General features: G+C 36.3%; 1 protein-coding gene across 2 annotated transcripts; it reads right to left on the reverse strand.

Moving 5' to 3' along the window:
• Nucleotides 1-210: 210 nt before the first annotated feature.
• On the reverse strand, nt 211-30,191 carry LOC101888930 (uncharacterized). Of its 2 annotated transcripts, XM_005178147.4 has the most exons (10): nt 29,413-30,191; nt 29,223-29,306; nt 25,988-26,203; nt 10,175-10,285; nt 9,915-10,048; nt 7,340-7,445; nt 7,150-7,230; nt 5,250-5,737; nt 4,874-5,188; nt 211-4,805 (listed from the first exon to the last, which is right to left on the reverse strand). In XM_005178147.4, the coding sequence occupies exons 1-10, from the start codon at nt 29,783-29,785 to the stop codon at nt 828-830; spliced, it is 5,886 nt and encodes a 1,961-aa protein (XP_005178204.2). In that variant the 5' UTR covers nt 29,786-30,191; the 3' UTR covers nt 211-827. The 2 variants fall into 2 exon arrangements, with proteins under 2 accessions (XP_005178204.2, XP_058983866.1); XM_059127883.1 differs by lacking the exons at nt 9,915-10,048; nt 10,175-10,285; nt 25,988-26,203; nt 29,223-29,306; nt 29,413-30,191 and adding an exon at nt 9,325-9,416 and having other exon boundaries at nt 212-4,805.
• Nucleotides 30,192-72,089: the final 41,898 nt, after the last annotated feature.

Raw genomic sequence — 72,089 nt, forward strand, 5'->3', positions numbered from 1 at the left:
CAAAAGCTATTCTATACATATAAGGACTCCTATACACATAGGGCCTCCTAAATGTCTTCTATACATATAGGACCTCCTAAAGGTCTCTTATACATAGAAAACCTCCTTAAGGTCTTCTATACTTAAAAGACGTCCCAGAGGTCTCCTATGTACATAAGAGTTCCTAAAGACATTCTATACATAGAAGACCTACTAAAGACGTTCTATAGACCTTCTTTAGATAGGAGACCTCGTAAATGTCTTCTACACATAAAATATCTTCTAAAGTTCTCCAATACATAGAAGACCTGCTAACAGTCTTGTGTTCATAAAAGAGAAACGATTCGAATATCTAGAATACATCTTAAAGTTCTTCTATCCATAGAAGACCTCATAAATATTGTTTGTATAAAGAAGGTTTTCTATATATAGAAGGTGCCCTAAACGACTCCTATAGATTTTCTACACATGGATGAAGGTTCTCATATACATAGAATACTCCCAAAAGGTCTTATAGACATAGAAGACCTCTTCTGTGGGTCTTCGGTTTTCCTGGGTATAAAAGATTTCGTAAAAATCTTCTGAGCGTAGGAAACCTTTTCTGGGAGGAAGGATATTAGTTAAGAGAGGTTTAGAGGTTCATTACAAACCCATTCCCATATGTTTTCCATTAGCCTAAAATTCACTAACCTCCTTCTCTAAACTTAAGAATCTATTTCTATGATTTTCAATGCAGAACATTTTGTTTTCTATAGAACATATATACACACCTCTAAACTATGCACTTAACTCTTGGAAAAAAAAAAAAAAAACTAATCCTACATCCTAGTCAAACTTTTCCCTCACTCTCATCTCTCCATTGATTTACGAACATTTTTATACAAAACTGAATGTGTCTCCACACTTTCCGCTCCCGATTCCCACATATCTTCGGGATTGGTTTCTCCGTCCGTTTCGGATGAACCATAGCTGGTGGTAGGATGATCCTCATCCTCCTCGTCATCCGATGTATAGGTGGTTGAGGATGATGAACGTGTTGTTGATTGATCTTGGGTATTGGAACGTGTCAGGGTTTTATCCGAGTCATTATCGCTGTCGTTGTCATCATGTCGTCCTCCATCGTGCCCATCGCCCACCTTGTCCTCATCATCATCATCGTCGTCTTCTACCCCCAATTCAATGCTATTACCCAGTTCCTGTTGCTGTTCATTGATGTGTTCGAAATCCTCAAAACGACTGTTGTCCTGGGCAGCCCTCTGTTGATCCGTTGAGGTACTTTCAATATCGGAATTATCTTCGATGGTGTCGACACGTATTATGTGATCCCTTCCCGACATGAGTTTGAAATTGTAGCGATCATAAAAACTGCGCTTCAGGGCCTCTCCGGAATCCGCACTCATATAACCACTGTCCATTTCCTGCAAAGGCCTGGAACCAAAGCGTTGTTCATAGTAATTTTGACTAGCCGGCGCCGAGTAGGTACTTTTCGGTGAGGACACCCTGGGTTGTCCCTCTATCAACGAAGATATACCCTCATCCCTTTCGAGGGCATCGAGTATTGAAGAGGTAGTTTTCTTATCGAATGGTGGCGCCGGACTTTGGGTGGGACTAAACTTCGAGGCGGCCATGCTGACAAATTTCTTCCAGGCATTTTTAATATCTTTGGCTTTTTTCGGTCGATCCTTGAGACCCATGGCGATTTGCATGCCATGCGTCAGCTGGACCGGTTCGATTTCACACCGATAGACTGTTTGAACATTTGTTGTGGCTTGAGTGGGTGTGGGAGGTGTAGTAGTGGTTTGATTTGACGCCGTTGTATTGGCTGTGCTGCGCTGAGGATAGGCTATACCCACTGGGACTCCAGCATTGCGATACATTTCCTTGGTACGATCCGAGAGGCGGCTGCTGCTGCGATTCGAGCGAGAACTAAGCGAGATGACATCGAGTTTATTGGGATCCATGTCGGAGGAATTTTTTAGATTGTTATTTGTCTCCAATTGAGGTGAGTCCATGGGTGTGGTTTTGTGAGAATTCTCTCCCGAAATTTCAATTTTCTCTTGAGATTTCCGGCGATTCAAATATTTATTTAGGCTATAGTCATTTCGCAGACCCTTGATTTGGGTATTAAATATGGCACCATAATCCTCTCCCTTTAACTTTTTCACCGCCTGGCTGGCTTCGGTGGAGGGTTGGTTGTCCTCCGATTCGTGGGGATTTGAATTATTGGATGAACTATCTTCTCCTTCCTCCTCCTCTTCTTCCACCTCTTCGTTACATGTGGAGGGTAAATTGGGTTTCCTTATGGAACCACCAAACTCCGAATTGGTCATGGTCCCCGATATGCCCGTAACTTCGGTACATTCACTGTGATTGCTGAGCGTATCCTCCTCGGTGGCTGATTGATTGACATTGTATTGCCTGGTTTGGGAGCTGGACCGACTTGTGCGACTATTTAAAGTCGTTGAGGCTGAGGTAGTTGGCGGTGGTGGTGGCGGCGGCAGTGGTGAACTGGAAATGCTTCGCTTTCTGGGTGGTGTGGGTGTAATACTGGGACTTCGAGCAGGCTTGGGTGAGGAAGAGCTTTTCCTTGAGGAAATTTCGTCCATGGATCGTGTTTGGTGTATCCTTGGCTCCACATATTCGGTGGGTCGTTTTTCTCCTCCGCCTCCTGCCCCCTCTCGTTTGGCCTTGGGGGTGAGTATTTTTATGGTACATTTATTGGGGCTGTCATTGGAAATTTCCACCACCGGCGGTGGTGTTGGTGGCTCACTGGGTCTTTGGCGTCGTGAGTGTTTGGCCTCGAGGGTAAGTATCCTCCCCCTCTCCGTTAGATCTTCCAACTGCTCCTGCAAATACAAACTGGTGGCCTTGCCACCACATTTACAGCTACAATCACTGTTCTGTCGTACCAGTAATGACTGATAGATTTCCCTTAAATTATTGACATTTTGTTTGGCCTCCTCCACATCGTGGTTCTGCGTGCATCCCCTCCTCAATTCCACCTGACTTTCGTATGCTGAATCTCGACTATTTTTACGCAGAGAACAGTCTGTGCCGTTAGGGTTCTGGGGTTTGAGACGAAATGAATTCTTCCCCGACAGATCCATCATGCTCGCAGTAGATGCTGTTGCGGATGCCCCTGGTGCTGGGCGTTGATGATGATGATTCAAATCGGGCAAAGATTGCGGAGGTGAACTAACCTCTTTTTTAATATCTGAAACACTGGACCAATTACTGACATCACAGAAACTCTGTTTCTTCGGCTTACGATCCAGCGTATCGGGTTCATATTGATCGCTGTCCGTGGATCTTTCCAAGTCTGAGGGTGGTTCATGTTCCACCTCTATGGTCATGCTGCCACGAAATGGCGTATCATATTTTATTCGCGCCGCAATATCCTTTTGCATGCTATTCGTATCCATGGCTCGGAGCATTTTCTTTTGATTGCTGTTCAGGGTTTTGCTCTGAAATGTTCCACCCTCATGGCCGAAGACGGTATGGCTGATTTCCAATTCCTCCTCCAAAGGAAGGGCAGTACTGAGGCTAGGACTTAGCTGAGAGCTGACATCCGATGAGGGTGATGAGGAGGATTGTGAAGATTTACGCTTCGTTGACTCCAAACGTTCCAGGCTATCGGTTTCATAGTCCACAATTAGGTATTGAGGAGATTTCCTGCGGTAAATTGGGGAGTCCGGTTGATATTGTTTCAGCGATCTACGACTCAAGGAGCTGTAGTCCGGAGTGGGCACTGAGGGCACACTTCCTTGGGTGTTGTTGTAAATATCTTTGATTTTCTTTTCCATGGTACTGTCATAGTCCGGTGTGGGTATATCCACATGGAAACTGCTATTCGACCTCAAGGTGGCCGTATATTCCTTGATCAAGGCATCTGCATCCAGGGACTCATTCATTTGTTCCATATTCCTTAACATGTGATAATGCTGCCGCTCCGCCGATGTCAGGGAGGTGGGTGTTGAGGCCGCTGCATATTGATCCAGGACATCCAAACGTTTACGCGATGTCTTGGAACGTTGAGACGAACTGCGGCTGCGTTGAGAAGCTGACGGTGAATCGTGCAGCGTAAATTTGGGATTGTTGTAAAGTTCACCACCCGTCTCAGCATAGCCATACATATAAGCTGAGGCCGTAATGGCGGAATAGGTTTCCAATTTGTGATGCAAAATGGGAATGTTCAAGGAATTCTTGGGTTGGGCAGGTTTTTCATAATTCTGGAAATTAGAGTCATTATCATCCTGTGCAGTGTGGTCCTGTATTTCCTCTTTCTCCACTTCATTGTTTTTACTTCTACCCTGGTTATTTGAGGAAGTTCCCTGTGATTTCTGTGTGGGTGGTGGTGGTGGCCTTTGTTTGGGCGCCATTATATCTTTGTGTCCTCTTCTGGCAGACGCTGTATTTCCCGCTGCCGGCTTATTACCACTTTGCGATGACGAAGATTTTGAACCCCTAGGCGATTGACGATCTTTTTCCGGACTAGGTGTCACGTTCTCCCGTTGATTATTCGCTGGCGGGTTTGAATTTTGATTTTCTTCATTGAGATTAACCGTTTCCAGCCATTTTTCAATGGTATTCCGTTTATCACCACAATTCTTGACATGGCCACTGCAACGGTTGTTGGCACAGGCCTGACAGGCATCACCTCCTTGCACCTGTGAACCAAAAAGGCTGGGCGTATCCGAACGTGCCGTGCTCTCCTCGGGAATCATAATCAACGAGGGCTGATAACGCTTGGCCGCCATTTTGTATTTGGCTATGGCAATGACTTCGCGGATTTTTTGCAAAAATTCCAAAGCGGCTGGAGGAGGTTGCTGTAAAGATCACCCCAAAAAAATTCATATTTGAAATATTATTTTCCAAAATACCCGACTGTACTCACCGCCAATAAATGTGGCTCAAAATAGGCCGGATTGAAATACAATTTCTTGCGCACATTGCCATTGACCATGGCCCGTAAATTTTCCAATTTCTCCTCTGTCATAATATCCTCAATAATGGCCACATTTTCCTGGGGCAAACATTCCGTTTCTTGGCTGCTGGAAGCACCATCTAAATTATCCTCATTCGTGGAGGTGCTGCTTCCATTGCCATTACCATTTCCATTACTGGAGGAGTGATGAGAACCCTTGGGTGAATCACTGCTGCCATTTTGCATCATGCCCATTTGAGGATGGATCAAGACATTGGTTTGCATCTACAAAGAATTCGAAAATAAATTCAAATAATATTCCCTAGCGTTCTCCTCCCTCTCTTACCTGTTTCATTTTATCATGATAGCCACCATCCATTTCACATTCTGAAGCGGAATTCGAGATATCGCTGGTAAAGCCCGAATGATGATCACTGAGCTGGGGGAAATGTTGCAGCAAAGGATTGTTTTTAACAATACCCATTTCCTCCTTCAAACTGCTCAGACTAGCCCTGGATCTCGGTTCATTAGAGGTGGTCATACTACCCACCGAATACAGACTACCACTGCGTGTAAACGGCGCTCCAAAAGTCACCTGATCGTTTTTCGGATAATTGATTTCATTGGCCAAATCGTCGAGAGAGTTACGCATGCGTGGTTGTTCCCGACCTTTGCGCTTCTTCATATGGAGATACAGAAAGACCGAGGAGACATAGATGAGACCTAGTAGTAGGCTGCAAACGCCAATGACAATATATTCCTTTGTAGACATGCCATCCGACGTTGCAGCCAATGTCGTGGTGGCCTCCGATTGAAAAAGCACCTCAGAGACATCTGTAGGAAAAGGGGGAGAAGATAAATAGAAATGCGATTAAATCTAGGAGAACTCTTGAATATAGAAATCTTCAGAAGAATTTTACGGTAATAGACATTTCCTCTGAATGGTTCCTTTGTAGCGAATTCCTTCTGAAGGTCTCCTACCCACAGAAGACCTTCTGAAGGTGTTCCGTACAGAATGGACCTTCTGAAGTTCTCCTATATAGAGAAGACCTTCGGAAGACCTCAAATACAAAGAAGACCTTCTGAAGGTCTTCTATGCAAAAAAGGCCTTCTGAAAGTCTTTCGTACAGAATAAACCTTCTGAAGGTTCCTATACAAAGAAGACCTTCTGAAGGTCTCCTACACAAAGAACACCTTCTAAAGGTCTCCTACAATAAGAAAATCTTCTCAAGGTCTCCTATACGAAGAAGACCTTCTGAAGGTCTCCTATACAGAGAAGATCTTCTGAGGTCTTCTGTACAGAATATCCCTACTGAAAGTCTTCTATGCAGAAAAGACATTGCGCAGGTCCCTATACAGGAAAGACCCTCAAAAGGTCTTCTACAAATAGAAGACATGTTTAAAGTCTCCTATGAAGAGAATACCTTCTTAAGGTTTTCTATTAAGAGAAGACCTTCTAAAGGTCTCCTATAAGGAGAAGACCTTCTTAAGGTATTTCATTAAGAAAATAACTTCTTAATGCCTCCTATAAAGAAAATACCTTCCATATGTCTCCTATAAAGAGAAGAAGTCTTAAAGTCTTCTATAAAAAGGAGACTTTCTAAAGGTGTCCAATAAGAAGAAGAATTCTTAAAAATCTCCTGTAAAGAGAAGACCTTCTTAAGGTGTTCTATAAAGAGAAATTTTTCCCATAAAGAGAAGAACTTTTAAACGTTTCCTATAAAGAGAAGACCTTATAAAGGTCTTCTGGAAGAGAAGACCTTTTAAAGGTCTTGTATGAAGAGAAGGCCTTTTAAAGGTCTTCTATGTAGAGAAGACCTCCTTTAGTTTTCTATGGAGAGAAGACCTTCTAAAACCCTTCTATGAAGAGAAGGTTCAAAATATATCTTCAGAACACACAGTAGCCGACACTGTATGCGACAACAATTTGAAGACGTTTTTTCTCTGTAGGTCTTCTTTATGCTTCTGAAGATTACCACCATTCTGTTGCGCGTTTCCCAATCTCTTGGACATAATTTCCTTCTTCAATATTTTCAGTTTCCCAATAACTTTTCATTTATTTCTCTTCTGATCTTTTCCCACACAACCTTTGCGAAAACAATCAAAATAAACATTTTCCTAGGGGTCATAACATTTCTACATGGCACCTACAACCACCACCACCAGCATTTGGGATGACACCGACCAATAATTCCAGCTATTCACACTTTCCTTGGGTGCTTTGGGAAAGCAACAAACATACTTACTGTTGGCAAATTTTACAGGACTACCATTGACACGAAATGCAACACAAGGTGAAAAAACATTTTTCGGCGGCATAATATGATCTATGGGAAGAAGAAGGAGAATGGGGAACATAACAACAAATAACTTGTTTTTCAAATCAATACCAGCCATCTATGGTGCTGGGAGAAATCAAATGAAATATTAACTTACCACTTGTGGAAGACATATTCAGCGGCAGAGTCATATCACGACACACCAGATGTACAACAATAAGGCGACCTTGCATTTTATGCCGGAGATCGGCTTCACCCAGCCACTGGAAGGTAAGGAGGAAATGAAAAATGAAAAATAAATAAATTAAAAACTAATAAGTAACAAGTTAAAAGGCAGTAAGTTCGGCTGGGCCGAACTTTGGATACCCCACACCATTTGGAACGAATTTGGCAATTTTCAAAAATAAAATAAAATCATCCTCAAATCTTAAAACTACCGAAAAAAATTTGGTGAATAATGTAGTCATAGCTATACCAAAACGTGGACCTGCGCAGAGAACTTTTTGTCATAGGCTGTAGTATACATTACGAACTTTAAATACCAAATTTGAAATAATTCACTAAAATACCGAATATCGGGAGGCACCGTTGTATGTGGTCTATACGAAGACGTGGACCAGCAGAGACAATTTTCTATTCTAGGCTGTAGTATCCATTACGAAATTCAAGTACCAACTTTGAAACAATTCCAGTGAATAATGTCGCTAAAATCATCAAAATACCGAATATCGGGAGGTACCGCTTTATGTGGGAGCAATACGAAGGTGTGGACCTGCACAGACAATTTTCCTTTTTTGCTGTATGAACTTTACGAACGCCAAATTTGAAACACTCCGGTGAATAATGGCGCTAAAATCAGCAAAATACCGAATATCGGGAGGTACCATTAAATAGGGGGCTAAACGAAGGCGTGGACCTGCACAGACAATTTTCCTTTTTTAAGCTGTAGTATCCATTACAAACTTCAAAACATCAAACTTGAAACATTCCGTGAATAATGTCACTAAAATCATCAAAATACCGAATATCGGGAGGTACCGCTTTATGTGGGAGCAATACGAAGACGTGGACCAGCAGAGACAATTTTCTATTCTAGGCTGTAATATCCATTACGAACTTCAAGTACCAACTTTGAAACAATTCCGGTGAATAATGTCACTAAAATCATCAAAATACCGAATATCGGGAGGTACCGCTTTATGTGGAAGCAATACGAAGACATGGACCTGCACTGACAATTTTCTGTCTTAGGCTGTAGTATCTATTAAGAGCTTCAAATGCCAAATTTTAAACAATTCCGGTGAAAAATGTCGCTTAAATAAATAAAATACCGAATATCGGGAGGTACCGCTTTATGTGGGAGCAATACGAAGTCGTGGACCTGCAAAGACAATATTCTATTTTAGGCTGTAGTATCCATTACGAACTTCAATTACCAACATTGAAACAATTCCGGTGAATCAAAATACCGAATATCGGGACGTACCGCTTTATGTGGGAGTAATACGAAGACATGGACCTGCACTGACAATTTTCTGTCTTAGGCTGAAGTATCTATTAAGAACTTCAAAATACCAAATTTGAAACAATTCCGGCGAATAATGTCGCTTAAATCATCAAAATACCGAATATCGGGAGGTACCGCTATATTTGGGGCCATACGAAGACGTAGACCTGCACCAATTTTTTGTCATAGGCTGTAGTATCTATTAAGAACTTCAAATACCAAATTTTTAACAATTCCGGTGAAAAATGTCGCTTAAATCATTTCGTTCAAAAGCTGGAGTAAATTCCACAGACGGAGAGGCGGTCAGACGGACGAAATCGCTATATCGAAATAGAATTTTATGAAAATATATACTTTGTAGAGTTAAAATGTATATTTCGAGGTGTTACAAACGAAATGACAAACTTAATATAACCTCCATATCCTCCTCAAAGCTCAAGTTTTCTTTAAAAAATACATATTTTATAGATATGTTTTCATTCAATTGCCTTAATTTATTTAATATTTCCATGAGTTATCAATTTTTGGGTTCCAGACCATTCCAACCCCTTGTGAATGTGGATAAAGCGATAATTCGAAGGTAATTATAAAGATCAGCCATTGACAGTCGACCGCTATCGCACACAAACACTTACACGCACACACCGCTTACCACCACCAAGATAAAAGACTTAAGCGACAAACTTTGCTACGCATTAAGACGCGACACTTTCTGGCTGACTGACAGACCCAACTGACTTTCATTAAAACAAAATTAAACCGTTTATAAAACAAACAAAAAATGAAGTTACAACTTTGTCACGCAATGGGGAGTTCAGTTTTTGTAACAAATTTTCTTTTAAATGAAATGATTTTCATTTCATTGTGTCTCTGGCGAAACAATAAAATTAAAAAAAAAACTGTTAATATTGTTTTTTTTTAAGCGGTTCGTCTAAAATTGTGTGGCTGTCGGTTTTGTTTGCGGTTAGTGGCCGCCATTCAACCCACTTACTTAGTTTTCTATAAAGACACTCATTTGTTTTAATATCGTATCTTTTGCTGTTATAATAATTGGTTGCATTTACAGCTGCAGCAGATACAACAACAACAAATGTTATATTTGTTGGCGGCAACCACACGCAATTTATTTGTTTGTATTTCGGTGTTTCATTTTTTTTGGTTTTAAATTTTCTTGTAAACTTGACATGAAATTAGAGAAAATTATTCACGCTTTTCCATTATTTACCTGTAAAAATGTTCGCCCCTCATCACGAAACATCCGAAAGGGGTAATCGTTATCGATGGGATTGCGTAGATCCGACCAACCATTTGTGGTCAGATATTGGGCTCCAGTCACCGCACAGACGGGGGTTCGAATATCTGGGGGAGCAGTGAAAAGGAAATAATTGATTTACGGTTATTATAGAGAGATGAAAAAATAGATTTAAAATTAATTTAATTTTGTTTTCAATATTAAAAGAATTAATATTTATAAGTAGGGCTCACCTGCAAAACTAATTTCTCTGCTGGGATAAATAATTTGGCCCCTGAGCGGCAGAAAGACATAAGGAATTTTCTCCGACGATGAACCACTAACAAATGGTGACAAGGAGCACTCTGTAAATAAGAGTAATTTAAATAAATATCTCATTTAGATGAGTGTATAAAATGGTTTCAATATATTTCTTACAAGAGTCTGTTAAAAACAAAACATTGAATTTGATATTACTAAAAGGATATTTATGTATTCATTTATTTGTTTGTTGCTTTTAAAGAGAAAAAGGCATAACAAACAGTTGGAGCTTTTATACATTCAAAGTACGATTCACGTTTTGAGTAAGACCACTTTTTCAGATTTTAAACAAATTAAAAGTTTTGCGATGTTTCTAATCCTCTTCAGAAAAAAAAAATCAGAGCATTTTGTTAGTCCTGCATAAGATTAAATCTAAGCAACAGAAAAAATACCATGATGAAAACTTAAATTGAAGTCATATCCTAAAATCGGATGGAACCATTATATAAGGGTTATTTCCAGACTTAATTCAACATATATAATTTTTTTTTTAGTGAATTCTTATTCAACATGAATCCAAATTATAGACAATTCGGGTGGAAATTGTGGTTGAAACAGTCAAATTGCCGAAAATAAAGAAGCATCGCTAAAAGTGGTATATAGCAAATATTGAACATGGATGTTGAAAGTTGTAGTATTGTTCTTAGCATGTTAGTAGTATATGGGGCTACTAGCTGAACCCGCCCCTTGCGGGAAAATTTGTCATACATAGCATGTCTGGTGCATCAAATACACTAAAACTGCCGAAAATATATATGGGAGCTATATCTAAATCTAAACCGATTTCAATAAGATTTGACAAATAAATTTTCAGACCAAATTCCATCACACCATCCAAAACTTACACCGCAACTGAAAAAAATAGACTCAAAAGAGCTAAAGAGTTGCCTCGCTTGACCGAAAGTGGTAAAGTCAGTCCAAAGAGGCCAGCTGAAAATGTGCAACTTCGGTTGGCCACCAGAACTCAAGCGCCGGCCATGGTGATGGTATGGGCCGCCATAATAGCCGATGGTCGCTCTCAGCTCGTATTAATCGACCGTGGCATCAGCATAAATGCTGAATTTTGTGCGAAAATATTCTGGAGGATGTATTAGAGCCTTGGGCACGCAAACATTTTGGCCACAGACCTTGTACATTCCACATGACTCAGCCCAATCGCACTCAGCACGCGCAACCCAAGAATGGTTACAAAATGAGGTTCCTCGCTTCATTTGCAGCGCACAATGACCACCAAAATCTCCGGATACCAATCCCTTGGACTATTGTGCCTGGAGTATTTTGAAAAGCAAGGTTGGCACTAAAAAATACCAATGCGTCAATCACCTCAAGCAAGCGCTTCGCCGGGAATGGGCCAAAATACCGCAGAGCAATTTTGGGGCAGCTTGTGGCGGTTAAATTGGCCGCTTGAAGGCCATATTTCGTGTCAAAGGTGACCAATTCGCACAAATCTAAATTTTTGTAAAGGTGATGCTATTACTGAAATTTTTTGCTTTCATTCAATAACATTTAAAAAAAAGTATGTCGTTTGACTTTGTTGCAGCCCGACGGACGCCCAGCGCTAAGTCGAGTTACAACGATACGCTAATCATGAATGTAGCACATAACAATATAGGGACGTGTGATAATAAACATCTGAATCTACCCCAAATTTTTAAATATTAACTCTCTTAAATGGAGAAATCAATGTGCGATTTTCTTCAAAATTTGCCGTTCTAATATTTTTGTCTATGTTAGGGCAAATGTGCCTCCGCCACAAATGTTCAAACCTTTCGCAATATATCATTTATATATCTGACTTGTAATTGAACACACTACGGCATGGTTGCTAACATAAAGAGTTGTGTCAATTCACATATCTACATAAACAACTTGTCATATATTGTTGTTTTTCTTCGTTTATCTACTCCGATGCCGGGTTCAGAACTCTCAATCGTCGGTTTTGTACTCGGTCGCAAACAATCATTGTCGACATTACTCATCACTTTGTAACGAGAAAAGTACGTTCTTTTGCTTTTTATTTTTTAGAGGTAGAACCCATTATTTTCAATCAACAGGTAATGCAGATGATAGTTTGTTTACATTACCTTTTAATGCCTTGTTCGTCTTGTCAGCATCCGAGTGCGTGCTGTGTTTATTATACCCTCCACCATACATAGTTTGGAGGATATATTAAGTTCGTCCTTCCGTTTGTAACTCATCGAAATAATCATTTTAGACCCAACAAAGTATATATATTCTTGATCAGCGTAAAATACTAAGACGGCTTATCCCTGTCCGTCAGTCTGTCCCTCTGTTGTTATCAAGCACAGTCAAAACGAATTGAAATAGGAAGCTAAAATTTTGCACAGATCTCTCTTTTGTCTGCAGGCAAGCTCCACACAAAGAGTATCCTCCAAATAACTGTACACCCCGATATTCAGTATTTTGATACTTCCAGCCACATTTTTCAATCGAATAGGTCTACGATATCGTATAGCCCCCATATAACGGTACCCACCCGATATTCGAGATATTGATGATTTTAGCCACATTTTTTAACGGAATTCTACACAAGGAGTCTTTACCTCCAGAAATAGATTTGTCTATATAGGTCTACAATATCGTATTTCCACCCATATATCGGCGTCTTCTGGTGTTAGTTATTTTAAAGCTTTTAACAGAATTTTTAATGGATTTTATTTTTTTTTTTTTTTAACTTTTCCTAATTCGTTCCAAATGGTGGAGGGTATTCAAAGTTCGGCCCGGCCTAACTTACTGCTTCTTTACTTGTTTTATATTTAAGAAGCTGTACAAATTTCACTATTTATGCGAGTCAGAATGTGGCACTTTGTGGGAGAGGTACCAAAAGAAGTACACCGATCTATGTTGAATTTTTGCGGGGCATTACCGAAAAGGGACGATTGATATGGCTTATTTTCAAATAAGTGCTGTAAACAAGGTATCGAGTACATCCTTCACTTTATATCGGATATATGTTTTTCAAGCTGTTACGTGACAGTGGTGTATGAGAAGTAGTGGATATTGCAATATTGACAAATATATTGATTGATAATTCTCCTCAAATATCACATCCGGTTGATTATTTTTTACTTAATTTTTTCTGTCTTTTCATTTTACACGAAAATGATTTTTTTAACTCTTCATATAAGAATAAATCATTAATCAATGCAATTTTATTAATTATCACCTAAGAATAAATCGATTAGTTTTTTTTTATTTCTGTAATGTGTAAATGTCATCCATTTACACACTTTCACTAGCCACATTAGTTGGTAATGGCCACTTTAACAAGTGTGGTATTAACGAACTGGAAGCCACAAATAAACCATTAACATGTTTCGTTTTTTTCTGTTTTTTTTGTAAACCAGCCAAGCATCTGAAATATTTGTTCGGAAATTTAATTACTTTAGACTGTAAAAAAATTGTATGTACTTTGGTGAGTGATATTTTCACTTTCAATAACAATTTGTGTGTTCAAAAAAGGGAAGTCATATTTTAATTATTTTCCGGAGAATGATATATGGTTATGATGTTTGTCGTTAGACAACATAAATTATGGCCCCTAATTAAAAAATAGAAATTGTTTTATATATGATATTTACAACAAATGTATGGATGGTATTGGAGAGAATGTCATTTTGGAAAATTTAAATGATACAAATGTAATAAAAAATCGTTTAACATACTCTATGAAAATGGAATACATCTGTCGACTATATCTGGTACCTCACGGACATATTAACATTTTCTAAAAATTATCACAAATCTCATATAAAGTGAAAGATGTAGCCAATATGGTCCAAACCTGGCATATTTATTTAGGTTCGATACGAAAAGGACAATATTGATTTGAATAATCATAACAGAAGTCAAAATAAATTTAAATAATCAAATATTGGCTGAGGGTATACATCTATCGCAAAATATTCTAGATACATACTATTTTTTCTGTAGGGCCATGTTATGTTCCACGAGCGCTTGATATGTTAATTACTACAGTTGCGGCTAAATATTGTATACACCTCTTATATTATACATAAACATGGGGTTATAAATTATCTAGTTCTATTTTAGATTTTTTTAACGAAGTGATTCCAAGTTGCTTTTGTTTCACAAGTAAAAAAGCAGTAAGTTCGGCCGGGCCGAACTTTGAATACCCTCCTCCGAATTAGAAAATTTTTAAAAGAATAAAATCCATTGAAAATTCTTTTATAATCCTTAAAATACCTTATATCGGAAGGTGCCGATATATGGAGGGATATACGATATTGTGGACCTATACAGACGAATCTATGTAAAGTACTCACAAATCTATGTAAAGTACTCGCAAAGAACTCCCTCCCTCTCTTTCAGGGGGTAAAGTGCTCACAAAGAACCCCTTGTGTGGAATTTCAGACAATTCCAATGAAAAATGTCGCTATAATCATCAAAATACCGAATATCGGAGGATACCGTTATATGGGAGATATTCGATATCGTGAACCTATATAGACAACTCTATTTCAGGGAGTAAAGTACTCACAAGAACTTCATGTGTAGAATTCAGACAATTCCGTTGAAAAATGTGGCTATAATCATCAAAATACCGAATTTCGGGGGGTACCGTTATATGGAGGCTAAACGATATCGTGGACCTATAAAGACAATTCTCTTTCAGGGGGTGAAATACTCATAAGGGACTCCTTGTGTGGAATTTCAGACAATTCCGTTGAAAACTGTGGCTAAAATCATCAAAATACCGAATATCCGGGGGTACCGTCATATGGGGGCTATACGATATCGTAGACCTATATAGATAATTCTCTCCGAGGTATAAAGTACCCACAAGGAACTCCTAGTGTCGAATTTCAGACAATTCCGCTGAAAAATGTAGGTAACATCATGAAAATACCGACTATCGGGGGTACCGTTATATGTGTGCTATACAATATCGTGGACCGATATAGCCCATCTTCGAACTTGACCTGTCTGCAGACAAAAGATAGATCTGTGCAAAATTTTAGCCTGTAGCGTGATCACAACACACGGACGGACAGGCCTACAGACGGACGGCCTGGGTTAAATCGTCTTAGAATTTTACGCTGATCAAGAATATATATATATATACTTTGTTGGGTCTGAAATGATTATTTCGATGAGTTACAAGCAGAATAACGCACTTAATATACCCTCCCTACTATGTATGGTGGAGGGTATAAACATTTTAAATCAACAACAAGTAAAAAGTCTGTAAGTACGGCTGGGTGAAATTTGAATACCCTCTACCAAATGGGCATAACTTTGAACACCCTCTACCATTATGATATTCAAATGCGAAACTTGAAAAATACCCAATATAGAAAGGTATCGAAATAGGGGTGATATACGAAGATAAAAAATGTCAACCAACTTCAGACTGCTGTCATTTCCAAGCCACTCGTCCGACAGCTATTAAAATTATTCCAGTGACAGCTCATTATATTGTTTACAAGAGTACAAAAGCATTTTGGTAAGAATTTTCCAGAAAAAAAGTTATTCGTTTTGGAATTCAAGCGTGATAGTGTGATTCATTTTTATTTGGCTGGAAAACCACAAGTGGCCGATTAGAGCACTCCAGCATTTAAATGTGAATAAATATTTTGTGCCTCGTACCATCGCTCGTTACCGTGTTAGTGGTAGCGTAGCCCGATGTCAAGGAAGTGGACGGAAGAAAACAGCAACATCAGCAGAAATGGTTAGAAATGTAAAGAAGCGATTTGATTGAAACTCGCGTCGCAGTGGCCGAAAAATGGGTCGTGAGCTGAACATAAAACCATTGAGCCATTCCAAAAAGTGCAAGATCTTACACCGCAACAGAAAGAAAATAGACTCAAAAGAGCTAAAGGGTTACTTCGCTTGGCCGAAATTGGTGAACTGCCGAATTTGTTTTTTTATACCCTACACCACATAGTGGTAAGGGTATTATGTCTTTGTGCATTTGTTTGTAACATGGAGAAGAAAACGAGATAGACCCATAGTTACTTTTGAGAACCTTCATAGAATCACTTTCTGAGTCGATTTATGCATGTCAGTCCGTCTGTCCGTCCGTCCGTCCGTCTGTCCATGTATTCTTGTGAACAAAATGCAGGTCGCATTTATTATCCGATTGAGATGAAATTTTCCAAACAATATTTTTTTGGCCCAAGGACGAACCCTATTGAAATTGGTGAGAATCGGATCAAATTTAGATATAGCTGCCATATATATCTTCATCCGATTTCGGGTGATTGACCACCAAATGGCCGTAATAGCATCAATTTTGGCAAATCCGACCGAAACCAGCTTAGAAGCAAGTACACCAATTTTAGTAAAAATCGGTTCAGATATAGCTATAGCTCCCATATATATCTTTCATCCGATTTGGTCTTTAAGTCCCTCACATTCGTAATATGCACTCCACAGGAATGATATTTGGTACCAGATATCAGATAAAGCCTAAAAATAGTTGATTTTAATTTTATTAAAATCTGTTCCGATTTGGATATGCCTCCCATATATATCTTCATCCGATTTCGTGTTAATTGTGCATCAAATGGCCAATATCAGCCCAAATGGCATGAATTTTGGCAAATTCAACCGAAACCAGCCTATAAGCAAGTACACCAATTTTAGTAAAAATCGGTTCAGATATAGCTATAGCTCCCATATATATGTTTCATCCGATTTCATCTTTAAATCCCTCACATTCGTAATATGCACTCCACAGGAATGATATTTGGTACCAGATATCAGATAAACCCCAAAAATAGTTGATTTTAATTTTATTAAAATCTGTTTCGATTTGGATATGCCTCCCATATATATCTTCATCCGATTTCGTGTTAATTGCCCACTAAATGGTCAATATCAGCCCAAATCACCTGAATTTTCGTACATAAGACCGAATTCAGTCTAGAAACTAATACGTCAAATTTGGAGAAACCCGGTTCAGAGATAGCTATAGTTCGTAAAATGCACGATAGAATTAGATAGATTTTGATTTTGTACCAAATATCTCATAGAGCTCTGCAATGCCCTGTATAAACCTTTTTACTAGATCTCTACTAAATATGCATAGTGGTGTAGGGTATCATATAGTCGGCCCCGCCCTACTTTTGAGCTTTCCTTACTGGTTTTTTTTCGATAAGAAATCATTCGTTGTCTACCAGTTTGTAAACAAACAAAATTATCGTGTATACTTGTCAAGGAGCTGTGCACCTTCGGTTGGCCACCAGAACTCAAGCGCCGGCCATGATGATGTTGTGGGCCGCATTGACAGCCGGTGGTCGCTCTCCACTCTTATTGATCAACCGTGGCATCAGAATAAATTGCGAAAATATTCTGGATGGTGTATTAAAGCCTTGGGTATGCAAACATTTTGACCGCAGACCTTGGACATTCCAACAGGTCTCAGCCCCATCGCACTCAGCACGCGCCACCCTAGAATGGTTACAAAATGAGCTTCCTCGCTTCATTTCTAGCGCACAATGGCCACCAAAATCTCCGGATACCAATCCCTTGGACTATTGTGCCTGGAGTGTTTTGGAAAGCAAGGTTGGTACTAAGAAATACTAAAGTGTCGATCACCTCAAGCAAGCGCTTCGCCGGGAATGGACCAAAACGACGCAGAGCAACATTCGGGCAGCGTATGACGGTTTCATTGGCCGTTTGAACGCCAAAATTTGGCCAAACGTGACCAATTCGAACAAATCTAAACTTATTCTAAAATTTGATGATATTTGCGATATTTTTTGCTGAATTAAAGAAAAAAATTTAAAAATTATGGCGTTCGACTTTGTTGCAGTTTTTTATCTCACCGTGTATAGTAGCTATACCTAGAGGTGGACCTGTATAGCCAATTTTTAAAAATTTTTATTAACCTACAGGATTTTTTTCGTGAGCTAGAGTGATTTCCACAGACGGACAGACAGACATCGTTAAATCGACAGTTAATTTTATGCTGATCCAGAATATATATACTTTGTGGGGTCTAAAATGTATATTTTTCGAGGTGTTACAAACGGAATGACAAATTTAATATACCTTCTATACCATGGTGGAGGGTATAAAAATCGGGAGTGGCGGTCTGAATTTCCTCATTGTAGCTTTAGAAGTTGGATAAAAGTTGGAGGGAATCAAACCCAAAACTTTCCGCTTTAAGTTCTAACATATTTATTATTAAAATATTTTTTTATACTTCTACATCACCCCTTGGAATTCCTAATTTCTTACATCTGATTATAAGTGCTCTTTTACTGTATTCCTCTCCCATCTTTTTGTCTTATCTTACATTTTGCTTTAATTTCACAACTAAAATTTGATTAATTATTCCCCTCTTTGGATGACAGATAAAAGTAAATATTTTACATAATACGCTTGTGTCTTAAGTCTTTTGTTTTTATTACAAAATTTCGATTGCCTACTAGGAAGTTTATGATGTGTTCGTCTTTTTTTTTTTTTTTTTTTTTTTTGTTAATCAGTCTCTGATGAAAGACAGCCGTAACCACACAATTGAATTTCGCTATAGAGCAGCTCATGGATATAATTTGCCACAAAATGTTCCCACCTTTTTAAAGCCCCACTGTCACAATAACTTGTGGTCGTTTCGAATTTTTTGCATTGTCATATCTTTTGCCATTTGTTTTTTATATTTGCAATAAGAAAAAGCACCAATATAAACAAAAAAGAAGATCTCATAATAAAAAGGGAGAATCTTGTGGTGTTGTTGTGGGTTTTTCTCCAAACATCTTGTTACTCTGTCATTGTAAGTCTATGAAACGAAGCAGGTGAAAGAAGAAAACACAACATACCAGAAGCTGAAAACAACGTTGAAGCTAAAGAAATATCTCAATTATATTTTTCCGTCTTTTCTGTTATTTCTTTGGTGAGATATCTCACTGCAACAGCAACACCAACAACAATAACAAATAAACAACCACAAAATCCAAACAAATGAAAATAATTTAATTTCATTGTCTGCGCGAAGTACAATCAAATAAACTAAAACTAAATTAACTGCCATCATTGCGGCCGTTGCTGTTTCCGACTTGTGTTGTTCATAAAAAATGACAAGCAAAAAAGGAAAGAGGGAGAAGATCTACAACTGGCAAATGAAAATGAAAGTGATCTACAGATAAATATGGGAGGGCAAACGTACGATTGAGACAGACCAGCAGCCAGACAGTCATACAACGGGCATGCGACTAACAACCATGTTACATGATGTTTTCATTCAGTCCAGTTTTTTTTTGTCTTTATCTCATCAAAAGATGAGGTTTCAAATTGTACTGTACGGGTAGTGAGAAAGTTCATAAAAATTTGTAGTGTGGTCGAATATTTTGCAAACTACATGGAGTTCCATTTTACTTAAGTCGGATTTTAATCTAAACACAAAATAGTATAGGAACTGAATTGGTCTGTGGGATTATGAATAATTTACCCCTAAAGTGATTTTTTATTTTTAAACAAGTAAAAAAAGCAGCTAAGTTCGGCCGGACCGAACTTTTAATACCCTCCACCATTTGGAAGGAACTAGAAAATTTTCATAAAACTTCCGGAAACTACCACTTAAATGAAAATTTTTATATGGAGACTATACGAAGACGTGGACCTGCTTTTTTTTTTGTCATAGGCTAAAGTACCCATTACGAACTTGAAATACCAAATTCGAAACAATTCCGGTGAATAATGTCGCACAAATCATAAAACATCGAGTATCGGGAGGTACCGTCATATAGGGGCTATACGAAGACGTGCATACAAAAATGTTTGTCATAGGCTGTAACACCCATTACGAACTTCAAATACGAAATTTGAAATAATTCTGGAAAATAATGTCGTTAAAATCATGAAAATACCGAATATCGGGAGGTACCGTTATATAGGGGCTACACGAAGACGTGGACCTTCTTGCGACATTTTTTTCCATCGGTTGTAGTAACCATTAAGATCTCCCAATATGAAATTTGAAATCATCAAAAATACCGAATATCGGGAGCTACCGTTATATGGGGGCTATACGAAGACGTGGGCCTGCATACAAAAATGTTTGTCATAGACTGTAGTAATCAGTACGAACTTTAAATATGAAATTTGAAAAAATTCCGGAAAATAATGACGCTGAAATCATGAAAATACCGAATATCGGGAGACACAGTTATATGGAGGCTATACGAAAACGAAGACCGACATGGACTATGTACAAACTTAACCTGCCTACTGGTAAACTATGCATGTATGCAAAATTTTTGCTACCTATCTCAGTTCGTTCGAAAGATAACGTGATTACAACAGACAGACAGACGGACAGACTGACATCGCTAGATCGTATTATAATTTTACGCTGATAGAATGGTGGAGGGTATAAAAATCTATTGCAAATATAGACCAATTGTAGGGCATAACGTTAAATAAAACACCACACTAAATTTGTAGTTAATTTCTAACGACAACATTGTGTTAGCCTCCCATCTATGTACGATACTGGATTTTAAATGCTATAGAAGAAGAAGAAGAAGAAAATCGTGCTATCAATTTGTGGTTTGAAATATGTGGTAATGTTATCGCACTTTAGGGTATAACTTACTGAAATGGTAGTGAAAGTGAAGTAAAGAAGGTGTAAACAAAAAATAAATAATAGCATGGGAAAATCTGAGAGGATTTCGCATCTTCTTCTTCCTCTAAAAGAGAAAAATGTTTGTACGTTTGATTGTTTGTTTGTAATTTATATACTTAAAAACTTCCGAACAGATTTTTCTGAAAAATTCCAAATATACTACAGAATAGTCTGAATGTAACATAGGCTATATAATTTTTAGAAATTACACTTGGAACCGGAGATATAGCATTAGAATCGGAGGTAACTCCAAAAAAAAAATAGTTTTTGTATATATATATATCTATTGATCGGTTATAGATACAGTATACAATATCGGAATGTGAGACCGAATTCGGTACAAAAATGAAAATTATAATAAAATCGGGCCAGATTTGGATGTAACTCCCAAATCATGTATTTGATGTACCAAACACCCTATGTATCTCCAGTTTCAATGAAGTTTAAAATGTGTGACGAAATTTGGTCTAAATATTTTTTTGTCAATTTATACTAGCCTATATTAAATTTGTCAGTCCGTGATGATCACTATAAAATTCTAATTTATTTTAACTATGATCATTTGCCAGTGTGTCTTTTTGCCGGTCCGTCTGTCTGAAGATAGAATCAAAATATTATTTTATGTAGAGTTCTTAAAAAACTTGGAAGTTATATCGCACACTGCATAGTGCTAAGGGTATCATGTCTTTGTGCATTTGTTTGTAACATGGAAAAGGAAGCGATGAAGACCCATAGTTACTTTTGAGGATCTTCATAGAATCACGTTCTGAGTCGATTTGTGGATGCCAGTCCGTCTGCCCGTTCGTCCGTCTGTCAGATATAGCTATAGCTTCTATAGGTTTGGTGTTTAAATACCTTACTTTCGTAATATGCAATCTCTAACAATGATATTTGCTACAAGAAAGCTCAGAAATACCTTTATCGAGATAGGTTCAGAAATATATCAAAAAAGCTCAGAAATACATTTGACAAATTTTATCGAAATCGGTTGAGTTTTGGATAGAGCTCACATATACATATTCACTTGATTTCAAGTTTATTATGCACAAAATGGTTAATAGACACACACATTCAAACGAATTTAGCCTGAAGGAAGTGTATCAAATTTGGTGAAAATTGGTTTAGATATAGCTATAGGTCCCACATACAGGGTGAGATCATTTATTTTTATACCCTACAACACTATGTGTTGGGGGTATTATAAGTTTGATTGGGCCAAAAATTATGTAACACCTCGAAATATTGATTTCCCACATAGGAAAGTATATATGGATCTTCCTATCTCGCCGAGCTTAGTCGATCTAGCTATGTATGTCCGTCCGTCCGTCTGTCCGTCTGTCCGTCTGTCCATGTTAATTTGTAATCACTCTACAGGTCGGAATTATGGCCCGATCTTCACGAAATTTGGAATGGAGGTGGGGCTAGGGAATAATAGAATAGAACCCTATTTCTTTTGGAGATGATCGCATAATATTTAGGGGTTGAAATGGACCAAAAACTGAAAATTTTCCTTATTTTGCAGCTGCTCTACAGGTCGCAATTATAGACCAATCAAAGCGAAAGTTAGCATGGAGCTAGAGCTAAGGGGTGGCTAGAAGTCTTCCAATTTTGATGATCATCGGGTAGTATTTAGTGGATAAAATATACCATATTATTTGTGTTAAATAAAAGTCAAATTCTCCATTAAACCGCGAATATTTTTAATCCCTACGAAATCACAAATAGACGTAGATACCACTGGTAAATATATCGGATATATATAGCGAAATATATACAATGTGTATATACATAGGAGGAGGATGTTAGCTAGAATGCTTATATCTCAAGAATGGCCGGACCGATTTTGACAAATTTTGCCAATTCAGAATGCCCTCTTGGCATAAAAGCATAAAATCTAAAAAATATCGCATAAAAATGTCATTTGTGATGCTAATATAAATTTTGTAGTATTTTGTGACATTTTTTTTATTTTTTCATATTTTTTATCGCATGCGATTTTTTCAATTTGACTTATATTGAAATATACAATATACATTTTGTAATACTTTTTCAGTTTACAACACAGGTTGGGATTATTATATACAGATTGAAATTATCGTCCGATCCTCACGAAAATTTTCACAAGGGTAGGGTTAAGCTCAGAAGGGCTAGGCCTATTGTTTTCAAAGATGTCCGCGATATATTTAGGGGTTGAAATGGACAAACAACTAAAAATTTCCCTGATTTTGCTGCCGTTATAAAGGTAAAAATATAAACTAAAGGACACGAAGTCTCGCATGAACTTAGAGTTTAGGACAGCGGGTAGAATGGACCACCACTTTTGTGTGAAAAAATACCAACATTACTTACAGATGATATCCGAAATATACAAATATGCTGATTTCGTTACCGAATATAGCCAAATATTGTAGCCAAGCAAATCATATATATGAGTATAAATTTGGAAACACAGAGGGGCCACTTGCTTTTGGAGATGATCGCAAAAAATTAAGGGGTTGAAATGAACCAAAAACAGAAATGTTTCCTGATCACACAATTAAAGCCAATAAATACGCCTACGCAGAAATTTAAGGACAGGGAAGAATTCTAGCATTTTGGATGACCACTGCATTATATTAAGCTGTAAAATGGACCACTACAACCAACCGCACGACGGAGTGCGTAAATATTGGGCAAATGTCCCTGGTCAAAATGCTAAGGGTAATATCTGGGCAGTGCTTTTTGACATAATTTCAAAAGCGATAAAGCTTCTTATATATTGTAGTGTTGTAGGGTATCACATGGTCGGCCCCGCACGACTATAGCCTTTGCTTTCTTGTTTTATCTCATTTTCATTTCTCACATGCATTATGTGCACTCCAGAAGAATAATATTTGGTAGCGGACGTCAGATACTGCTCGAAAATACCTCTGTAAAATTTTTATCGAGATCGGTTCAGATTAGGATATACCTCCCATATATATCTTTATGCGATATCAGGTTTATTGTGCACCAAATGGCTAATATCAACCCAAACGGACTGAATTTTGGCAATAACGACAGAATTCATCCTATAAACCAGTACTTCAAATCGGTTAAGATATAGCTACAGCTTTCATATATGTGTTTTCCGTATTTGGGTTTAAAGTCCCTTACAAGTGTAATATGCATTCCACAACAATGATATTTGGTACCAGTTATCAGATACCAGAAATTCCTCTGCCAAATCTTATCAGATCGGTTCAAATTTGGATATAGCTCCCATATATATCCTCAATAGATTTTGGGTTAATTGTGCACCAAATAGTCCAAATGACTTGAATTTTGGCCTATCCGATTGAATTCTGTCTAGAAGCAAGTACTTTAAATACTTAAACTTGAAAATAGATTCAGATATAGCAACATTTCATCTGATTTTTTGTTTAAGTCCCTCATATTCGTAATATCCATTCGACGACAATTATATGTGGTACCAGATATTTTATAGAACTCGGAAATACCTCTACCAAATTTTATCAAGATCTGTTCAGATTGGGATATAGGTCCCATATATTTCAAAAAGTCAAAAGTTAAAAAGTCTTGAATTTATAACTGAACTATAACTGCTGTAAAGCCAAATGGTGATAGGTGGTATGATCTACTTGAAATAAATTCTTTTGTTGCGTAAGCTCTGCTAAATATGCATAGTGATGTAGGGTGTCATATAGCCGGCCCCGCCCGACATTTGGTTTTGTTTTCTCTAGAAGAAATACCTATCCTTGGTCTTTTCTTGTTAGAAACTCCTTCTCAACACTTCTATTGAAAGAATTCCTTTTATGGATGATCTGTAAAAGGAGACTTCCTGTAATTAGCTCATAGAGAGCAACCCCTCCAAAAGTATTCTGTAGGAAGAATGTACAAAGTATCTTATGTAGATAAAATACCCTCCTAATAATGTTTCAAGTCACTGCATTTTCCGCAGGCCTTGTACATACAGAGAGCCTTACATATATAGTACATGAAAATATTAAACTTCTAAAGGTGCTGCCTCCATTGATGATGACCTGATGTATGATGATGTATCACCTGATGTATGATATCTACTTATTTTTATGTTCTTAACACGTTTGTGGCACGCTGTCTCGCTTAATTAACATTAAAATCCCTAAAGCATGCTTAAGGCGCCGCACCAAATATCCGCAACTATAATTTAACAATTCAATTCATTTGCAGACATTGTAATTTTCCAATTCAACCAGAAGCCCTTTTCATGTAAATCATCCATTTTAGTTCTCAATTGCCCAGAAACGACCGACCAAACAAGAGCCACACTTCCTAGCATGAACTTCGAATGGGTGCCTTTTGTGAAGCGCCATAAAACGAGCCCAACTGCAAGCAAACAACTATTCTCAATAGCTCAAAATCCATGCAGTACTGATTGCATGTTGTAACGTCAGATGGCCGTCGAAAAGAAAAATATGACTTGCCGGCAAGTGTTAGTTTTTTTGCTTTTCTCTTCTTTGGGGCCAAATAGCCCCGTTTAATGGCCATTGATTATGGATGGTTGAGTGAACAAAGCAAATCAAAGTTTAGTTTATGATATGGTCATCGTGCCCAAAGCCAGTCCGTCAGTCAACCATCCAGCCAGCCAAAGTTAAAGCTTACCAATGGAATTAATATGTTGGCAATTAGAAAATTGTCTCTACCCCCTTTTAAGGAATTGGAAAAAGCGCTGAAAACAAATTATTTTCTGCTTCATTAAAGACAAACGAACAGAAATACCAGTAGCTCAAGAGATATAAAATTGTGGAGTTGAAGATTTCATTTGATGTGGTATTTGCAATAGGCGTTTATTGTTGGACGTCTTTGCTTGGCGGACATTTAGTTGGTTGCTTAAGTGCAGAGAAATACAGATAAAACAAAAGACTTAAGCAACAAACTTGCTGCATTACTGCCACCATAAGTTTACGCATAAAGTTCGTTGTTTGTTCGACTTGTCTTTCTCGATGTTGTGTTTTGAATGCATTTCCATTTCTTTCTCCGTTCCACCACAAGTTTCCATTTACAGCCGCTCTGCAGCGCATATCTGCGCTGCCAGTGCCGGTGGTTAACACTTTGTTTATGATTGCCGATTGTTTGTTTTCTTCTACTACAACTATTTTCTACCACTACTCACCGTGTATATCGTCAACACAAATGCCGAGATCTTCGCGATACGTTGTTAGATATGGCAAACATCGACATTGGCAACTTTCCCCGCTGCTATGGCCGTTTGTCAGCGTGGCGATTGGCGGAGACAGAGGCGATGACTTGATGTTTAACTTGTGCCTTTGACGTGTCAATAATTCTAAATGAGATTTGCTGTCAACGCCACCGATACCAGCCAATGAACCTGGAGGCGAAATAAAAACAAGAAAAGACAATAAACAAATCAACGATTTAATAAAATGGTTAATTTAGTTCTATTTAAGGAGATAATGAGGCGAAATACGAGGCATTGTTGGGAAATATGATAAGGAGTTTGCTTTCATGGAAAACGGTAGTCGTTGTAAGGAATTTTATTTAGGTAGGGTTAACTGCAAGCACGCCAAAATGTGGCCTCCAAGAACTCAAGTACCCAATTCAAATTCTTTTTATGTAAGACTAGAAATTTAAGGGTTCTAATAAAGAACGGCTAGACCTTCTTTACTAAAGACCAAAATGATTAACTGCAGAAGAGCGGAAGATCCTCTTAACAGAATGCCAGAACATCTTCCTCATGGAAGACAAAAATGTCCTCTTCGTAGAAGACCAGAAAATTTGCCGCTTCATGGCAGAGAAGAAGGTCTTCTGCTTTATTGTAGAGCTGAAAGTGTGCTGATTTCCAGAAGGGCGGAAGGTTATCTTATGGTGCTTCCCACAGGATTAGAAAGTCTCCTCTTCACAGAATGTCAGAACATCTTCCTCATAGAAGACAAAAATGTCCTCTTCGTAGATGACCAGCAAATTTGCCGCTTCATAGCAGACCAGAAGGTCTTCTGCTTTCTAGTAGAGCTGAAGGTGTACTGATTTCCAAAAGGGCAGAAGGTCATCTTATGCTGCTTCCCACAGGAGTAGAAAGACTTCTTATGTTTCATATGGGAGTAGCGGACCAGAAAAGGGTTTTCTGCTTCCCAGAAGAGCAGAAAGTATTCTTTTGCTTCAAAGAAGAGCAGAAAGAATTCTTTTGCTTCAAAGAAGAGCAGAATGGATCTTCTGCTTCCCAGAGGAGTAGAGGGGATCTTTTGCTTCCCAGAGGAGCGGAAGGGGCCTTCTGCTTCCTAGAGGAGCAGAAGGGGTCTTCTGTTTCTTAGAGGAGCTGAAGTGGTCTTCTGCTTCCTAGTAGAGCTGAAGGGGTCTTCTGCTTCCTAGAGGAGCTGAAGGGGTCTTCTGCTTCCTAGAGGAGCTGAAGGGGTCTTCTGCTTCCTAGAGGAGCTGAAGCGGTCTTCTGCTTCATAGAGGAGCAGAAGCGGTCTTCTGCTTCATAGAGGAGCAGAAGCGGTCTTCTGCTTCATAGAGGAGCAGAAGCGGTCTTCTGCTTCATAGAGGAGCAGAAGCGGTCTTCTGCTTCATAGAGGAGCAGAAGCGGTCTTCTGCTTCATAGAGGAGCAGAAGCGGTCTTCTGCTTCCCAGAGGAGCAGAAGGGGTCTTCTTCTTTCCAGAGGAGCAGAAGGGGTTTTCTGCTTCCCAGAGGAGCAGAAGGGGTCTTCTGCTTCCCAGAGGAGCAGAAGGGGTCTTCTGCTTCCCAGAGGAGCAGAAGGGGTCTTCTGCTTCCCAGAGGAGCAGAAGGGGTCTTCTGCTTCCCAGAGGAGCAGAAGGGGTCTTCTGCTTCCCAGAGGAGCAGAAGGGGTCTTCTGCTTCCCAGAGGAGCAGAAGGGGTCTTCTGCTTCCTAGAGGAGCACAGAAGGGGTCTTCTGCTTCCCAGAGGAGCACAGAAGGGGTCTTCTGCTTCCCAGAGGAGCACAGAAGGGGTCTTCTGCTTCCCAGAGGAGCACAGAAGGGGTCTTCTGCTTCCCAGAGGAGCACAGAAGGGGTCTTCTGCTTCCCAGAGGAGCACAGAAGGGGTCTTCTGCTTCCCAGAGGAGCACAGAAGGGGTCTTCTGCTTCCCAGAGGAGCACAGAAGGGGTCTTCTGCTTCCCAGAGGAGCACAGAAGGGGTATTCTGCTTCCTAGAGGAGCACAGAAGGCGTCTTCTGATTCCTAGAGGAGCACAGAAGGGGTCTTCTCCTTCCCAGAGGAGCACAGAAGGGGTCTTCTGCTTCCCAGAGGAGCACAGAAGGGGTCTTCTGCTTCCCAGAGGAGCACAGAAGGGGTCTTCTGCTTCCCATAGGAGCACAGAAGGGGTCTTCTGCTTCCCAGAGGAGCACAGAAGGGGTCTTCTGCTTCCCAGAGGAGCACAGAAGGGGTCTTCTGCTTCCCAGAGGAGCACAGAAGGGGTCTTCTGCTTCCCAGAGGAGCGCAGAAGGGGTCTTCTGCTTCCTAGAGGAGCAGAAGGGGTGTTCTGCTTCCTAGAGGAGCAGAAGGGGTCTTCTGCTTCCTAGAGGAGCAGAAGGGGTCTTCTTCTTCCCAGAGGAGCAGAAGAGGTCTTCTTCTTCCCAGAGGAGCCGACGTTTTTCCTTTGCTTCCCTTCACTGCTACCCTAAGGTGCAGAAGAAATCTTCTGTTTTTTAGTGGAGAGGTTTTTCCTTTGCTTTTCAGAGGGGGAGAAGGGGTCTTCTGCTTCCCAGACGAGCAGAATGTCTTCCTCTGCTTTCCAAAGGAGCAAAAGGGGTCTTCTGCTTCTCAGAGGAGCAGAAGGAGTCTTCTACTTCCCACTAATGCAGAAAGGGTCTTCTGTTTTGCAGAGGAGCACATGTGGTCTTCTGCTTTCCGAAGGAGCAGAAATTGTCTTTTGCTTTCCGGAGTAGCAGAAGGTGTTATTTGTTTTCCAGAAAAGCAGAAGTTCTTCCTCTGCTTTTCTGAGAAGGAGAAGTTTTAACGTTTTAAAAGTTCGGAAGATCTTTTTCACAGAATATTTGAAGGTCTCCATTGAGACCAAAATACAGTTTTCTTTAGAGGATATCAATAAATTTTGTTTATAGAAGACCTAAAGTTCCTCACAGAAGATCCGAAGAGGGCCTTTTAAAAAGACCATGAGGTTTATCATGTGAATTAAAAATGATTCTCTCCATAAAGGCCCATATTTTCTCTCTCTCTCTCTCTTTTGTGGGGTTTCTCCTTTAGTCCTTTGTGGCAATTCGAATTCTGTATTGGAAGGAAATCGAAAGCTTTTCCACATATAGTACTTTTTTTCACTTCCATATAAACTTCCCAACCATCCCTCGTATAGTAATTTAACACAACACTCTTTTTACTGACAATGACAAATGACAATCAAGAAAAACGATACCTACCCACTTTGTTAACGCCCATCGATAGCCAAGAGGCCGTACCACTTGATAGACCCACACATATGTCCACATTGCACGAGCTGACACCTTGAAATGTAAATAACAAAAAGAAAAAACAAAACAAATGAACAATTTTCAAATCATCACCCAACCCAAAAGCGTTTTTCCACGCACAACTAACGCAACAACTTACCATTGGTCCAAAAGATGTCTCCTTCATGTTGACGCGTTAAATTAACCGGATACAGCTGAGCGGTGGCAGCTGATGGCATGCCGTCCAATAGTAAAGTGGCCGGTCGTGGTAACAAATTAAGATTTGAATCAATCGAACCTCTTGCTTCCGAAGCACTCTCAGCTGTGGCGGCAGCAACAGCACCACCGTTTACGGCAGCATTGGCTGCCGTTGTGGCTGGCACCTCTGGACGTTTCAAATCGCTTTGTAAAGGCAATAAAGATCCTTGACAAAATGATAACAGCAGCATCAATAGCAATGATACGGGCATGGAGCGGCCGAACAACATGTTGCTGTTGGTGACGTTGTTTTTGGCCACATTCCTGGTCAACATGAGATGGCTTTTGGCAATGTTTAGCCGTTGTTGTTGTTATTGCTGTTGTACGAAAATTGAACAAATCTTTGTTTTTGTTTGGCTTCTTGTTCTTTGTTTGTTTAGCTTTGTTGGATTAGAAGTTTCTAAGGGGAAGGGATTTGGTTTTTTTTTTTGCTTGTGGAGCGTTTCCAATCAATTCGTTCTCTGCTATTTTATACACTCGTCACCCAGCACCAATTTCAGTGGTTGTTGTATATAAGGATTATGATTTAATAATTGATATTGTCTTTTGAAATTTTGTTGTTGTTGTCGTTGCTCTTGAATGCTGCCTAAAAACATGGTCAATATCCAATACTTAGAGATGCATAAAAATGTCAGGAAATAACGTTGAGTCTCCCAGATGCGGTAAAGTTGAATTTTACATTTTAGAAAATTAGGTGATAATCTCTGGAAAAGAAAAAGAACAAAATTGAAAATATTAGTATTTAAAGTGTTTAAATTATATATTTGAGGTTTTTTTGTGCATAACTATCATAACAAATATAATTACAATAAAAAAAGAAAATGTGTTTGAAACGGCCAAGCTTTTTATACCAGCCTTATAGTACAACTTTAATTTATGAATATTAGCACTTAAAAGCGCCTAAAATTTGTATCTATTGTTAATCGGGCAATATGTCAAGGTCAGTTTGGGAAAAATACTTTCTACAAAAAGTTAACTTAAAACAAGTAAGCAAAGGCTACAGTCGAGCGAGACCGACCGTTGAATACCCTACAACACTATAATAATTCCACAGGATATTGTGACAAATAATAAAAGAAAACCATCAGGTTTCGTTCACTAATTTTCGAATAATAGCAACTTAAACTAATTTGCTCATTTCCAATTTATTGGTAGATGTTGCACTTAAATGGTCTTCCTAGATCTGGAACCAATATTTCCCAAAGACCTATAATCTCTCAGAAGTGGCAAAAGATTAACATTTATTATTGGTTTTTGACTGAAACGCATCTATATGAGATACAGACATTTGACTATATTCTTCCACGAAATCAGCGTTAACGAAATAGTCAGAAGTGCGTCTTTCCTGTATTTGTGAATTCTCCAAAGAGTCATTGGAATGGACATTTTCGTATTTAGTCTACAAAAGTTGGCAAACTATTTCACACATTGAATAATTTTGGATGGCCATCCAAAACTGCTTTGCTTTTGCAATGTCCGGTAACCCCCATTCAAATGTGCGTGAGGATCGGGCGACAATTACGACCTGCTGACAATTTTGTAGTTTTTTGGTCCATTTCAACCCCTAGATATATTGCGATCATCTCCAAAAAGAATAGACTTCTATTCTGACCCTCATCTTATCCCCATGCAAAATTTCGTAAGGATCGGGCCATAATTACGATCTGTATATGATATCCTGATATCCTAACTACTTAGTTTTGTTAGCTGTAGAAATATTACCAAATGTTTAATTCAAAATGAAAATATGCCAAAAATATGACAAAATTGAAAAAATATGAGAAAATTTTACAAAATCAATATTTTCATCTTTAGAGAGATATTTTTATGCGATTCTTTAGACGTTGTTTCTTTCCTGCCAAGAGGCCATTCTGAATTCATGAGAACTGTCGAAATCTGTTCAGCCGTTCTCGACATATAAGAGATCTTACAAGCATATCTTCTTTGATAGACATATATATCGGACATATTTTGCTATATATCCGTTTTGTTGGATGTTAACATCAATGTAAAGATCAGGAGTAACCTTGTCATGGCTTTGTGATTTCGCCGGGATTTAAAATATTCGCGGTTTAATGAAAAATTTTGAATTTTTTCAACACAAAATATATGGTCTATTTTACCCGCTAAATATTATCCGATGACCCAAATTGGTAGGCTTCTTCCCCGCCCTAAACTCTAGCTACATGCGAAATTCCGCGTCGATTGGTCTATAATTGCGACCAGTATAGCTACTGCAAAATCTGACATTTTTTTTAGTATTTGGTCCATTTCAACCCCTAAACATTTGGCGATCATCTCCAAAAGAAATAGGGTTCTATTCTGACATTAACCCCACCTACATTTTAAATTTCGTGAAGATCGGGCCATAATTGCGACCTGTAGAGTGATTACAAATTAACATGGACAGACGGACGGACGGACATACATAGCTAGATCGACTCAGCTCGGCGAGCTAGGAAGATCCATATATACTTTCCTATATGGGAAATCAATATTTCGAGGTGTTACATAAATTCTGGCCCAATCAAACTTATAATACCCCCAACACATAGTGTTGTAGGGTATAAATATTAGCACTTAAAAGCGCCTAAAATTTGTATCTATTGTTAATCGGGCAATATGTCAAGGTCAGTTTGGGAAAAATACTTCTTACAAAAAGTTAACTTAAAATGATGATTTTGACAAGACTTTTTTTGTTGTGGTTTCAAAAGCTTAATTTGATGGAGGTATGGTAGTCAAATGGTCTGTTCCAGAACTGCAAGAACGTGAAAGTTCTTACAATGATAATTTGTTCTCTTTATTATATCGAAGAAGTAAAAAAGCTGTAAAAAGCTTTGAATATCCTCCACAATTTGGAACGAATTGGGCAATTCTCAAAAACAATAAAATCACTTAAAAATTTTGTTAAAATCTTAAAAATATCGAATATAGCTATTATATTAGGGTTTATAGGACGACATGGACCTGCATAGGCAACTTTTGTCATATTACAATATTAAAATGCGAAACTTAAGAAAAATTGGTGAATAATGTAAATAAAATCATCAAAATATCGAATATCGAGAGGTATAGTTGTATGGAAGCTATACGAATACGTGGACTTGCACAGACAATTTTTTGTCTTAGGCTGTAGTATCCATTACGAACTTCAAATACGAAATTTAAAACAATTCCGGTGAATAATGTCGCTAAAATCATCAAAATACAGAATATCGGGAGGTACAGTTATATGGGGGCTATACAAAAACGTGGAGCTGCACAAACAATCTCCTGTCATAGACTGTAGCATCCACTACGAACATCAAATACCAAATACCAAAATTTCAATACCAAAAGTCCTGCAGACACAATATACATTTGAGTAACATTTTATCAATCTACTTTGATTCGTTCGGAAGCTAGAGTGATTTCCACAGATGGATAGACGGACGGACATCGATAAATCGACATAGAATTTTATGCTGATCAAGAATATCTATAATTTGTGCGGTCTAAGATGTATATTTCGAGGTGTTACAAACGGAATGACAAACTTTATATACCCTCCATGATGGTGAAGGGTATAAATAATTGCAAAACTGGAAGATTTTCACAGGTTCTGCAACAGAGAAATAATGTGGAAGAATATTGAAAGTTCATTGTGAGGAATGGTTTATTCACTGGGTTTTGACGAGAGGAATACATTCTAAAGAATAAGGTTCTCTAAATCAATTTTTGAGTTACCGACAAAAAACGGTAACATTAAATGCGTATTAAGTCCGGTCCCATCCATAGCAGATGTACTGTAAACTTTAATTAAGTATTTTCATTTATAATTATGCATTTTAATTTTGTCGATATATGTCGGCGACTCGAAAATGATTCAGACAAAATGCCACTTTGATTGGAAGAAAGGAAGAACCTACATTGTTTATGTGGATGGAACCCCCCAGATATTTTCAGTGCTTCCCGATAAGAAAATAATATCTTTATCGCCATGTACGAGAAAAAGGATCCTCTTTATTCGACCATTAAAAAAAATATTTTGGTTTTCGGCAAGAAGGTCCTATTGTCATCGATTGAAACATAAGCATAAAGTTTACGCTGTATTGGAGCAGAGCGGATGCAGATATTATGTATAAACACTAGGGTTCCATGTTATTGTATTATTATTGTAATCAATTAGTGCTTAGATCAATATAATGCACCAGGGCATTAAAGGAAAGCTAATTTCAGTTCTTTGATCCTTTTTTATAGAAACAAAAACCTTCCACTTATCTTATATGAAAAGAAAACGATTCCTGCGAAGAAATGGGGATTGATTAGGGGCTCTGATAACATTATTGATCATTTAATATGCTGTTTTTAAAACGAAGGATGTTTTTTGTCCTTTGATGAAAATATACCTTCATACTTTTAATAAAGTTAAGTACTTTCGGGAGGCATATGCAAGTTACTTTAAAAAAAGAGACTTTGTTCTCAAACACGCATTGATACGGACTATCCATAGAATATGAAAAATAGTTTTTAATAGGATTATACTAGTAAAAGAAAGTTTATGTTTCAGCAGGACAGAAACGATAAAGGCGATCAGATACACCCCATAAGACGAGCGATATAGGCTAAATCTATTAAATTTTCATGTTAGCGCATCAATAATGAACAATTTAGATTGTAATATTTTCGACTTCTTAGGGACACCATAATATTGAACATTATGAGCTAGATGCAGCTGCAAATGATTGCTTTGGTCGCCACATACATTCTACCACTTTAGATCTACACTACTGCCAACGACTTTAAAGGAAACATTCTACTAGTTTCTGAGATATAGACCCTAATAATAAAATATAATCCGAACTAGATCTAACAAACCCCAAACAACTATTATAAACTTTGGGTCTGCACTAAAAAATAAACAAATTAACTAAGAAATAAGACATTTAGTTCGACCGGGCTGAACTTCTGATACCCTCTACCATTAGGCAAAAAAAATATTTATACAAAAGTATCTGGATTCAAACATATTCCACTTTAAACTACAAACTCCAGTAAGATCCGTAGGAGAATGCAGTAAGAGTTTTCAAAGAACAATATAGTGGTTGAAGCCATTATATGGAGACTATAAAAACGGGAGCCTATATAGACAATTTTATACTACAACAAGTAAGCAAAGGCTACAGTCGAGCGGGGCCGACCGTTGAATACCCTACAACACTATAATAAACGATACAGTTTATATAGGCGAGATACTCGAAAGGTTTCGTTCTCTAATTTTCGAATAATAGAAATTTAAACTAATTTGCTCATTTCCAATTTATTGGTAGATGTTGCACTTAAATGGTCTTCCTAGATCTGGAACCAATATTTCCCAAAGACCTATAATCTCTCAGATATGGCAAAAGATTAACATTTATCATTGGTTTTTGACTGAAACGATTCTATATGAGATACAGACATTTGACTTTATTCTTCCACGAAATAAGCGTTAACGAAATAGTCAGAAGTGCGTCTTTCCTGTATTTGTGAATTATATAAAGAGTCACTGGAATGGACATTTTCGTATTTTGTCTACAAAAGTTGGCAAACTATTTCACACATTGAATATTTTTGGATGGACATCCAAAACTGCTTGGCTTTTGCAATGTCCGGTAACCCCCATTCAAATGTGCGTGAGGACCGGGCGATAATTACGACCTGCTGACAATTTTGCAGTTTTTGGTCCATTTCAACCCTAAATATATTGCGATCATCTCCAAAAAGAGTAGACTACTATTCTGACCCTCATCTTATCCCCATGCAAAATTTCGTAAGGATCGGTCCATAAAATCGATCTTTATATGATATCCTGATATCCTAACTACTTAGTTTTGTTGGCTGCAGAAATATTACCAAATGTTTAATTTAAAATGAAAATATGCCAAAAATATGACAAAATGGAAGAAATATGAGAAAATGTTAAAAAATCAATATTTTCATCTCTAGAGAGATATTTTTATGCGATTTTTTAGACGTTTTTTGTTTCCTGCCATGAGGCCATTCTGAATTAATGAGAACTGTCGAAATCAGTTCAGCTGTTCTCGACATATATGAGATCTTTCAAGCATATCTTCTTTGATAGACATATATATATATCGCATATATTTGCTATATATTCGATTTTTTGGATCTTAACATCAATGTAAAGATCAGAAGTAACCTTGTCATGGCTTTGTGATTTCGCCGGGATTTAAAATTTTCGCGGTTTAATGAAAAATTTTGAATTTTTTCAACAAAAAAGATATGGTCTATTTTACCCGCTAAATATTATCCGATGACCACCCAAATTGGTAGGCTTCTTCCCCGCCCTAAACTCTAGCTACATGCGAAATTCCGCGTCGATTGGTCTATAATTGCGACCTGTATAGCTACTGCAAAATCCGACATTTTTTCAGTATTTGGTCCATTTCAACCCCTAAATATTATGCGATCATCTTCAAAAGAAATAGGGTTCTATTCTGACCTTAATCCCACCGCCATTTTAAATTTCGTGAAGATCGGGCCATAATTGCGACCTGTAAAGTGATTACAAATTAACATGGACAGACGGACAGACGGACGGACGGACATACATAGCTAGATCGACTCAGCTCGGCGAGCTAGGAAGATCCATATATACTTTCCTAATTGGGAAACCAATATTTCGAGGTGTTACATAAATTCTGGCCCAATCAAACTTATAATACCCCCAACTCATAGTGTTGTAGGGTATAACAAATACCAAATTTCACACAAATCTATTAGAAAATGTGTACCATTATATGTGCGCTATAGGACCTAGATATTCAATGTACTGCCACCGAAGCTATAAACTACAAATAGGATTATACGAAAACGTGAACCTAGCTCCCTCTATCGGAGCTAGAATCCATCACTAACTACAAATACCATTTTTTATACAATTCCGTGAAAATTTTTGGCTAAAACCGTCTAAATAGCGAGTATCGAGAAGTACCGTTATATAGGGGCTATACCAAATCGTGCACCTATGTAACCAATACTCTGTCACCGAAGCTGAAACCCATTACTAACAACAAATACCATTCTTTAGACGAACCCGTGGAAAAATGTGGCAAAATTAATCAAAAGACAGAATATCGGGAGATACCCTTATATGGGGGCTACATAAAAGCCTAGACCTCCACAACTGAAGCTAGAGCCCATAACGAACTACAAATACCAATTTCTGGAAAAATGTGGCTAAAACCATTAAAATACCTTATATCGAGACCTACAATTACATGGGGATATCCCAAAAGGCGGACCCATTTATCTCACATTCATTACCAACCATCCAAGGCAAAGTACAAACTACTATGCCAAAATGAAAAGCTCTACGTCAAATAATGTGGGCTGTATCGTGATTTTAACAGACAGACGGACATCGCTAAATCGACTTCATGGCGTCATTGATGAATATTTAGAGGTGTTACAAACGGAATGACAAATTTATTTTCAAGGTTGAAGGTTTAAAAATTGTTTTTGTTCACTGATGTGTTTTTATCAAAGGTATACAAGTTAGACCCAGGATTTCCACGACTTTTAACATTTTTATTTGCAGTTGGAAATACCCACGTTTAACATCCCACTTCTTTCTTCACTTTTAAGTCAAAGATTTCAGCAACTTTAGTATTCTTGTATTTTTTTACCCTACACCACAAGGTGGTCAGGGTATTATGTCTTTGTGCATTTGTTTGTAACAGGCAGAAGGAAACGAGATAGACCCAGAGTTCCTTTTGATGATCTGCATAGAATCACATTCTGAGTGGATTAATGCATGTCCGTCCGTCCGTTTGTCCGTCCGTCCGTCTGTCCGTCCGTCTGCCATGTATTTTTGTAAACAAAGTACAGGTCGCATTTATTGCCCGATCCAGATGAAATTGTGCAAAGATCTTTTGTTTGGCCCAAGGACGAACCCTATTGAAATTGGAGATAATCGGTCAAAATTTAGATGTAGCTCCCATATATATCTTCGTCCGATTTGCTTTTATTGTGCACCAAACGTGTAATATCATCCCGAATTGTATGAAATTTTGCATATACACCCAAATTAGGCCTGAAAATATGTATGCCAAATTTGATCGAAATCGGTTCAGATATAGCTATATAAATATTGTATATATATATAGCTATATCTGAACCCGTATATATTGTTCATCCGATTTGTTATTTTTGTCCACCGCCGCCGTAATATGCACTATGCAACAACAATATTTGGGGAAATATATCAAATGCAGCTCAGAAATACATTTGCTAAATTTTATCGAGATCGGTTCAGATTTGGATTTAGCTCCCATATATAACTTCGTCCGATTTACCTTTTATTGTGCACCAAACGTCTAATATTTGTCCAATTGAGGCTAGAAGCTATTATGTCAAATTTGGTAAGGATCGCTTCAGATATAGCTATAGCTTCCATATATTCTGTTCATCCGATTTGTTATATTTGTTACCCACAGCCGTAATATGCACTCCGCAACAACGATATTCGGGGAAATATATCAAATACACCTCAGAAATATCTTTGCCAATTTTTATCAAGATCGGTTCAAATTTGGATATAGCTCCCATATATATCAAATGTTCAATACAAGTCCGAATTTAAAACATACAAATGCGTCGGCATATTTAGTCTTTTGAACTTTAAATTATAATAGCGTGTAGATTGAATTCTCCCACAAAAAAACTTTTAATTGTTATGTGGAGCTCTACTAAATTAGCAAAGTGGGGTAGGGTATCATAAAGTCAGCCCCGGCCGATTGGTTTTCTATAAATGTGGTTTTTATATTAACATGATCCCGTCATAAGCTGTTATTCTAGATAGTATAGACACAAACCATCTACTCAGAATGCATTTTGTCTAGTCTTTATCATTTATTGGGTTTGTATGCGTATTTAGTAGAGCTTCGGTAACAAAAAATTTTATATTGGGAATTTATGTGAAGTAGATTATACCACTTATGAACCAAATAATCAAATATCATTGTTATGGAGTGCACATTACGAATATGAAGGACTTAAACACCCAACCAAATGAGACATATATATGGGAGCTATATCTATACCTGAACCGATTTTCACCAAATTTGATGTACTTGCTTCTAAACAAAATTCAAGCCATTTGGACTGATATTGGCCATTTGGTCCACAATTAACCCGAAATCGGATGAGACATATATATTTCAGCTATATCTAAATTTGAACCACCAAAATTTCATTTCAATCGGATAACAACTGCGACTAGCATTTTGTTCAAAAAATGCATTGACAGACGTATGGACAGATTCGTTGATGATCCTATGAAGATCCTCAAAAAAACTATGGGTCTATCTCGCTTCCTTCTCCATGTAACAAACAAATGCACATAGAAATAATACCCCTACCACTATGTGGTATAGGGTATAAATGTATATTCCCGTATTATGGTTCCACCAGATAATGTGAATTTTAAATCCATAATTTTACATCTCGCCTTTTCTCTTATGCCGTATTTTAAGGTGCAGATAATTGACCTCATTGACTAACTTTAGTCTTCTTCATTTGTTACTATTACAATACGGTTACATGTAATATACCCGTTGACCTAATTCCGAAATATACCATTGTCCTACATTTAAATACATTTGAATTCGTTAAAAAAACAACAACAACGAACGCCCAAACAGAATAAAAATCAAAAATAATATCAAACAAGTAAGCAAAGGCTACAGTCGAGCGGGGCCGACCGTTGAATACCCTACAACACTATAATAAACCATACAGTTTATATAGGCGAGATACTCGAAAGAATTCCACAAGATATTGTGACAAATAATAAAAGAAAACCATCAGGTTTCATTCTCTAATTTTCGAATAATAGCAACTTAAACTAATTTGCTCATTTCCAATGGTCTTCCTAGATCTGGAACCAATATTTCCCAAAGACCTATAACCTCTCAGAAGTGGCAAAAGATGGCAACATTTATTATTGGTTTTTGACTGAAACGCATCTATATGAGATACAGACATTTGACTATATTCTTCAACGAAATCAGCGTTAACGAAATAGTCAGAAGTGCGTCTTTCCTGTATTTGCGAATTCTCCAAAAAGTCACTGGAATGGACATTTTCGTATTTTGTCTACAAAAGTTGGCAAACTATTTCACACATTGAATATTTTTGGATGGCCATCCAAAACTGCTTGGCTTTTGTAATGTCCGGTAACCCTCATTCAAATGTGCGTGGGAATCGGGCGATAATTACGACCTGATGACAATTTTGCAGTTTTGTTGGTCCATTTCAACCCCTAAATATATGGCGATCATCTCCAAAAAGAGTAGGCTTCTATTCTGACCCTCATTTTATCTCCATGCAAAATTTCGTAAGGATCGGGCCATAAATGCGATCTGTATATGATATCCTGATATCCCAACTACTTAGTTTTGTTAGCTGTAGAAATATTACCAAATGTTTAATTCAAAATGAAAATATGCCAAAAATATGACAAAATTGAAAAAATATGAGAAAATATTACAAAATCAATATTTTCATCTTTAAAGAGATATTTTTATGCGATTTTTTTACACGTTTTTTCTTTCCTGCCAAGAGGCCATTCTGAATTAATGAGAACTGTCGAAATCAGTTCAGCCGTTCTCGACATATAAGAGATTTTTCAAGCATATCTTCTTTGATAAACATATATATCGCACATTTTTTGCTATATATCCGTTTTGTTGGATGTTAACATCAATGTAAAGATCAGAAGTAACCTTGTCATGGCTATGTGATTTCGCCGGGATTTAAAATATTCGCGGTCTAATGAAAAATTTTAAATTTTTTCAACACAAAAAATATGGTCTATTTTACCCACTAAATATTAACCGATGACCACCCAAATTGGTAGGCTTCTACCCCGCCCTAAACTCTAGCTACATGCGAAATTCCGCGTCGATTGGTCTATAATTGCGACCTGTATAGCTACTGCAAAATCCGACATTTTTTCAGTATTTGGTCCATTTCAACCCCTAAACATTTGGCGATCATCTCCAAAAGAAATAGGGTTCTATTCTGGTCCAAGCCCCACCTACATTCTAAATTTCGTGAAGATCGGGCCATTTTTGCGACCTGTAGAGTGATTACAAATTAACATGGACAGACGGACAGACGGACAGACGGACAGACGGACGGACGGACATACATAGCTAGATCGACTCAGCTCGGCGAGCTAGGAAGATCCATATATACTTTCCTATGTGGGAAACCAATATTTCGAGGTGTTACATAATTTTTGGCCCAATCAAACTTATAATACCCCCAACACACAGTGTTGTAGGGTATAAACATTCAGTATTTAAAATGCTGTTATTTTTTCGTGAAGCTCTCTTACAACTCGTCTACGTTCTTTTTTTATTTTTATTTTTTTATTCTAACAACTATTGTTATAAACAAAACACTGAAGAGAACACCACTTTATGGCAGCCCCCCTTTTGTTTCAGTTCGTTTACAGTTAGAGCAATTTCAAGAATAAATAAACCAAATACAGTGTTCGCGTCCAAAAGCTGAAGAAGAAAATCAATTTTTGCTGGTTCGACAGTGAACCCAGTTTGGCTGCTGTGAGGTGTTAGCGTTTTATTCAAATTAGGTAACCTTGTTTTTGGTTTGTTTTGTTTTAGATTTTCGGTTATTTGACGATATTGTTGTTGTTGTTGTTGTTGTTATTGTTATTCTATTCTTTATTGTTGTTGTTAGTGGTGATGATTGTTTTGACACCATAAAAGAGAATCGGTGTTGTTGTTGTTGTTGCTTTTGTTCTTGACATAGAAAAATGCCCAACTTTATAATGAACTAATCAACTATTAAGTCAGCTGTCCATTCTATTCTGTTGGCTTGTTTGTCCGCCTGTCGTTTTATTTCAAAATATTAACTGTTATTAAGTCATTATAGTGAAACAAATTTAAAAAATTCCCATTTTTCAAAACCCTGCTGCTAAGAATGATGATGGGATAATTTTTAAGACTATTTATGGCTCAAAGCTTAAACGGTAATCGTAATTTAGGTAATTAATCTCTGGAAGAGTAGACAATTGTTTTTATTCACTGCAACCCAGTATGAGGTATTTGGACGCTTTGTTGTGTAACGCTTAAGCCCATTGTGATAAATCATCGATAACTAATCTTAGTTTGTTTTAGGTTATCTAAGTTTTTGTTTCAAGTATTAGTTAAAATAGGAAATTGATTAAGGTTCCCTTTGATTGTACTTCTATGTCCATCACTTTGGAAAATATAATTACTCAGGGTTTCCGTTATATGATGTCTCAACTTAATAATAATTCAACACAATATATTAAAATGTTTAGCTACAGAAAAAAAGTTATTCGTGATGGAATTCAAGCGTGATAGTGTGATTTCTTTTTATTGGCCGTTTGAAGGCTATAATTCGTGCCGAAGGTGATCAATTCGAACAAATCTAAACTTATTTAAAATTATTTCTATTTATTTATATTATTTATTTCTATTTTTATACCCTCCACCATACATAGTATGGAGGGTATATCAAGTTCGTCATTTCGTTTGTAACTCATCGAAATAATCATTTTGGACCCAACAAAGTGTATATATTCTTGATCAGCGTAAAATTCTAAGACGATTTAGCCCTGTCCGGCCGTTTGTTGTAATCACGCTACAGGCTAAACGAATTAAGATGGAAAGCTAAAATTTTGACCAGATCTCTCTTTTGTCTCTTTTGGTCAAGTTCGAAGATGGGCTATATCGGTCCACGATATCGTATAGCCCCCATATAACGGTACCCCCGATATCTGGTATTTTGATGAATGTAGCCACATTTTTCAATGGAATTCAATGGAATATGAAAACCCACACAAGCAGTTCTCTGAGAGCACTTTATCTCTTGGCAGATAATTATCTATATAGGTCCACGATATCGTATAGCCCCATATGACGGTACCCTCCCATGTTCGGTATTTTGATGATTTTAGCCACATTTTCTAATAGAATAGTCTGAAAATACACACGAGGGGTTCTTAGTGGGCACTTTACCCCCTGAAAGAGAATTGTCTATAAAGGTCTACGATATCGTATATCCCCAATATAACGGTACCCCTCGATATTCTACACAAGGGGTTCCTTGTGAGCACTTTACCCCTGAAAGGGAATTGTCTATATATGTCCAAAATATCGTATAAACCCCATATAACAGTATCCCCCGATATTCGGGATTTTGATGATTTTAGCCACATTTTCCAATCTGATAGTCCACACATATTAGTACCCCCCTATATTCGGTATTTTGAAGATTTTAGCTACATTTTTCAACGGAATTGTCTGAAATTCTACACAAGGGGTTCTTTGTGAACACTTAACCACCTAACAGGGAGTTCTCTATATAGGTCCATGATATCGTATATCCCCCATATAACGGTATCCTCCGATATTCGGTATTTTGATGATTTTAGCCACATTTTTAAACGAAATTGTCTTAAATTCTATACAAGGAGTTATTTGAGAGTACTTTATCCCTAGACATAGATTTGTCTATATAGGTCCACAATATCGTTTATCCCCCCACATATTGGCACCTTCCGAGATGTTAACAGGTTTTTTAATGTATTTTATTTCTATTTTTTGAAAATGCCCTAATTCGTTTCAAATGGAGGGGGGTATTCAAAGTTCGGCCCGGCCGAGCTTACTGCTTTTTTTATTTGTTTATTTTTATTTATTTCTATTTCCGATATTTTTGTTTTCATTCAAGAAAATTAAAAAATGTAAAAATTATAGCGTTTGACAGTTTTTTTTTTATCTCAACCTGTGTGTGTTCCTAGTATGTAGGAAACATCATTGTACGGAATTGTACATATATGTCCAAGTTTTGGTACGGACTCCATATAACTGTACCTCCATATATTCTGTATTTTGATAATTTGTGTCATACTTTTTACTGGAATTGTTTCAAATTTGGATTTGGAGTTCGTAATGGATTCTACCTCCTACGACAGAAAATTGGCTATATAGGTCCATATGTTTGTATGTTTGTTTGTAATGTATGGACTCGAATGCAGCTGCACAGATTTTCCTGAAAATTTCCAATTTGAAATTCGACCTGGAACTGGAGATATAGCATCAGAATCGGAGGTACCTTCCAAAAATTTAGATTAGATATGCACATATCTATTGATCTCTACAGTCTCCAAATTTGGAATGAGTGACGAGATTTGATCAGAAAATATATTTGCTAAATTATATTGAAATCGGTTCAGATTTGGATATAGCTCCCATATATTTTCAACCGATTTCGTTTATTTGATGCCCCAAACACGATGTGTATGTTCAATTCCAGTGAAATTTGAAATGTGTGACGGAATTTGATCAGAAAATAAATTCGTCAAATTATATTGAAATCGGTTCAGATTTTAATAGAGCTTCCATATATATTTTCGGCCGATTTCACAAATTTGATGTACCAAACACAATACGTATGTCCGATTCCAATAAAATTCGGCATGAATGACTAAATTTCGTGCAAAAATAAGTTGGTCAAATTATGTATTTAAATCGGTTCAGATTTGTATATAGCTCCCATATATATTTTCGCCCCATTTCAAATACTTGAGGCATCCAAGGCGATATGTTTGTCCGATTCCAATGAAATTCGATTCGAGATGTGGTACCAAAAAGAACTTGTCAAATTATATTGGAATCGTTTGAGGTTTGGGTATATCGCCGATCTCATGTATGTTGTTATTTCACATATTTGATGCATCAAACATGGTATGTACCTCCAATTTCAATTAAATATGGAATGTGTGACGGAATTTGGTGTAAAATTAAATTTTGTCAAATTGTATTGATATCGTGTCAGACTGGGATATGAGTTAATTAAGAAGCATTGACCCACAAAGCCTTAGGCTAACAGTAAAAAACTACAAAACAATGTAATGCATCCTGAATTATTACGGGGAAGTATGTTGCTACCTCGAATTCTCTTATTACAACAGAAAAGGCACTCAACTTCAAAATATTGAGGTTGTCAGCACGATTGTCAATTGCTACGAAATTAATTAATCCTAAGGACAAACCCTTCGTGTATGCGGTTATAATTCGTCGTCGATTAGTTTATAATTGTGACCATTAGATTAACAGAAAAATCAGGAAATTTTTCTGCTTTTGGTCTATTTCAACCCCTGAATATCTTGCGATCATCTCCAAAAACAATATGTTTCTATTCTGACGCTAACCCCACCACCATTTTAAATTTTGTGAGGATCAGGCCATAATTGCGGCCTGTAACGTGTAGCTAAAGGTGCTACATAATTGTTGGCCCAATCAAACTAACAATACCCCAACACATAGCATTGTAGGGCATAAATATAGAAGTCGATTTTCGATATTTTACAAACTCCTCCTGATTTTAGGTATATTTATGAATATCGTTTCATCTTTAATTACTTATATTTCCAATTTTTTCTCTTTAGACTTTTTGACTAATAACCTTATTGTGGGGTGTGTAAATGGCAAAGCCCTTCTAAACTCAACGCCTTTTATTATCAGGTTACCTCTTTTTATAATTTTGTTTCTCTCTTTTCTAACTATCTATAGCCTTGACCCCTATTTCAGTTCATAACATCATTAAAAATATTTTTTTTTTCGAATTCAAAATTTATAAAAGTGTTTCTGTGTATTTCAATTAATGCAAACAGATAACAAAAGGCTCTTTTACGATATGCATTTTCATTATCATTTTAATTTTATTGCAGTTTATGTATTTAGCTTCAAAACGCCAATTTTATGGCAAAAAGTGAGGAGTTGAATTTTCATGCAAACCTGTTTTTTGTGGTGGCCAATTTAAATCATAAAGAAAAATATTTGGCCAGAGTTTGCATGCCAATGAAATTGATATTAAAGTTAATCGGAATTTTGCGTTTTTCATGGCAGTGCATTAGCAGATGTAAGGAATGGCTGTGAATAGCCTGAATGGTGAGTATAATTAAAATGATTTGTTTAATGGTGCAAAAATATGAATACGAAATTATAAAATTGCAAAAACTTGTATTGTACTTGCAAAATATTAAAGGATTATTTGCAAACTATTGTGGAATTTTTCAGAAATTTTCAGATCAGTAGGTATTTAATTCCATCGTTTTTAAATTATTTCAAACGTAAGTTAAATAAAATTGATTTTGAGGTGTTTTTATTGTTGTTTTTTATTTATTTATTATTTTCGATATTTCATCTTCCGACTGGAGACTTCATTCGGATCAATAACATTAAAATATATTACAACAAGTTAAAGAGTACCAGTCGGTTTTGCAGACATACTGATAACATCAGCCTTTATCAGTTTATTAAAATAGATTTTGACACGTTTTATTATTATTCAAAATTTTGACCCTTTATACTAGAGCTACCGATAGATTCCAAAATTTGATCCATTGTCGGGGAGGTGCCAGAAAGAGAGGACGGATATATAATAACCATAGTAGATCTTGCGTAGCATTAGGTTGTTTCAAGTTGCCTCATGTTTGTTTATTCAAAATATTGATCCGTTGTGGGGGGAGGTATCAAAAGGAAAAGTTCGTTCTATTGTCATGCCTGATCTTGGGTTGGTAGAAATATTGGAATGTGAGAAATTTGAGGGAAAAATGTTGGCCTATGTGGTGAAGGTACCAGAAGGAGTGAGCCGGTATATCCCCTTTTCACACCCTATCTTGCAATGGTTAAAATATTGCGATGCCCGAAATTTTAAAAGAGAATCTGATGTATATTTCGCATTTTACGAGGGTTTGAGATATTCCAAGTGCTGACCCTTTGTGGTGAAGGTATTCAAAGGAGTGTTCCGATATATCCCAACTTCATATATTGGGATGTGCGAAATTGGAAAATAATCGGATGCTTATTTCGCATTTTATGAGCATTTTGGTTATTCACAATTTTGTCCTTTGCGGGGGAGGTACCAGAAGGAGCGTTCAGGTACATTCCATCTTTACACCAGATTTTTTAATTGTAAAAATAGTGGTACGTGTGAAATTTGTAGAGAATCTGCAGAATATTTCACATTTTATGAGCGATTTTGTTTATTCAAAATTTTGAACCTTTTTGGGGGAGGTACTAAAATGGGTATTCCGATCACGTCCATGCTCGCACCTAATCTTGCGGTAATGCAAATATCACGATTTGCAAAGTCTGAACAAAATAAGATTATTTGTTCTCTTTTTATGCAGGAAAATATTTTCTATGAAAATTTTGACTTTTAGGGGGAGGTACCAGAAGGAGTTTTCCCATTTTGCCCATCTCCGAACTAAAGTTTGACAAAAATATTACGATATACCATGTTTGGACCAAATCGGATACTCCTTTCGAGAGTTATCGTGCGCACCAGTCAAACAGACAGACAGACGGACGGACATAGCTAAATCGACTCCAAATGTCCTGAAACGGATGTGGTCAAAGGAGACCTAAGGTCTAAAACCGTTATTTTAACTTGGTACGTATCAAATGATATATACCCTCTCTAGCCATATGTCTGAGGGTATAAAAATTGCAACGTGTCTTCTCAGAAATTATAAAGTTGGTTGAAATTGAGACTTAAGTTTTTTTATAAAACTTCATAGACAGAACAATAACAATGTATTACTTCTCCCTTTTTATTCCCTTAATAATTCCTTTATAATTTTTATAAATGGGAATCTGCATTCTCTCCTCTTCCCTTATCACCATACACAGTACGGCATAAGGACCTAAAAGATCCAACTCTATTTTTACGTACATCATAACAACAACATCTTCATGGCCAACCTGTTTTCCAAAGTACTGTAACGAGCACATGATTTAGTACGGAAATAAATTTCCATTGCAACGATAAAGATGCAACAGTATATTAGTGTCATCCATAAATAAATTGAAGCTACAATTCCAACTGCAAATGGAGGTGAATCCCCCCCCACCAAAAAAAAAAAAAAAAACATATATTCAATTGGTCTCCTTTTCCCAGATGGTTGGCAAAGGAGACCTGTTTATTAATCTACCATTCATATCTGTTTTATCAAAATCTATGAGATAACAATTTACCACACATAAGAAGGAGAGTTGACTTGGATTAAAACATGTCCAGAAGTGGAGTGGAGATAAAGTGGGAATGCTTCGTTGCTTCTTTTCCAAAAAAAAGCTTGCATGAAATATCTGCATTTTGGCCTTAATCTTCAAATTTATATATGAGTGTGATGACATTTTTTAGTGATGTTTAGTAAACTAAATGTATTAAGCTTCTTAGCTAGTTTGTGCTAAAAGTGACCAGTTTGAAATTTGGTGTTTACGGAGTATGAAATTATCGGAAGTAGAAAGAAGTCAGCATTTTGTGTAATGAAGTTAGGTATTTTTTTATATTTGTAATGAGAAGTGTATGAAAAAAATGTATATGTAGGCTTGTAAACTGCAAAATCGTTTTATTATTATGCTGTGCAACAAAATGAAGCATAATGTCTGGGAGATAGAAAATAAATTTATTGTAATAAGGGGTATGAAAATACCTTAAGAGTACAAAAAGCTCTTGGTATATACGGACCAAGACTATTAAACAATAAATCAATTATAGCAGTTTTGGAGTGTCCCATTCTTCGATTACTGATATTTTTATTACACTGTACGGCAAAATTCAACCTTTTCATTAATTAAAGGAAAAAGTCAAATTACAAGATTATGAAAGTAGAATAGAAAGAAGAACTTTGAATACACTCCAAAATTCGGAAGGAATTTGAAAATTTAAAAAAAATAATAATAATAATAAATCAGTAATAAATAAAGTTTCATTATTTTGAGGTCTATATGAAGACGTGGACAGGCAAAGACAATCATCAAAATACCGAATGTAGGAGTATGCATGGTGATGGGTATGGGTATAGATGACACGTGTATCAGCAAAAGTACATAACGAAAAGTAACACTAATAGAATAAATTTTTGGATTACTATACCATGGAATCTGTGCGTTTTAGATGAACAGTGCTTATAACAATACGAAGGTTATATCAATCGAAAAGATAAACCCTCAGGCGAGTCACCAAAGTTGTCTATTTGGTCCTTTTTTGGAAATAGGATTAAAAATCTCCCGTTAAATGGGATCACAGCTAGTCAAAGTATTCTACAAAATTATTTGCCATAAAATTCTAATAACCTTAGTAACATAAATCAATATAGGTCCACCCCATCATGTACCTACCCTACAAAGGGTCAAAATTTTGAACAATTATAACGCGTATAAAATGTGATGTAAGAGTACGATTGTCTTCAAGTTACATCATCACAATATTTTTATTTACCAAAGGTCTGGTCTGAAGATGGAATTTGTCGTTCCACTTCTTCTTGTACCTCCCCCACAATGGGTCAACATTTTGACTATCCATGTAGCTCATAAAACGTGAAATTAACATCCGATTCTATTCAGACTTTGGTGCATTTCAATATTTCCATCAACACAAGATATAGTCATAAAGATGGCAGAGATCGGACCATTTCTTCTGGTACCTTCCCCACAAAAGTACAAAGTTTTGAATAACCAAAGCGATCATAAAATCCGAAATAAGCATCCGGTTCTCTTCATATTTAACACATCCCATTATTCCTAATAACACAAAAACTGCTGTGAAGATGGGATATATCGGTCCACTCCCTCTGATACCTGCCTCACAAAGGGTCAACATTTTGAATATCAATGAAGCTCATAGAACGTGAAATTAACATCCAATTTCATTCAGACTTACCACATCTCAATATTTCCATCAACACAAGATATGTTATAAAGATGGTAGAGATCGGACCATTTCTTCTGGTACCTCCCCCATATAGGGTTAAAGATTTTGAAAAACAAAGCTCTCAGAGAAAGCGGAATAAGCTCACTACTCTCTTTAAATTTCACACACCCAAACATTTTTGCTAACACAAGATCTATTGTGAAGAAGATATATATCTGTGAACCTCGTTCTGGTACCTCACTCACAAAAGGTCACAAATTGTAATACAGTCAGCGATTCAATACAACTTGCTATATCTAAATATTTCTCTCAACCAGAAACCTGATATGCATTTGGAACTTATCGGATTTTTGATTTCGTATAAAATTGTTCGATTTTCTTATAATATTGTCGATACCAATATTTTTATTTGTATTACACGACGTATCAAAATTGAACACTTCGGTCGACTATATCTTGTGCATCACGCATATTTTAACATTTTCTAAAAATGATCACATATCTCATATTAAGTGAAGAAAGTAACCAATATAGTCCAAACCTGGCACGTCGCGGTATATATATCTTATTAATTTAGATCCGAAACAAAATGGGCAATATTGGCACATTGCTTTGAAACCTACTCCATAGAGGGTCAACAATTTGAATAATCATAACGGAAGTCAAAATATATTGAAAAATCGATCATTGGCTGAGGGTATATATCTGTCGGAAAAAGCAACTGATACTTTTATTTTGTTTATTTTTTAATTTTTTTATTATTATCACCATAGTAAAAAAAAATAAAAATATTCAATTGGACTGTGATTTGAACTGATTTTTATCATGTTTCCAATCAAGATTACGAAAGTATATTTCAGCGTTTAAATATTACGATATTTGGAACAGGAAACATTAATCTTAAGGTCTTTGTTTTGAGAGTTTTAGTTTTAGATGATTTTAGAAGATCTATAAACAAAAAGTTTTTTTATAGAAGAAGAATTAACAGAAAATTTCTTAAGGATATTATATACACGAAGAACGGTAATAAATTAAATAAACATTTAAGAATCAGAAACAGTAATCGTTGCTGCTTCTGATTTTATTCGAAAATCATCAATCACACTTACACACACATGTGTGTGTTTGTATGTGCGATTGTAGTGTAAGCAAATACCATAAATTTCTCTTATTTCTTTAATAACAGTTATAGGTTTCAACTAAACAACCGTATCAATAACGAAGTATACACGCGTGATCACACACATACACACACAGACGAAATCATGAAAACAGAAAGTAACGTTATCTCATTTCTTTGCCCTTTGTGTAATTTCCACTGCTTTGCCATACTATTATTATTATTTCTTTCGTTTTTTTATCATAGATTTTCAGTTTCTTCTTAATTCACTTAACGATGCTCTCGCCAGTCAATGAGGCAGAGGCACAAACAACAACTACTACTACCGTCTATCTAAATTGAACACAAGCCGTTGTTTGGATTTAACTACTTGATAATCAGTTGGTTTTTTGCATTTTTAACATAGGGTTCGAATTTCAATGAAGAAGAAGAATAGGAAAAAAAAATAACGTAAATATACATATGTATGTATGGTGGTGCAAAGTGTATGTACTTCTGTAGATTGTTAACTTGGATATGCAGTTCAAATGGTTGGCGTGTTTGCTTAGCAGTCATTAATATGGCCGGAAGAAGAAGATCTATAGCAGATTATAGAAGGAAAGAAAGTAGCAGTACGCAACAGTAATAATTAACTTCAAATTAAAGTTTGTTTCTTAAGTCTTTCGAATTCGAATGTTGGGTGTCATGCATAAATTCATGGTAGTAAATAGTAAGTGAAATAAGTAACATAGGGTAGTACCTATCTGAAGATAACGTTTAAATATTATGAATACAAATTCGTGGATTTGTTTTAAAACAGGTTGGTATTCACTGTAAATCCAATCATGTGGATATATCCAAACAAAATTGTATTTTTATACGAAGGCGAAAAAAGAATAATTTTCTGGGCTGGCGAGGAGATTTTAGAGGTATTAGAAAAGCTTCGCAGATATATACCATTTTCATAAGAGATTTTGTGTTAGCAAAAATATTTGTATGTGTGTGAAATATGAGGAGAGTTGGATGCTTTCTTTGAGCGTTTTGTTTCTCATAATATTGAATCTTATATGGAAGAGGTACCAGAAGAAATAGTGCGATCTTTACCACATTTATAAAAAATCTTGTATTGATGAAAATATTGTGATGTGCCAAGTCTGAATGGAATCGGATGTAAATTTTGCGTTTTATGAGTTTCATGGATATTCAAAATGTTCAACCTTTGTGGGGGATGTATCAGAAGGAGTGAACCGATATATCCCATCTTTACAGCAGATCTTGCGTTAGTAGATATAATGAAATGTGTGATATATGAAGAGAACCGGATCCTTAATTCGGATTTAATAATCGTTTTGGTTATTCAGAACTTTGACCCTTTGTAGGGGAGGTACCAGAAGGAATGATCCAATCTCTACCGTTTTTATAACACATCCTGTGTTGATGGAAATATTCAGAAGTGCCAAGTCTAAATGAAATCGGAAGTTAATTTCGGGTTTTATGACCTGAATGGATATTCAAAATTTCGACCATTTGTGAGGAGGTAGCAGAAGAACACCCAGATCTTGATTTTATAAAAATATTGGGATGTGTGAAATTTGAAGACAATCAGATTCTTACATCACATTTTATAAGAGTTATAATTATTAAAAATATTGACCCTTTGTGGGGGAAGCACTTTATGTAGTGGACCAATATTATACATTTTGCACCTGACCAAGAACTGAGGCTAACATCAGGATTTGCAAAGTTGGAGCAAAATCGGATGATTTCTTCTCTTGCTGTGCAGAAAAAAAATATTTTTTTTGAAAATTTCGACCTTTCTGTGCGAGGTACCAGAAGGAGTGGACCGATATATTCCATCTTAACACCAGACCTTGGGTTAATAAAAATATTGTAATGAGTGATATTTGAAGATCGGATTAAGATTAATCGGACTCTTATATAACATTTTATAGGAGTTAAAATTATTCAAAATTTTGACCCTTTGTGAGGGAGGTACGTGGTCTCTATATTGTCTGTTTCTCAAAGTTGGAGCAAAATCGGATTATACTTTCTCTTTCTGTGCTGTGAAATATATATATATATATTTTTTTTTTTTTTTGAAAAATTTGACCTTTTTGGGGAGGTATCAGAAGGAGTGGACAGATTGCCCATTTCCGAACTCGGTCTAAGTTTGATGATAATACTACGATGTACCAAGTTTGGGCATAACCGATATTTTGATGAGGCACGTTTAGGCCATATCACACATACCTGAGATAATAATAAGATACGAATACACAGATACGAATATACATATATAGACTTTTCAGCATTTTCAATTTTTTTGTATTTCCATAATTTGTTTATATTTCTAAAAATATACATTATTCTATTTCGACGTATTCGACTTGAAATAGCCCCACTTCTGTCTGCGATACTAGTTTTTATTTTCTATGAAATATAATTAATTAATTTATGATTTTGAAAGATTCACTCATTAATGAATTGGTAGACATTGTAACGGATTTTCGATATCTTGGACCTACGAAGCAATTTACATACATAGTTAATAAAAATCTATAATTTTCACTTATTTTTTGATGTATTATTTCATGAGGCCAAATCTTATTGCACCCCGATTCGAGGTTTTAAAATTTGTCATAAAAATATGTATTAACGTGGGCAGTCAAAATACAAACTTACAATTCATAAATACATTTACTATTGCACTAAATTTGCTTGACAAAAGCTTCGAAACAAAATCCAATAAAAGCCAACACAATAAGCTTTAAAAATAGAATGCTACACTTTTTTTTTTAAATGCATAACCCTGAACATAATGACAGCTTTATTAAATGTCTTTCCTTTCCAACTCCCCATCTGATGAATGAATTACCAAGTTTGTGGCTTAAGTCTTTTGTTTTCATTCATAAAATTCAAACAGGTGTTATGCATGCAAACATAAATCTTGGTGTGTGTGTGTGTGTGTGTTTGAGTGAGTCTACACCACATAGAGTAAATGACCTGCAAACAATATGAAATCTGATCTGGTTTACCTTTTTTCAAGTTTATCGTTTTAATCCAGCTAAGGCATCGACACCAACATCCAACATGTCTGGGTCGGATGGACGGCTTATTGGTATCATGATCGGTTGTTGTGGTGTCTGTGAGTGTGTGTGTGTGTGATTGGTTGTTTCCCTTTTCCCAGGCACCAAACGACACTCTGGGAATCTGTTATGGCATAACATTTCAATTCTTAATTCCCCCTTTAGACGTTCTTTTTATTTTGATTTCCTCCGGGTTTATTGATCTAACTGTAATCTGAGGTCTATTTTGATTTAAGTGTAACCTCTGGCATGTGTGGAGTTCACAATGAACCAAGCAAGCAAGCAGCCAGCAAGGCAACCACCAAAGAACCTATCATCCCATTCATAACCGTATTTTAATATGTATTTACGTTTTACGCTAAACAGTTATTTGACCGTATTTGAAATTGAATTCCACAGCAGGTCTCAAAGATGGATATATCAATTTTAATTTTGACTTATATGTGTGAGTATGTGTGTGTGTGAATACAGTTGCAATAAAATTATTTAAACTCCAACTATAAACAATAGAATTATACGGTCTTTTGTTTCGGTTTCACTATTTAAAAACTGAACGAGAAGAAGAGGCAGCCAATGACGATGAAGAACTAGCATCTAAAGAATTTCTAATTTATGACCATTGGCCAGTTAAATGATAAAAGGTCTCGACCTAAAACAATGTAAGCTGTCAGCCAAATATTTCAAATACCGTTTCCCATTTTTTTTTGATTATTCAAATTCTCTCTACCATTCCAGAGATCTTTATTTTGCCTCATAATTCTTTTATTTCATATTAATGATCTACTCTTAGCCCGTAATTGCCTTGACCATTTATGTAGCCATAAAATTAGCGTAAAGTGTTTTGAATTTGCCACTTAAGAGGGTAATTTGTTTGATGCCAACGCTGCGCCTAAGCCAATTTTGATCTTTACGCCGATATGATTTAGCAATAAAATCATTTTTATTACCTCCTCACATGGGGTGTGTACGGCAAACAATGAGCTTGCACTTCACAGGCATCTGTTTAATTGTTTTTTAAAAGAATTCTGTAGCGCAAGGAAAATCTTTATTTGCCTTTAGCGAAATTTTGCACTGAGTCTTATCACAACATTTATATGGTCGCAAGTGCAGTAAAAAAGCAAAATGAGATAAGTCATAAAATGGTTTTTCTTTGTCATCAAAATGAAAACTGGGCAAGAGTAGGTTAAGTATTGGTGACAACTTAGGTCAAAATATTTTTTTCGGAATGCCACACACGCAGTAGAAATTATAATTCAGTAGTGTATGAAATACGTACAGTGAAATTCTTTCAGAGAATCTGAATAAGTTTTAAATTAAAAAAAATACTGAAACGGCTTTATAGAAACCAAGATGGTACTTTGATTTTAATAGACCGTCTTCTTCGAAGTAAAAGGCCCGAAGATCTTTTTCTTGAAGACCCATAGGTTTTCATCGCAGGAGTCTTCGCAGAAAGTCCGACTGTTTTCATCGTAGAAGTCGTAAGCATCTTCTGATTAAGAACGCGAAAGACTTTATAGAGTTTTCTTCGCGAAAGACATCTCAGGATACTTCTTGAAACCCTTCTTCTGCCCTGAGAAACAAAACACCTTTTAATTCTGCTGACCAGGAGAGAGAAGAATTCTACATCTGCTGCCCAGGAGAGCAGAAGTCCCTATACTTCTTCTTCTGCTCAGGAGAGCAGAAGACCCTCTATTTATCTTCTTCTGCTGTCCAGGGAAACAGAAGACCCTCTATTTCTTCTGCTATACTTCTTCGAAGTAGAAGATCCGATGGTCTTCTTGTTAAGCCGTAAACATCTTCTACTAAAGGATGCGAATGACTGTAGATTTTTCTTCGTGAAATATCAGAAAGTCTTCCTTGGAAAAGCCACAAGGGCCCCTTTTTTAGAAGACTACTCGAAAACCATCTTCTGTCCGAGGAAATAAAAGACCTTTCACTTTTGGTGGCCAGGAGAGAGAAGAACTCTACTTCTGCTGGCCAGAAGAGAAGAAGAACTTTTTTGCTTCTACAGCACAGGGGAGCAGAATACGGTCTACTTCTGCGGCACAGGGGACAGAACACGGTCTACTTCTGCTGCACAGGGGAGCAGAAGACCTTCTACGTCTGATGCCCAGGGAAGCAGAAATCTTCAACTTCTGCTGTCCACGGGAGCGGAAGACGCTCAACTTATACTGCCCAGGGGAGCAGAAGATCCTCAACTTCTGAACAGCAGAAGGTCTTCTCCAGAAGTGCCGAGATGTTATTTTGCTTTTCCTTATGGCTCTAAAGTTCTCCTGAAGACCATAAAGTCTTCTGATTCTCCAGTAGATCAGAAAGTCTTCTTCTTCTGTTTAAAAGAACAGATGGTTTTTATTGTCTGCCCAGAACATCTTCTTCGGCTTCCCGCAGAGGAAGAAGACGGTCTTCTTCTGCTACCGCCAGAGGAGCAGACAGCCTATATTTGAGAAGATTTCCTGCTTTTCTGCTTCTCCCAAAAGGAGCAGAAGGCCTTCTGTTTTCCAAAGCGCATACGAGAGCAGAGAAGGGTTCTGCTTTGCAGAAAACTGCTTTCTGCTTCCCCAGATAAGCAGAAGATATTCTGCTCCTCAAATGAGCAGAAGGTCTTTATCTACTTTCCCCATGGGGGCCACAAAATGTTCTTTAAAAGTGTTTTTCATAGACCGAAGACGTTTTGAGATATTCGATTGACGGAATGTTGTCTATAAACAGGAGGCCTTTTCAGGTCTTCCAACGGCAGAACCGTATTTATTATTATGTTTTCCGAAAAACTGAAACTTTTACTGAGGTTTTCTAGGGACAGAACACCAATAGCACAACAACTTTTAGAGGTCTTCTATAGAGAGAAGATATTATTGGGATCTACAATTAACAGCATATTTTTTATATCTTATTCCAAGTATTGTCGGTGCCTTTTTAGACGGAGGATCCTTAAAGCAACGCCCATTTTGATTTTTCCTATAGACCAAAGACTTTAATTGCTCTTCTATCAGTAGAAGACGTGTTCATAGTCTCCAGTAGACCCCTATAATTCTAATGAAAACACAAAATGTTCTTTCTTCTGTAGACTACCTGGAAAATGTCTTCTTATATTGGATACCCTCATTAGTGGTTATTGATTTGTTTTGATGAATTCATTATAACTTTTAATAAAAAATATAAGAAAAAGCTGTGTGATTATTTTAGGAAAGATCCTTAGTTTTTTTATGAATCGACTGTGTTTTGTTCATTTTTAATGTCCGTATTGAAGATTTTCTTACTGAATATATGAAGAACTTCATATAATAAAATGTATCTCCATGTATTCTTATCAACGTAACTTCTTATATGCATTCAAAAGAGCCGTGGCCTTCTGAAAATACCAGCCTTCTGAAAATATTTCAGAAGACATTTATTTCTATTATCCAAAATTTTAAAACATTTGTCACTTTTGAAATTTTAAAATATAACAAAGTATACTAAGCAATATTTCAAAGCCACACACATTTTTAAAATGAAACAAAATAGAACACCCAATTTCTTTAACACTTCTTTTCATTAAAATTTGTATTAATGGGACCCTAGAACTTGTTGTCTTTAAACCTTTCATTACAACAAATTCCAAGAACTTGTCTACGAATTATCCGTCTAGTCAATCAAGTTCTATGGACTAATTCTCATCCACTTGGGTGGAAGTAGAAGTGGCAATAAAGAATAAGTCTATGGAGAAACTCCCGCCAATGTGTAACAGTTATAAACATTAAAAACAAAAAAAAAAATTGAAATTGGAACAACAACATTCAGCCGTTGCAACGACCCCAAACAAGACATAGAGAGAACAACAACATAATTACCATCCACCATAAACAAAGTGATGACAAGAAGTGACAACATGTTTCATTTGCCACCAACGTCACTGTGTCAAGTTAAAGGTGTTCGCTTACCAAGAATATTGCAAAATGTGAACAGAATGTACATGGAGAGAAACAAGATAATACTTTTGGTGAAGCGAAATAAGGAAAACAGAACAGTTAACAATGATATCGAAGTTGGTCTGGTAGAAACTGTTGCTTTCTGCGAAAAAATAACCAACCACTTATCAAACTCAAACTAAGATTTCCATCAGTTTTGGGAATTTTCTTACGATAACCCAAAGATTCGAAGAAGTACGACACTTCGTCTAAGGTGGCTCCCACTTTTTATACCCTCCACCATACTATGGAGGGTATATTAACTTTGTCATTCCGTTTGTAACTCGTCGAAATACTCATGTCAGACCCAACATATATATATTCTTGATCAGCGTAAAATTCTAAGTCGATTTAGCCATGTCCGTCTGTCTGTTGTAATCACGCTATCTTTCGAACGAATTGAGATAGAAGGCTAAAATTTTGCACACGTGTTTATTTTTCCAGTAGGCAGGTTAAGTTCGTAAATGGGCCATGTAGGTCCACGTCTTCGTATAGCCCCCATATAACAGTACCTCCCGATACTCGGTATTTTGATGATTTTAGCGACATTATTCATCGGAATTGTTTCAAATTTGGTGTTTGAAGTTCGAAATTGATACTACAGCCTAAGACAGAAAATTGTCTGTGCAGGTCCACGTCTTCGTATAGCCCCCATATAACGGTACCTCCCGATATTCGGTATTTTGATGGTTTTAGCGACATTATTCACCGGAATTGTTTCAACTTTGGTGTTTGAAGTTCGAGATTGATACTACAGCCTATGACAGAAAATTGTCTGTGCAGGTCCACGTCTTCGTATAGCCCCCATACCTCAAAAATGCTGTATTTTGATGATTTTAGCGTCATTATTTAACGGAATTGTTTCAAATTACGTATTTCGAGTTCGTAATGGAAACTACAGTCTGTGACAGAAAACTGTCTATGCAGGTACAGGTCCTTGTATAGGCCCCATATATCAGTACCTCCCTATATTCGGTAGGTACAATACCCACCGAAATTTTTTTGAGATGTCGTATTTGACGTTCGTAATGGATGCCATAGCCTGTGACAGAAATTTTTCTATGCTGGTCTTCGCACAGCTCCGATATAACGATACCTCCCTATATACGATATTTTGATGATTTTAGCTACATTATTCACCATTTATGTCAAGTTTCGAATTTCAATATTGTAATGGCTTATGACAAACAATGCCTATGTAAGTCCATGTCGTATAGACCCAATATAAAGACTATATTCGGTATTTTTAAAATATTAATAGAATTTTTTATGCACTTTATTTTTCGAAAATTTCCAAATTCGTTCCAAATGGTGGAGGGTATTCAAAGTTCGGCCCGGCCGAACTTACTGCTTTTTAACTTGTTTTACTCTGCGAATGATGGAAGCAAAACAAATAAACCAAGAATCTTGGAAGTGACGCTATCGTCAGCACCAGACAGTTAGGCTGGACAAGAAGCACCAAACAAACAACTTTTGTAATTGAACCGAAAAAAGTGAATAACTGTTTTGACCCTAATTTTCGCCTTGTTCTCCATCAAATAAACAACTACTGGAGTAATGGGTGATGAAACTTTTGCTGACCAGTTTTGTTTATTTCTTTTTTTTTTTTTTTTGGTTTTTGAATTTCGATCTAGAATTATTTGGTGTTCCGCATTATGTCTTTTTTTTTTTTTTTGTTTTTGGGTTGATGGTCTTGCAATTACCAATGATACCAGGTTTGTTTCGGTATTTCGTCATCATCACGGCACAAAAAATTCAACCAGGTCACCACGAAAATGTTACACTTTAAAGTACTTCTTCGTAGAAAAAAAATGAAGAAAAAAAAAACAACCCAAAAAATGGAACGCATCTAAGTACCTGTTAGAAAGAACTGCAAGTGCATTGTTTGTTCAAGTAACCATTGGCTTAGAAACGCAATTTGCATAAAACCTTAACTAATTTTAGAAATTCATTCCGTTCCGTTGGAACCAAACGAAAATATGGGAATGGAGAAAATTCAAGGTTGGCAATGGTTTCTAAATAATATGTATGCGGCATAAAAACTGGAACTTGAAACAAAATATATTTAACTTTTTCTTCAGTGTTTCTTTTGGGTTTGTATTTTCTTTTTTTTTAATTTTTTTTCTTTCTTAAGCGTTCCGCTAAGAAACGCCTTAAGCAATTTCCATATTTAAGCGTAACATTTGAAAATTATTCACAAAATCGGTTTGTTACAAATTCTTTGCTTTAATTTTAAGTGGCTTGCACAAAATCAAAGTGGTTTGAGATGGGCAAAAATGAGAAACGTCAAAGTTAAAAAGGAAACAAGTATAAAATCTGTAAGTTCGGCTGGGTCAAACTTTGAATACTCTCCACCATTTGGAACGAACTTGACAATTTTCAAAAAGAAAATAAAATCCGTAAAAAATCTGTTAAAATCCTATAAATATCGAATGTAGCCGTTTTATTAGGGTCTATACGACGACGTGCGAAACTTGAAAAAAATTCGGTGAATAATGTAGCTAAATTCATCAAAATACCGAATATAGGGAGGTGTTATTATATGGAGGCTATACCAAAACGTGAACCTGCACAGGCAGTTTTCTGTCTTAGGCTGTAGTATTATTACTAACTTCAAATACCAAATTTGAAACAATTGCGGTGAATAATGTCCCTAAAATCAAAATACCAAAAATATGGAGGTACCGTTATATGGGGCTATACGAAGACGCGGACCAGCACAGACAATTTTCTGCCATGTACCTGTAGTATCTATTACGAACAACAAATACTAAATTTAAAACGATTCCGGTGAATAATGTCGCTAAAATTATCAAAATACCGAACATCGGGAAATAAATTAACCTCGTTAGTAGAAGTTTACCAAATTCTGAAAGATCCCTCGATTTTTTGGTTAGTTTTGAAACCACTGTTTTCCTCTAAACGCATTCATTAACTTTGTAAATATGCAACAAAACCATGAGCCAGCCAACCAGTCAGCCTTCCATTCATTAGTCAATTGAGAGAGTCTGCCATTTGCAACACCAAAGAAGTGCAGTCTACATTAAATGCCATGTTTTTGTTCGGCATTTTTTTCTTTCATTTTGTTTCATTAATTATTTTTAATCTCTCAGGTGTAACGTTAATCAAATTGCAATCAGCTTTAATTTTGTCGGTTGCAAAAGCAAAGCTACGAAAAAAACCTAAAATGAAATGAAAACCAAAAAAGAAGAGCGACAATAAGAAATTCTTAGTCGGCTTGAAAATTACAATGTTAAGAGTATTTGTAAGAGATGAAATATTTTATTGAATATTATAAATCATTGAAACGGAATTTGTTGTTACTAACCATTCACGCTCTTGCATTAACTTTATGAGCAAGATAAACTCAAATAAATAAAAACATGTAAAAAAGCAGTTCGGCCAGGCCGGAACTTTGAAATACCCTCCACCATTTAGAACTAATTAGAAAATTTTCAAAAAAATAAAATCCATTAAAAATTCCGTTAAAATCTTTTAAATACCTAATATCGGAAGGTGCCGATATATGGGGGGATATACGATATTGTGGACCTATATAGACAAATCTATGTCTATCTATGTACTCACAAGGGACTCCTTGTGTGGAATTTCAGACAATTCCATTAAAAAATGTGTCTAAAATCATGAAAATACCGAATATCGGGGCCGATATATGGGGGCTATACGATATCGTGGACCGATATAGCTCATCTTCACCTGCATGCAGACAAATGAGAGATCTGTGCAAAATTTTAGCTTCCTATGTTAATTCGGCTGGAATTTTTCGCTGATCAAGAATATATATACTTTGTTGGGTCTTTGTTGGTGCGAGACATCATATAAACCCTAGAAATTTCAGAGTGTTGTAGGGTATCAAATAGTGGGTCCGATCGAGTTTGATCTTTCATTGGAAAACATTTTCCAACAGATGCTCAGCAAAGGTTTACTGCTTTGCTATTTACTGTAATTTTCCAATTTTCGGAATTTTGAAAATGCCAACTACAAGTTCCCACTAAACTGTTTTTCGTAGTCTCTCTCTCTCTCTCTCTCGCTTTCTCTTCGAAGATTTTTTCTACTTAGTCGACGACCACATTTTCCGTCTATAAATTGATATTTGGACAATATAAAAAAATCATTATAGATCCAGGTTTTGGAATACCTGCACAAACCGATTAGTTTTATTTAAAATATATTAAAAATATTTTCAAAACTTATAGTTATAATTTGGGTAACCCCAGAGTTGAAGTAACACTTATGTAATTGAGTTGAATATAACCCAAGGTTTCTTTATGCGAAGAGAATAAAAAGTTCCTCTCAAATAAAATTTATTTCATTTCTAGTTCCTCCATCGCCCAGTTGGCCTAGGTAAAGGGGTTATATTTTCAAATGGAGCTTTCGATTTGAAATGAGCTTGGCACATGGTAAAATGTCTACCATATTAGGGTTTGAAAGTGAAAATATGAGTTCGAAAGTAAAATATCGTTTTATCGCATTCGAAGATGGAATATATCACTTAACTTCTTCTGATAAATCATCGAATCATCAAAAGGGCACTAAACTTTTAAATGGTACCACTTGGAATTATGTGAATGAATCGAGTTGAAAATTTGGTATGAGAATCTAGGTTGGAAACTAAGTTTGATTTATGAAGGTGGTTTTTGAAATCTATACGAAATGTTCATATAGAGATATAATTCTCCAATTCCATATTTAGATTACTGATGGTATCTGAGTTAAAGATTTGTCGGTCATTTGAAAATATGTGCTATATTTGTTCGAAAAGTACTAAGTGATACTAAATTGGGTATTGGGTGAATAATAGGAATAGCACTGGAATCCTAAATTTGAAATGGGAATCACTGTTGGCGTCTGTGGTTGAGAGGGAAGGTGACTTTGGAAATGCGTAGCATAACTATATCAATTAGTTTTTGGGGTTTGGGTCTTAAGATAGAGCTAGAATTCTGAAATTTTGATATTGAGGCCATTGCTAGCATGAGGGAAGTAAGTGGATGTGGAAATGCAAATAATGATTATGAATGAGTAGAGCTTGAGTCCTGAAATATGACAGTTAGTTCTAGGATATAGATATGGTGGTAGACATTTTTTATTATAAAAAGGCGTTGAAATAGTTTAGGCCAAACAAATTGGATGTGGAACTATTGTGCAAGATATTGGTTTAACCAATATGTTCTTCGGTTTGAAGACTTTTTGGTGCAAAAGATAATAATTTTTCGATTGTTCTTTTCGGTAATGGAAGAACTTGAATATGACTAAAGTGTTAATGAATAGATGAAAAGTTAATACGATGTATGAAGTTTTGTTAGCAAATTAAGTCTAAGAAAAATTATGATAGGTGATGTCAATACCAAGGTATGATTCAGGAGTTACAGCTATTTGGGTGCATTAATATCGAAATATATTCCTTACGATATTTACATTTCCTAAAATGTTTATAATATTCTTTGTTTGTCTGTCTGTGGATATCACTCTACCTTCCGAACGAATTGAATTAGGTAAATAAAATTTTACTCAAATGTATCTTTCATTCGCAGGTATTGAAAATGGGATATATAGGTCCACGTTTAGTTATTCGGTTTTTTAATGATTTTAGCGACATTGTCCACCAGAATCGTTTAAAATTTCGTAATAATAGTTCGTAATGAGTATTACAGTCTGTGACAGAATTGTTTCAAATTTCGTATTTGAAATTTTTAATGGGTACTATGTATATGACGAAGTATTGTCTATGCAAGTCCAGGTCTACCTCCCTATATTCAGCATTTCGATGATTTTAGCGACATTATTTCTCGGAATTGTTTAAAATTTTGTATTTGCAGTTCGTAATGGGTACTACAGTCTATGACAGAAAATTCACTATGCAGGTCCACCACCTTTTATTCCAAACTGAAAAAATCAAAATCAAAAAAAGCAAACATTTATTTTTTTCGTAAAAAATGCAACGGATGAAACCTTAAAATATTTTCTATTGAATATACAAGAATAATGAAAAGTTCTATATTCGTTATAGCATTTTCGATCGATTCTAAGTCAATAGGAATCATCTTAGTTCGAGAGGTTCTCAATATGAAAAATATACTCCCCAAACTGAATTTTTTAGGGTGTAAACTAATTGAAATGTATTTCATACAGCAAAAAACCGCACAGTTTTTTTTATTAATATGATTCTTTCTTTATCTTGTCTGGAGTTTTAGGGTTCAATCAATTTATGCATACCTACTCTAGCAGAAACGTAAATATTTTTTCACCTCAAATCAAACCCCTTTACAATAATATGATTATGTTTAATAAACTCATCTCAAATAAACAACAGATTACATGACAACTCAAACAATGGATCTAATGTAAAAAAGTAATTAATAATTTTTATTGAAAAACATCAACACATTACATACATCCACACATATAAACTTATTTATATTTCTCTACACTTAAACATGTTTTCAAATGCTGCACGCTAATTTGCGCCACTAAGAAACAAAAAAAGCTAAAAAATCATTTATGAATTTTTCTATTCAAGTTGCAACGGCAGCAAAATATGAAAAACCGCTGCTACTGCAAATCTAACAACTTCACAATTACAGACATATGTATGGAGAGGGGTGAGAGAGAGAGAGGAAATGAAATAGTAAAAAAAAAGAAATTTATTCATAGATTTAGAACAGTGAACACGCAAGCTTTGGTAATCCAAAATGTAGAGGGGTGCCAGCCAAAGCATAATTGCAAGTGAATAATTAATAAGCGAATCGTTTGTTATTCAGGGAAATGCAACAATTTTCCATGGGTTATCGTAACACCACATCAAATCTAACTGGAAAAAAGAACTTTTATTTTGTGGCGAATTGTATGTGAGAGTGTGTGCTTGTGTGTACATGTGTCAGAATGCTTAGATATTACGAAATAATTATTTCATTGGAGAGGGGTGGAGTTTTCCAGCACTCTATAGGGCTAAACTGTTGACAGTGCTTTCAATGAGCAATTCTAACAAAAAAGAACATAATATTATAATATGACAAGATTCCTGGCTGATGAAAAAGAAATTCTTATATATTAAACTATTAAAGGATATTTTCTGATTCATCAGCTGCGAGACGAAGCGGCAACAGCTAGAATTGTGGAATTTTCCATAGGTACGAAATATTATACCAATAGAAGGCAACTTCTCAAAAAGTGAAAAAACAACATCTAAGAGTATATATAGGGTGAGATGAAAAAACTGCAACCAACTTCAGAATGCCGACATTTCCAAGCCACTCGTCCGACAGCTGTTAAAATTATGCCAGTGACAGCTCATTATATTGTTTACAAGCGTACAAAAGCATTTGGCTGAGAATTTTCTAGAAAAAAAATATTCTTGATTGAAATTTAAACGTGATAGTGTGATTTCTTTAAATTTGGCTGAAAAACAACAAGTGGCTGTCGTTAGAGCACTCCAGCATTTAAATGTGAATAAATCTTTTGTATCTCGTACCATCGCTCGTTACCGTAGCCCGATCTCAAGGACGGAAGAAAACAGCAACATCAGTAGAAATGGTTCGAAAAGTTAAAGAAGCGACTTGATCGAAACCCGCGTCGCAGTGGCCAAAAAATGGCTCATGAGCTGAACACATCGCAATATTCCATTCGGCAAATATTGAAAAATGACTTCGGGGTAAAGCCATTGAAATTCCAAAAAGTGCAAGAACTTACACCGCAACAGAAAGAATATAGTTTCAAAAGAGCTAAAGAATTGCATCGCTTGGCCGAAAGTGGTGAACTGCCGAATTTGGTTTTCTCCGATTAGAAAACATGCGTTGTCCAGCAGTTTGTAAACAAACAAAATGATGGTACTTGCCAAAGTACGCTCTCCGCTCGTATTAATCGACCGTGGCATCAGAATAAATGCTGAATATTATAGCGAAAATATTCAGGAGGGTGTATTAAAGCCTTGGGCACGCAAACATTTTGGCCGCAGACCTTGGACAACAGGACTCAACACCATCGCACTCAGCACACGCCACCCAAGAATGGTTACAAAATGAGGTTCCTCGCTTCATTTCCAGCACACAATGGCCACCAAAATCTCCAGATACCAATCCGTTGGACTATTGTTTCTGGAGTATTTTGAAAGCAAGGTTGGCACTAAAAAATACCAAAGAGTCGATCACCTCAAGCAAGCGCTTCGTCGGGAATGGGCCAAAATACCGCAGGGCAACATTCGGGCAGCATGTGACGGTTTCATTGGCCGTTTGAAGGCCATAATTCGTGCCAAAGGTGACCAATTCGAGTTAATCTAAATTTATTCTAAATTTTTATGCTATATCCGACATTTTTTGCTTTCATTCAATAAAATTAAAATTAATTCAATAAAATAAAATTTAAACAAAAAACTGTAAAAATTATGGCGTTTGACTATGTTGCAGTTTTTTTTATCTCACCCTTTATATTTGCAAATAAATTTTACTAATTATCTCTTAGGTCTTTATCTATGACCCTTTTTGTATTATATACTTAATAAAATCAAAATAATCAATTAAAATTCCTTTCTAAGTCAAAGAAAAATGTTTAGATAATCTATTATTTTTTTTTTCTACTTAATTATGTTTTGACCAAGAAATATTTGCTAGATTTGAGTATTGTGCAATCTATCTGAACACACAAGGACCACACAAACTCTTACATAGACCGGTATTTGCTAATGAAGCAAAACATTGTAACTCGCGTATGTGTCTTAAGTCTTTTGTTCAAATAGCATCACCATCATCGCCATCATAATCTGGAGTAATTATTCAACATTAATTGGACTTCATAGTTTTTTTTTGTTTTCTACTTTTTCTATAATTTCTTTTTTTATATCCATTTACGTAATGAGAAAAAATGTGAAAATTGCAATTTAATTTATTCAAAGGCAAAAGAAAACAATCATTTGTAACTTTGTTAAAACAAACATAGACCAAATTAGATTTCACCCTTACAAAAAAAAAAAAAACAAAAAAAGAAGTAAGAGCAGACTGAAAAAACAACTAAATCCATTATGAAACAAAAAACCTAAGAAGAAAACAATTACAATAACAAGATTTGTTGGCTGGACTTCATAATTGTTTTAAAAGAAATGTTTTCTAAAAAAAATACAGCAACAAAAAGTAATAAACTTAGAAAACATGTGTCTGCATTAAACAAACTAATGTCAGTTAAATGTGATTTTATGTTTTCATCTGGTCATTGACACATCGTCAACGGTGGGGTGTTCATGAAATCCAGAGACATTAGATACAAAATGTTAAATGTGTAGGAAACAAGTCAGGGTGCATTCAGATATTGTTATTTCAAAACTGGCCGAATTCAGTATCGAAATTAAATATTTAGAATATATTTATAAAATCAAAACAAGTGCAAAGTTTAAAGAAAACTCAATTCAAAACAATCTCATACAATAGACATAAAGTTCGAAGAAATATTTTGCTAAATCCTAAATTTGTTTGATCGACGAATATAGAGGTATACATACAATACAGGGTGATTTAAAAACCTGCAACAAATTCAAACGCCATAATATTTACATTTTTATTTTAACTTTATTAAATGAAAGCAAAAAAATATCGAAAATAGCATCAACTTTTAGAATAAGTTTAGATTTGTTCGAATTGGGCACCTTTGGCACGAATTATGGCCTTCAAACGCCCAATGAAACCTGTCACACGCTGCCCGAATATTGCTCTGCGGTATTTTGGCCCATTCTCGGCGTAGCGCTTGCTTGAGGTGATCGACACTTTGGTATTTTTTAATGCTAATTTTGCTATCCAAAATACAACAGACATATTAGTCCAACGGATTGTTATCCGGAGATTTTGGTGGCTATTGTGCGCTGGAAATTAAGCGAGGAACCTCATTTTGTAACCATTCTTAGGTGGAGCTTGCTGAGTGCTTTAGGAATGTCTAATGCGACAATTAGCTGTTATGGAGGCCCTCATCATCACCATGGCCGGCGCTTGATTTCTGGTGGCCAACCGAAGGTGCACATTTTCGGCTGACCTCTTTGACAAATAAACCCGATCATTTTGTTTGCTTACAAACTGCTAGACAACGAATGTTTTCTCATCGGAGAAAACCAAAATTCGGCAATTCACCACTTTCGGCCAAGCGAAGCAACTCTTTACCTTTTTTGAGTCTATTTTCTTTCTGTTGCAGTGAAAGTTCTTGATATTTTTGGATTTCAATGGCCGAATGGAAAATTGCGATATGTTCAGCTCACGAGCCATTTTTCGGCTACTGCGACGCGGGTTTCGAGCAATTCGCTTCTTTACTTTTCGAACCATATCTGCTGATGTTGCTGTTTTCTTTCGTCCACTTTCTTGATGTCGAGCTACTCTATCAGTATCACGGCAACTAGCGATGGTACGAGACACAAAAGACTGATTCACATTTAAATGCTGTAGTGCTCTAGCGATAGCCACTTGTGGTTTCCCAGCCAAATATAAAGAAATCACACTCTCACGCTTGAATTCCATCACGAATAACTTTTTTTCTGGAAAATTCTCACCAAAATGCTTTTGTACGCTTGTAAACGGTATAATGAGCTGTCACTGGAACAGTTTTAACAGCTATCGGACGAGTGGCTTAGAAATGACAGCAGTCTTAAATTGGTTACAATGTTTTCATCTCACCCTGTATACCATCTTCAAAAAATATCTTGTGGTAGCACAAATGTTTGTGTGTGTGTGTAATTTGGATAGATTTGGATGCTTATTTCGCTTTCTCTGAACGTTTTGTTTTTCCAAATTTTGTACCCTATGTGTGGAGGTACCGGAAGAAATTGTCCGATCTCTTTATAACAGGTCTTGTTTTGATGGAAATATTCAGATATACCAAGTCTGAATGGAATCGGTGTAAATTTCGTGTTTTATGAGCTTAATGGAGCAAAATGTTGGCCCTTTGTGAGACTACCTACCATAAGGAATGGACCGATATATCTAATTTTCACAGCGATCTAATGTTAGTAGAAATAATGGGATGTATGAAATATATAACAGGATGCTTATTTTGTATTTTATGATCGTTTTGGTTATTCAAAATGTTGACCCTTTGCGAGGGAGGTACCGGAAGGAGTTGATCGATATAGTCCATCTTCACATTAGAGCTTGGTTTAATAAAAATACTGTGATGTGTGAAATTTAAAGACAATCGGACACTTATATTACATTATATTAGAGTTATAATTATTCAATATTTTGACCCTTTGTAGGGATACTTGATGGAGTGGATCGATGTTGTCCATTTTCTCACCTGATCTAGCACTGACGCAAATTTTAGGATTTGTAAAGTTGGAGCAAAATCGGATTATTCTTTCTCTTTTTGTGCAGTAAAATATATATATTTTTTTATTTACCGGAGGAGGTTCCAGAAGCAGAATACCGATATTATGCATCTCCGAACTCGATCTATGTTTGAAATCGGATACTCCCTTCGAGAGTTATCGTTCTTTTCGAGAGTTTTCGGAAGGACGAATATCGCTAGATCGACTCCAAATGTCCTGAAACGGATTTTGTTCAAAGATACCTAGGGTCTAATTCGATGAGACACGTTTTGGCCGTATCAATTGATATATACCCTCTCCAGCATATTGAAGCTTCCTCTTTCCATTTTCCGAATAATATCTAGAACTCGAGGGATGATTAGAAAATACATCCAAAAAATGCACCATTAAAACTCTGACTTACAAGCTATTTTTATTGCTTTTAGAGACAATTTAATTAATATTTTTTTGGAATTATTAATTTCCTAAAAAATATGGGTAGGAGACCACGAGTATTAATTGGTTTTAAAGTCCTTGAAGAAAATCCACGGTTATAACTATGACATTCCTGGAACAGTATTCTTATAAAATCCACGATTAGTGCTGAGGTGCTTCTTGAAAAAATAATCCGCATTATTAAAAAATTCATGATTATAGCACTACAGGTCTTTGAACATATATTTTTACAAAATTCAAGAAAATATCAGTAAAAAGTTCATAATTATATATTATATCATATTATATATTATTACAAAATATGTAAAAATCTCCAAAATCTCTCTCTCAAATCTCTATTAGTCCTTGGCGAAAATTCATGATTTTTGCCAGTTTTTCCTACGCTTGGCAACTCTAGTTGAATTAAAGGTTTAATTTTCACTTGAAATCATGTTAATTTGTGGCTGGCTTCATTTGTTTTTCTTTTTTTTTTCTCTCATTTTCAGTTGGCTGGCAACAGGCTGCTAAAGTTTAGAATTTCCATGGAAAACACTCAGCACCAACTTGAACATGCTTCAGCAGCAGCCCCCCAAGTCTTGTTGTTCATTAAATTCTTTGGAGGTGTAATTTTTTAACAGATTTTTTTTGCGAATTTTCTTCTTTCGCCGCTGCATAGGAAACATGCTTGTTCGTCCGTTCGCTTGCTCACTCACAAACTAAGCTGGCTGCCAAAAAAAACGAAGACGATGCCAAAACGAAACAACAGAAAAACAATTGCCCTTTTATTAGCAAATGGTAAAAACAATGCAGAGGTTCTGCCGGGGAGATGGCGGTGGCGACGTTGTGTGTTAGACACGCAAACACGCTATCGTCGCATATTTTTTTGTTGTTAGCTATTTTTTCTTCTCTATTTTCAGTTTTTTTTTTTTGATTCTTCTCTCTTCCAGTTTGATATAAACACAATAGACAAAAAACGGCAACAACATTTGATATGCAATCGCGCTTCAATACTTTTACCCTGCCGCATGCCACTGGTGGCTGGCATCATCATCATCATAATATAGCAGCAACAACAACGAGCGGAATAGTTTTCCGCTTAAGCATGGCCAATAGCATGGGCAACACATACCGGCAATGGCTTCTCCCAATGATCAACAACAACAGCAGTTGGTTGATTGAAGAAGCAGCTTAAAATATTTTATATAAATTTGTGTTGGTGTTGTTGTTGTTATTGTATTTGTGGTGGTATTTTATCTCAAATGCGGAAACATAAACACAGTTATGATTTTCAGATTGCCGTGCATGGCAGCTTTGTGGGCTTTAATGAACCACCACCACCACCCTGGCCCAGACCGGCCCTGCCCTCCCCACATGTGGCTAAAGCGCCAAATGACTGTCCGTCCGTCCGTACATATGTCTGGCGTATTACCGGTATGTTGTACTTTATATGGATTCTTGAATTAATGTTTAATTATTGTTTTAATATTTCAATGAAAACAAAAACAACAGCAGCTGTAATAAAATAAAAGTAGACATGCAAAACCAAAAACAAAAAAAAGCAAATGAAAAATGGAAAAAAATGCGGTTTATGGTTATAATTCTAAATGTTAGAACAACGAGCTCAACGCTAACAATAAAAAAAAAACAACAATGATGTGGTGGTGTTCTTTTGTTATGATTTCCAAAATATGATTTATTCTCGCTGTTCCCACAGGGTGGGGTGGTGCTCCGATGTGTGAATTAGTAGTTACATGAATTATGTTGTGTAAAAGAAGTTAGGAGATTTTTTGTGAGCTCTTGATTTTGTAATTAATGGTATCAACGCAAGGTGAATCATAAAATAATAAAGATGGAATCTACAAAACTAAGTAGTCGAAGACTCGGATCCATTTTTTCATTTCATAGAATTTTTTATTAAAAAAATTAATTAGGATAATTTAGACCATTAAAACAATATTATTAATTTTGTTGTTGCAAAATGGTCAGGCTTAATCCCATTATTGTTGTTTTTATAAAAACAACGTTTGTTTATTATTGGAGAACGAAGGTAATGTTTACCAGGGGGTAAGGCAGAGAATACCTAGGTTTCGGAAAGAGCCACCAATCCTCATCAGTCCCCTGGTTTCCCAATATTATTAATTTTACCAGGAATCAATTTTCTATTCGAAATATCTTGGTTTTAAATAAATATTATTTTGAAATATTTCGTACAATGAAGAGCTTTCAATTACAAAATAACTGATCCAAGCCTTCAAAAATCTACTAGCTTTGCAATTATTTTTCGATATCATAAAGGAAATATCGGTTATCGTAGTAAACCATTTTACATTCTTACAGTTCGGGAAGAGATCGTATATCGAAACATATGACACAATTACCAAAGAAGTTTTATTCAGTCATACGATTAAAATTGTTCTGTTTGAAGTAAATAAATTGCCATTTTTTTGCTAAACTCCAAATTTGTATGTTTTTATGGAATTATAATAATTATACCCTCAGCCATATGGATAGGATATATTATTTGATACGGTCAAAACGTGCCTCATCGAAATGACGGTTTTAGATCCTCTCTCTTCGGACCAAATCAGTTTCAGGACGTTTGGAGTCGATCTAGCGATGTCCGCCCATCCGTCCGGATGGCTGGTGAGCTCAATAACCCTCGAAGGGAGTATCAGAGTTGGTTAAAACTATGTACATCGTAATATTATTGTCAAACTTAGATCGAGTTCGGAGATGGGCAATATCGGTTCACTCCTTCTGGTACCTCCACACAGAGGGTCAACATTTTGAATATTAATGAAAATAACGTGAAAATAACGTACGATTCCATTCAGACTAGGCACATCTCAATACTGCCATTAACACAAGAATTGTTATAAAGATGGTGGAGATCTTACCATTTTTCTGGTACCTCCCCCACAGAGGGTCAAAGTATTATAAAATCCGAAATAAGCATTCGGTTCT

Source organism: Musca domestica, unplaced genomic scaffold (assembly GCF_030504385.1).
Source record: "Musca domestica strain aabys unplaced genomic scaffold, Musca_domestica.polishedcontigs.V.1.1 48, whole genome shotgun sequence".
Classification (NCBI taxonomy): Eukaryota; Metazoa; Arthropoda; class Insecta; order Diptera; family Muscidae; genus Musca; species Musca domestica.

Excerpts from the sequence above, each read along its gene's own strand:
- LOC101888930 (XM_005178147.4), bottom strand. The coding sequence starts at position 29,785 with ATGTTGACCAGGAATGTGGCCAAAAACAACGTCACCAACAGCAACATG. Across the intron at positions 29,307-29,412 it reads AGACATCTTTTGGACCAATG|GTGTCAGCTCGTGCAATGTG; the intron begins GTAAGTTGTTGC and ends TTACATTTCAAG. Across the intron at positions 5,189-5,249 it reads ATCATGATAAAATGAAACAG|ATGCAAACCAATGTCTTGAT; the intron begins GTAAGAGAGGGA and ends AATTCTTTGTAG.